This window comes from Ananas comosus, linkage group 22 (genome assembly GCF_001540865.1).
Source record: "Ananas comosus cultivar F153 linkage group 22, ASM154086v1, whole genome shotgun sequence".
Lineage (NCBI taxonomy): Eukaryota > Viridiplantae > Streptophyta > Magnoliopsida > Poales > Bromeliaceae > Ananas > Ananas comosus.
In genome coordinates this window covers 7,110,604-7,182,692 of record NC_033642.1, presented here as the reverse complement: position 1 = coordinate 7,182,692, position 72,089 = coordinate 7,110,604, and the positions used below count along the sequence as shown (strand labels likewise).

The 72,089-nt window shown below is 33.8% G+C and overlaps 3 protein-coding genes across 5 annotated transcripts; all 3 read left to right on the top strand.

Annotated features, from left to right (window-relative positions):
* On the top strand, nucleotides 26,298–28,166 carry LOC109727506 (protein SHI RELATED SEQUENCE 1-like). Of its 2 annotated transcripts, none has more exons than XM_020257648.1 (2): nucleotides 26,298–27,027; nucleotides 27,314–28,166. In XM_020257648.1, the coding sequence occupies exons 1-2, from the start codon at nucleotides 26,472–26,474 to the stop codon at nucleotides 27,751–27,753; spliced, it is 996 nt and encodes a 331-aa protein (XP_020113237.1). In that variant the 5' UTR covers nucleotides 26,298–26,471; the 3' UTR covers nucleotides 27,754–28,166. The 2 variants fall into 2 exon arrangements, with proteins under 2 accessions (XP_020113237.1, XP_020113236.1); XM_020257647.1 differs by having other exon boundaries at nucleotides 27,305–28,166.
* Nucleotides 45,152–47,272, top strand: LOC109727104 (protein MEI2-like 2). Its single transcript, XM_020257003.1, has 4 exons — nucleotides 45,152–45,816; nucleotides 45,913–46,059; nucleotides 46,152–46,293; nucleotides 46,905–47,272. Exons 1-4 carry the CDS (start codon nucleotides 45,152–45,154, stop codon nucleotides 47,094–47,096), a joined length of 1,146 nt encoding a protein of 381 aa, XP_020112592.1. The 3' UTR covers nucleotides 47,097–47,272.
* Nucleotides 56,860–65,149, top strand: LOC109727621. 2 transcript variants are annotated; one of them, XM_020257780.1, is made up of 13 exons: nucleotides 56,860–57,039; nucleotides 57,166–57,257; nucleotides 58,311–58,416; nucleotides 59,235–59,333; nucleotides 59,440–59,505; nucleotides 59,987–60,103; nucleotides 61,068–61,142; nucleotides 61,920–62,022; nucleotides 63,115–63,162; nucleotides 64,278–64,399; nucleotides 64,497–64,637; nucleotides 64,752–64,875; nucleotides 64,991–65,149. In XM_020257780.1, exons 1-11 carry the CDS (start codon nucleotides 56,977–56,979, stop codon nucleotides 64,596–64,598), a joined length of 993 nt encoding a protein of 330 aa, XP_020113369.1. In that variant the 5' UTR covers nucleotides 56,860–56,976; the 3' UTR covers nucleotides 64,599–64,637; nucleotides 64,752–64,875; nucleotides 64,991–65,149. The 2 variants fall into 2 exon arrangements, with proteins under 2 accessions (XP_020113369.1, XP_020113370.1); XM_020257781.1 differs by having other exon boundaries at nucleotides 56,879–57,039; nucleotides 57,177–57,257.

Genomic DNA, 72,089 nt, shown 5'->3' with positions numbered 1-72,089 from the left:
TTAAATTTACAATCTCACAGAATGAAAGTATTTAGAATTAGCTCTGATACCATATTATCTAAAGATTCGATCTAGTTGAAAACATGCCTCAAAATATATATTAACACGACCCAATTAGTGTTGATAATTGATATAGCCATGAGCCACTGAGAGGGCAATCTCTCAATTGTTTTAAGTTACAGATATATTTTATCTAATTGACCTGAAATAATTTATGTTGACTATAAAATACTTAACATCTATGAGTGATCCAATAATTGAAGAGGATTCCGAGTAAAATACTCCGCATTTGTGGAGGCGCTCTGTGATTAATAAGTAAGATTTGGATTCTTAATCTACTGGTGAACCCCAAGTTTACCACCCTATAATATAATTGGGTAAAATGTATGAATAGTCCTTGTACTATTCCAATTTCGTGGCTCTGTAGTCCTTGAACCATTGCTTATGTATACACTTTAGTCCCTGTTGAAAGGAGAGGGGTATAAAACTAAAATTTTATTAAATATTCTTGAACTAAATTTTGATGATGGGTAATTTTTCATACATTTATATACAGCAGTCTATATATAAATATAAATCAAAATCCTAATAACAAGAATTGAACTAGATTTAAACTTATCTCTTATGTCTAACTAACAAAATATTAAGAGATAAACTTGATAGAAATAAATTTAAATTTATCATAAATATTGGTTTACTTATCAACATTCTTCCTTAATCCAATTTTTCGCATTCCGAGTAGCTTTCGTAGTTTCACGAAATTTTCCGATGTCAACGGCTTCGTAAATATATCGGCGATTTGATTCTCGCTTCTGCAAAAGTGTAGTTCGCGCGATCTCGTTCTTCTTCACAAGTTCTCGAATATAATGATAACGGACTTCAATATATTTACACCTTTCATGAAAAATTAAATTTTTTGCGATTGCTGTAGCCGAGCTATTATCACAAAATATTTTTGCAGGTGCCTTTTGACTTTCATCAAATTCTTCAAAAACTCTTCTAAGCCAAATTGTTTGTGTAGCGCTTGCTGATGCCACCACGTATTCGGCTTCTGCTGTCGAGAGAGCCACGATATCCTATTTCTTCGACAACCATGTGAATGCGCCGCTTCCAAGAAAAAATAGGTTGTCTGATGTGCTTTTCCGTTCTTCTACGTCGCCGGCCCAATCGCTATCGGTGAATCCGATGAGTTCGGATTTGCCACCGTAAGCGTAAAAAATACCATAGTTGACCGTTCCTTTTATATAACGTAAAATACGCTTTACTACTTGTAGATGCATCTGAGTCGGCTTTTCCATATATCTGCTGATCAACATATTCTTCACGAATCTGATCTTCTTTATGATTTTGATCAAAATTTTCTTTCCAAATTGGGCCTTCTGTATTTTCGCTGTTGGATTGAATTTCTTCTTCTTGAATTTCATTCTCTCCCTACAAATCTTCTCCAATTTTCGATAGCATTCTCCACGCTTCTCGTGTCGTCTTTATCATTGAAATTTTTCCAACCAACAATAAATCCACTGCTTAAAAAATATATGATAGAACTTCTCTATCTCTCTTTTTAAATTCGTCTTTACATAATTCTTTTTCATAATTTTTATTTTCCACCACATCCCACAAATCTTGGGATTTTAAAAAAATATCGAATGATAGTTTTCCATCGTTTAAACTTCGTTCCATCGAACTTTGGTAAGCCAGGTTGAATAAACTAATTATCTAAATCCATAACAAAACTTGAAAATCCGAAAAAAAATTTTCAGATTTGTACCTTCTGTTTAGATGACGTTCTTAGTTCATCGAGATTTTGCCAAATTTTTTGTATTTTGGCTTGCTTGCCTAGCCCTCTTGGTTATCTGGTCAAATCTTCTTGGATCTCTTCATGGGCTCTCCTTACTCTCTTTTCGTCAAGTGTCACAACCTCCTGCTGTCGTTTATTGTGCGGAGGCCAATTTCTTCAAAACGATTTCGTAGCTTTGGTTTCACCTGAACTTCACCTTCGTTAATCAATTACGAGTCACTTGACTTTAACGTAGCTATCCGGTCTATTAGGACTATGTTCATTTCGAATATGTTGTCATCTGGTTTATAAATCACATAGTATTTTCTTGCTCTGATACCATTTGTTGAAAGGAGAGGAGTATAAAACTAAAACTTTATTAAATATTTTTAAACTAAATTTCGCTGGTGGATAATTTTTCACATATTTACAGCAGTTTATATATAGACATAAATCAAAATCCTAATAATAATAATTGAACTAGATTTAAACTTATCTCTTATGTCTAACCAACAAAATATTAAGAGATAAACTTGACAGAAATAAATATAAACTTATCAAAAATATTAGATTACTTATCAACAGTCCATAATTATTAAAAAACAATAATGATATTTGCTGACATTCATTGTTAATAATATTTTTAATAATAAGATCTATATATTTAGCTCTGCTATAAATATAGTGCTGGTGGTATATTTAGAAAACGTAATATTCATATATTCCTCGTACAACTAGGGATGTCAATGGGTCGGATTCGGGGTGGAGTTTTACAAACCCAAACCCGAACCCGACTTCAAACCCGAGACCCGAACCCAAACCGGACGGATTTTAAAAATCCATATCCAAATCCGAACCTGACCAAAAATTCGAAGCCCGAACCCGAATCCGAACCCAAAAATTTGAACCCGAAACAATTATTTTTTTTTAAATATTTCAAAATATATTTTATTAAATCTAAATTTTTAAAATACAAATTCAAATATAACATCTAATATATATATATATATANGTGCTATTAATAATCAAAAAGTAGATCCAATGGCTTAAAACCTAATAGCACCATGATGGTGATACTTGTAAAAGTATCATAGCTCAACTCATATATATATATATATATATATATATAGAATTAGGCTGGAATACTATTAATAGTAAAACACTCTTTTTGCTATCAAGTTTTTAACCTTTGGATGAAAAATTGTAAGATCAGGATGATATTAGTTGGTTAGAGTTGAGTGGTCCCTCTAGGGTTGAGTGGTCCCCACTGAGTTATAGTATTTAATCCAATGGTTAGAAATAATAAAAAGAGTTGATCCAAAGGCTAAAAAACTAGTAGCAACAATAAAATTTTGCTACTAATAGTAGCCCAATCCAACTCTATATATATATATATATATATATAAAATTAGGCTGGAATACTATCAATACTACCAAGTTATTGGTGCTATTGAATTTTTAGCCCTTGGATTGAGAAATATACGGTTAGGATGATTCGGACCCCCTAAAGTTGAGTTAAATGGGTGGTTGGTTGAATAGTATAATCTAACGGATAAAAATAATTAAAGGGATTAATCTAACGGCGGAAAACTTGATAGCACAAAGTACTTGGTGCTATCGATAGCATAGCAGCCGGACTATATATATATAATACAAAATAAATTCGTGTTCGGGTCGGGTTCGGGTTCGGTACAGTCAAAATCCATATCCAAATCCTTATCCGTCGGATTTCTATTTTTGATATCCATATCCAAATTAATCTATATCCATTTAACATCGGATATATCCGTTTCATTCGGATTCAAATTCTGATAAAATTTTGAGTATCCATACCCATTGACATTTCTGTGTACAACTCCTTTCTATAAATTAGAAGCATCAAAATAAAGCTCTGCTCATAAGTTTGTAACGCATACATTTATTAATTTTCATGGTAATAGAAGTTTCGTACCTCCATACCTCTTTGTTTAACCAGTATTTTATTAGACAAGCTACTACTCAATAAAAGATGTGAGACAGTTGTTGTCTTCAAAAGTTTAAACTAGGCTTCGCTTTGGTAAACTCAGGTATATATTAGAACTGTTTATTTCAGAAATAAATATAAGTTCAGGTATCAGTAAGAATTAGATTAATTTTACGCCTGAATAAAAATTAGATTATTTTCAAGAACAAAAAAAATAATGTTTGAAAAGATAAGATGGAATAAAAAAAATAGGCGGTAGTTATAAATATAAAATAACAATATTATTCCTCTCATTAAATTTTAATTTTGAATTTTGAATTTTACATTTGAATTTTTAAATTTTAAATTTTAAAATTTATATTTTAAATCTCCAATTTTAAATTTTAAAATTTAAAATGTTAAATTTTAAATTTAAGACTAAATTTAAATTTTAAAATTTAAAATATCAAATTTAAAATTTAAAATTTAAAATTATAATTTTTAGTTTTAAAATAATAAATTATAAATTTTTAAATTTTTAAAATTTAAAATTTAAAATTTAAAATTTAAAATTTAAAATTTAAATTATAAATTATAAAATGTAAAATTTATTATAAAAGATGGGAGAGAGGAAGAGGGTGGATATAGTGTTGTTCCATGCAGGGGTGGAAACAGCTATTCTCACCTTTAAAAATTAGTGTTTGGAAAACAAGAAGGAGATAACCCTTTATTCTCCCATTGTTCCCCAACCAAACAGGACAGAGAATAGTATTTAATATTATATTATTCTATATTTTTCACCACGCCTAGACGTAAGATAGTTTAATAAGCTAAAAACTTGGACTTCAATTAGATTAAAAAAAACTAAACAAGGCAAGGTGTTTGGTGAGACTGGAATTCAAGACCGCATGATCTGATACTAGTTTGAAAAAAAAAAAAAAAAAAAGGGTCACCAAAAGCTTAAGCTGCCAGGAATGGTGTCAAATATTGTATGTTCAACACTACTGACTTCAGAATTAGAAGAGGTACTAAATTGGCACTCATTTGGGCAAACTAATTAACTAAGAGAGATATAATAAAGGAAGAAGCGAAACAATTTCTTATTATGTTTTTTTTGGGATAAATTACACTTTTGATCCTCATACTGTGAGGCAAGTGACACTTTGATCTCCAAACTTTAATTTGTTATAGTTTTTTATTCGAAATTTATAAATTATTGCAATCAAGTCTCACGACCTATATTGGCAAATTATTGATATAGAAGAAATGTGAAAGTATGGTGATTCACGATGCGATAACAATTTAAATACTATATCGATCACTTTTATATCAATAATTTATTTATACTTAGTCAAACAAATTGAGTTATATTATAATGATTCAAAAAAAACTAAGTTAGAAATTACAACAAATTAAAAATTTGAGTATCAAAGTGTCACGTGCCCCATAGTTTGAGCAACTATAGTGTAATCTACCTTTTTTTTTTAATATATATATATATATTAGAGATTATAATGGGGTAAATTAGAAATTAAGTTCAAAGACTAATTAAAATAATAATGTTGGAATAAAAAGTGCAGAGACGTACTGAGAGGCAATATCAGGATAGTAGAGGGACTTATACGTAACATTTTCACCCCCCACCCCGCACAGCATAATCTAATTCCCAGTGCGGGGGATCGAGCACCAAACAACAAACGAAGCGCGCCTCCCCACGCGCGCCTACTATTACTACTATTACTACTACTTTTTACTAGTCTCCTCTTCACATGTTGCGCTCGTGACCCGAAATTTAAAGCGGGCAAGTGCTCAGACTCAGTTCGTTAAGCATCGAAAGTCCCACCCATTGAAAATACTTCATCCTCTCTCTCTCTCTCTCTTTCCTATTTCTTTGTTTCTCTTGCCAAAAAAAAAAAAAAAAACTTTTTAAACCATTATATAAGTTTATAACGCATAATAATTATGCCTCCCAAAAATTTTAAAATATTTTATATATTTTTACTTTCGTTTCAAATATACATACCCATTGTATATTTCTCATTAAATAATTTGTTGTTAATATCGATTCAGTCATCTCAAGCTAAATACAAGTTAAATTTTAAGTCGAGTTAAAATAAGTCAAAATATATGTTTTGCTTTTAACTTAAGGACAGTACAAAAAGTTAGCGACGGTAGAAGAATATATTTGAAAGAAAAATAAGGAAAAATGCCTCTTTTGTCACTTACTTAAAAACAAATAAAAAAAATCGGTGACTTAAAATGGCAAAATAGTAATTTTATATAAATAATGACTATTCTTAACAGTTCACTAACAAAATTTAACTCTAGTGATATATATGAAAGAACTTGGAATGTTAAAAGAGTATTTTTTTATGTTGAGAAATGATTCGGTACTTTTTTTAAAAAAAATTAAAAAAATCTTAACCATTGATTAATAGAGGGTAAAAATGTAATTTTACTACTTAGCAGGTAAAAGGATTATTTTATTCAAGATTAGTTTGGTAATTAAACAATACAACATTTAAAGAAACTTTTAATTGAGGTCCTAAATTTACGCATTAATTTGCACTAATTTAGAAAATTAATTGATTAACCAAAGTTATGCATTAATTAGGCATTAATTTAGGCATCTACTTTAAATGTTTTAGTGTTTCTAAAATTATGCATTAATTTAAATTATAGGAATTTTAGAAATAGTTCTATTTCTAAATACTATGAATTTAATTTTTATATAAATATTTAAAATTTTAAAGTGTAATTAAAATTAGAGGAATTTTATATTACTATTTAAAAAATTGTAATGTTGGTAAATATTTAAATTCAACATATTTAATATGTTTAAGAACTTTTAAATTCCTATAGTTTAGACATTAATTTTGTATCATTTATTTAAAAAATTTTGAATGTAGGTTAAAATATTTATAATTTAAATGTATTTAATAAGTTAAAAAAAATTTAGAATTGTTCTACTTTAGATATTAATTTTGTATGACTATTTAAAAACATTCGTAATGTTGGTAATTATTAAATTTAACATATTTAATACGTTTAACAAAATTAGGAATTCATCTTAATCATTAATTTTGTATACTAATTTTAAAAAATTAAATGTGGGCAATATTTAAATTCAGCATATTAATATGTTTAAAAAAATTTAATAATTTTTCTTATTAGATAGTAATCTTTATCACTATTTAAAAAATTTATGCAGATAATTGATTAGAATATTAGGGTAAGGGTATAATTTAAATTTATTTTTATAATAGAATTGTATAGACAAAATTAATTAAATTTTGGTCGTAAAAATTAATTTTTAAAAATAATAAGATCATGTATTGTAATTTAAAATATAAGCCGAAACAAAATAAATTTAAAGTTTAGAACCTAAAAAGTATAGAGAAATCTTCAATAAATCTAAATAATGTAGTACAGTTTAAACTTATCAATAAATAAATTTATATGTTATAATTCAATTTTAAGTTTATAATGCCACCACCTTTTCCATCGGAATATTGTTTTCTGATCCATTAGCCATGCAAATTTCAACAAGTTATTACTATCAAACTAAACAAAATTAATATCCTACAATATGATAAAATTTGAAAATTCGCAGATCGAACTAGAAAAAAATTAACTACAAATTAAATCACAAAATAATCTAAATTTCATTTTATTTTATTAAAAAATTTAGAAAGCAATAGGTATGGAAATAAATTTTAATGCATAGTTTCTTAAAATTAAATTGATTTGCAATATTAAACAAATAAACAAAGAGAAAAGAAAAATTAAAAGATCGTATTGTCAAATCATTTGAAAATTTTCTTATATGAAATGCCAAATTATGAAAGGAAAGATAAAGAGAGAAAAAGGAAATAAAGAAAAAATAAAAAATTTGAGGTAAACTATAGTAAAGGTAAAATGACTAAATTGCCCATATATTAAAAGCCAAAAATGCCCTTTTTTGAGATACCTGGTAACCGATACCTCTCCCAAAATGACCTGGTATTGCAGGTCACAATTTTAAAAAAATTAAATCTGAGCCGTTGAATACGCATGAATGAACGGTAACAAAAAAAAAAAAAAAAGTATAGAAGCATTACTCTTTTATATTAGCCTTCTAAACGGAGTAAATAAGAAAATCTGAAACTTTTTAGAAATATATAAGCAATTGTTCCTAGCTACATAAAACAAGTTCTAATCTCATTATATTATGTCCACCAATATTTTAAAATTTGAAATCATTTACTAGATAAAAATATTGCAGAATTACAGATCACTGATTCAACTAGCAGTTCGACCGCTGAATTGAATGAAATCAGTATAATGTCATAACTCCAGAACTATTACTTTTTATGCTTGTATAATAAAAATTATATATATACTGTTGCATGCCGAACGACCCGACTCTTGACCCGGTCAACAATTCTCCTTGGGAAGGTTGTCGGGCTGCCAGACGGCTGAGGATTATGACCCTCAAAGTATGCGCCCACAGAGGATCAAGCGATTAGGCCGATGAGGGATCGAATCAGCCGGGTTCGAAAACCTCCGCAGTAAATTCGCTTCGGCAGGATGAGCCGAATGAAGAGGGAAAGCCCAGAATTCGACTGAGAGATGAGCCGAATGGCTAGCACAACACAAAATTTGGTCGGCCTGAATAGCCGAACGTGACTTTCTATTGAATAGAAAATGGAAAAGTACAAGAATAGGGGAGTGATGCCCGTGGGGCAGACAGACTCCAAGTATATTCTACAAGGGAGTGATGCCCATGGGGCAGACAGACTCCAATACTGTAAGGGAGTGATGCCCATAGGGCAGACAGACTCCAAAGATCTAAGTTACAAGAACTACTCCTAGGAGAGCAGTAAATGCGAAAAAGAAAAAGATTACATTTAGACTACTCCTAGAAAAGCGATAAAATGCAGAGGAAATAAGGGTAGTCTTTTGTGCGCAGGGGCAAAGACCCCAATTGCAGGCTTCAAAGTTACTATTTATAGCCCACATTATTAGTTGGTTGAAAGTAGTTGGGGGAGTGGTTGTAACCATGATCGTGAAAGTTATACTAACTCCTCATGGAAGTTACGCTAACTCCTCATGGAAGTTACGCCCCAATCTTCAACCGTTCCCGCCTTCTTGTCCTTCAGGCGCCTTACTGCCGACTCTTGGTGTACCACGTGTCCTTATTGGCTCGTACGTGGGTTAGGTCGGCTCAATTTTGGTATCAACAATGCCCCCCAATAGTCTTTCAAATGAACATTCGGATGACTATTGGTGTCAAATCGACTGTTCAAAAGCACAGCCAAGACCCAAGCTTTAGTTTCGCTGGTCATAGTCGGCTTTAGGAAAACGACGCTTTATCATCCCAGCCACATATATCTCTGCTTCATCAGCCGATTCTTTACTTTTATTCGATTAGTTCGGCTCTTCTTGAACCGAATGCTTTTCTATCAAGAAATTTTTCTTAAAGAAAGTGGCTATATCTTGGCTTCATCAGCCGATTCTTTACTTTCACTCGATTTGCTCGGCTCTTCTTGAACCGACTGTTCTTCTAGCAAGGATTTCTCTTTGCCTTTGCTTTGATTTTTATATCGGCTCCATTGCAGCCGATCGTCCTCACTTTTCTTCTGAAATTGCTCGTATTGGGCAACTCGAACACCTAGATCAAATAGGTTAGAAAAATACTTATCTTCAAAATGGTCTTTTATCTTAAAATGCAGACCATTTAATTCCATTTTGGCGAACTCTGATTCCGGCATTCTCATAAAGCACCGGGTTTTGGCTATTTTGAAACGGTCCAAATACTCTTCGACCGTTTCACCTGACATTTGTCGGTATAAAGCCAAGTCGGCGACCGATAATTGTGGCTCCGATCTATAGAATCGCTCATGAAATTTTCTTTCCAATTCGTCCCAATCTTGGACGGAATTGGCTGATAAACTCGTATACCAAGTAAACGCCGTTTTATTTAACGACGTGTTAAATAATCGAAGTTTCAAAAATGAGTCAGCGGCCGCTTTTCTACATTGGGCCGTGAACCGGGCTATATGCTCGACCGTATTCTCGGTCTCATCGCCCGAGAACTTGTCGAACTTCGGCATTTTCCAGTTTGCCGGATACGGATGCTCTGTATCTATGTTTGCTGGATACGGGGATCAAAAAATAGGCCGCATAGCCGGCCTAGCCCCTACTCCGAAGGTATTCCGAATGACTTCCTCAATCTGAGCATACAGCGGAGCTTGTGCTTGAGCCGAATTTGGCCCTTGAGGAACTCCAGAATTCTGTATTGCAGGGTTCGCTCCTTGCATATCATTAGGGGCCTGCCCCCCAGCTCTAACCCCTACATTTTGGGGCTGGTATGCTGCCATCGACGGAGGTAGTGGCAATCCCCATGTAATTTCCAGCTGTTGACCGGTATTGACGATGGCCGGTCTGTAAGCCGCTTGGAATGGTGCCCCCTGGTATTGGGGCTGTCCATTTACTGGTGTCGCAGGATTTTGCAACACTGGTGTCATCATAGGCCTTTGTAAGCCTGTCATTGGTTGCTCATTTCGAGTCAATAATTGCCCTATTCGTGCAATATTTTTATTATAGGCCGTGATAGCGGCCAGCACCGCGTCTAGTCGAGCGGTACTTTGATGGATATTTTAATCTAAAGTTTGCAGGACTCGGCTCATCTGGCCGAGTGCCTGAGTTAGACTCGGCTCTTGATGAGCCGACTGTCCACTAGTTTCTCCTTCAACTGGCAAAACTGCTTGACATTCGCCAGCATTGTCTGAATCACTAGGTTGATCACTCCCAAAATTTTTAGGAACAACCCTATTACGTAGATCATCAGCCATAATTTATATAAAATATAAATTTACCAAAAATGTGTCCTACCGGGCGTGCCAAAAATTGTTGCGTGCCGAACGACCCGACTCTTGACCCAGTCAACAATTCTCCTTGGGAAGATCGTCGGGCTACGAGACGGCTGCGGATTATGACCCTCGCAGTATGCGCCCACAGAGGATCAAGCGATTAGGCCGATGAGGGATCGAATGAGCCGGGTTCGAAAACCTCCGCAGTAAATTCGCTTCGGTAGGATGAGCCGAATGAAGAGGGGAAGCCCAGAATTCGACTGAGAGATGAGTTGAATGGCTAGCACAACACAAAATCTGGTCGGCCTGAATAGCCGAACGTGACTTTCTATTGAATAGAAAATGAAAAAGTACAAGAACAGGGGAGTGATGCCCGTGGGGCAGACAGACTCCAAGTATATTTTATAAGGGAGTGATGCCCATGGGGCAGACATACTCCAATTCTATAAAGGAGTGATGCCCATAGGGCAGACAGACTCCAAAGATCTAAGTTACAAGAACTACTCCTAGGAAAGCAGTAAATGCGGAAAAGAAAAAGATTACATTTAGACTACTCCTAGAAAAGCGATAAAATGCAGAGAAAATAATGGTGGTCTTTTGTGCGCAAGGGCAAAGACCCCTATTGCAAGCTTCAAAGTTACTATTTATAGCCCACATTATTAGTTGGTTGAAAGTAGTTGGGGGGAGTGGTTGTAACCATGATCGTGGAAGTTATACTAACTCCTCATGGAAATTACGCTAACTCCTCATGGAAGTTACGCCCCAATCTTCAACCGTTCCCGCCTTTTTGTCCTTCAGGCGCCTTATTGCCGACTCCTGATGTACCACGTGTCCTTATTGGCTCGTACGTGGGTTAGGTCGGCTTAATTTTGGTATCAACATATACGAAGTATGGTATTCTATATTATTTTTAAAATTTATTATATTATATATAATTAATGTATATCAAAGCATAAATTATTTAAAACCAATGCATTTTTTTTAACTAATTATCGAAATATAAAATAAAAAATTTGAGTAATTGAACTATCGATCTGAACGTTTCAAAGTAGATTTTAAATTAGTTCGATCTTATGGATTGAACTGAATCGATTTGAGTATTAGGTCACTATCCGATCACTTGGATTGATAAAGTCGATCCAGGTATTAAAAAATTGGCAAGTAATAAAAAAAATCTACGCCAATTTGCATAAAATTTATTATTTTTAAGCTTTTGTAAAAATAGGCCACCTTTCTGAATTTTACATAATCAGGTCGGATTTTCAGAAAACTGATCAAAATACTCTTATTCTTTTTTCTTTCTTTTTTTTTCTCGTCTTTTTTTTTTCTCTCTCCGAAGAGGGCGGCGGAGGCCTCCTTCTTTTTTCTCTCTCTTTTTTTTTCTCATTCTTTTTTTTTTCTCTCTTCAAAGAGGGCGGTGACAGCGGAGGCGGAGGTGGCCCGCCTCGCCTCTCTCCAGCACGACCTCGCCTTCAACTTTACCAGCGCACCCTCCCCCCGCCTTTCTTACCTCCGACCCCGCCGAGATTGCGCCAGGACCTTTGTTTTCTCTCCAATCCTTATCCATCGTCTCCTCGGCTCTTTACAACAGTGAAGAGGCCAGCAGCGTCACATATCTTCTTCTCTTTTTTTCTGTAGTTTTTTTTTTCTCTCTTCAACCCCCCTACACCGCCTCCGCGATCCTCCACGATCCTCGACGACAATAACAAAGACATCGCCGCATTCTCTTTCTTCGCTTTCGCTGGCGCAGGCACTGACGTCGGCGCCGGAGAAGAAGGACTCTCAAAGTGAGTTAAAAATGGGTGAGTGGAGCCGAGAAAGAAATATACAGAACATAAAAAATAAAAAATAAAGAATAAAACATAAAAAATACGTTTTTCTACAAAAAAATAAAGAATCAGAGAGAGAAAAAGAAGATGATGAAATTGCACTATTTCAGGAGAACGTTGCACTGTTTTAGAGAAAACATACACTTTTTGAGAGAAAAATTATACTTTTTTGGTTGAAAGTTACACTGTTTGAACGAAATTTGCACTTTTTGGACAAAAATTACACTATTTTCCCTCATCCTCTTATTTCTTCTTCTTCCTCTTTGTTCTCGTGTATTTCTTCTGCGCCTGTCTCTTCTTTGCCCTCCACCTTCATCGGCAGATCCTCTACCAATCTCTCTCTGACCATCTCTTTTTTTTTTTTCCTCTCCAGCAGTGGAGGAAGGTCGAAGAGGAAAAAAAAAAGAAGGTTGCGGTGCGGCCTAGATGGGATTGGAGGCGACGAGGGCGAGGGGTGCGCGGGCACGGGCGAGGGCGCACAGGGCAAAGGCGAGAATGGAGGATCTGCCGACGGAGGTGGAGGGCGATGAAGAGATAGGCACATAAGAAACACACAAAGATGAAAAGGAAGGAGAAGAAAGAGGAGGAGGAGAAACAATGTAATTTTTGCTCAAATAGTACAATTTTAGTTTAAAGAGTGCAACTTTCATCCAAAAAGTATAGTTTTTCTCTCAAAGAGTATAAATTTTCTCTAAAATATTGCAACGTACGTCCTCCTGAAACAGTTCAACATTCTCCTGAAATAGTGTAACTTTATCATGTTCTTCTTTCTCTAATTCTTCATTTTTCTTATAGAGAAAAGTATTTTTTTATATTTTATATTTTATTCTTTTTATTTTTTTATTTTCTGCATATTTTTTTTTCTCGACTTCGCTCTCACTAGCACTCTCTCCGAGTTCTTCTTTTCCGGCACCGGCGTCAATGCCTACACCGGTGAAGGAGGGGAAAAGGATACGACACTGTCCTTGGTATTGTCGTGGAGCGTCGTAGAAGCGATAGAGTAGGGTCGAAGAGAAAAAACAAAGAACAAGAGAAAAAATGAAAGAAAGAGGACGTGACGTTGCCCTTTTTATTATTGTAAAGAGCCGGGAAGATGGTGGAGATGGGTCAGAAAGGAAAAAAAAAAAAGAGGCTTGCGGTGTGGCCTCAGCTGATCGGAGGCGAAGAAGGCGGAAGGAGAGTGCGTGGGAGAGGGCGAGGACGAGGTCGCGTGGGACAAAGACAAGGCGGACGCCTCCGCCTCTGTCGCCCTCTTCGGAGAGAAAGAAAAAACAGAACGAGAGAAAAAAAAAGAGAGAGAGAGAAAAGGGAATAATAATATTTTGTTCAGTTTTCTGAAAATTCGGTCAGAAACTGCATAATTTAAAAAATGGCATACTTTTGTAAAAACTAAAAACTAATAATTTTTATGTAAATTAACTAAAAATCTAAGTAGAAATAAGAGTTGAGCTGGAATGCTATCAGTAGCAAATGGGCTCTGTTGCGACTCATTTGTTTTTGATGATGGAGCCTTCAAATCGACGATCGACACCGTTGAACATGATCTGTACCACTTAAAGTGTTTAGAAATCAAATTTCAAATCTTTTCGACATCATTAGGTTAATGATCAAAGGGTTCCAAATTTATAATTTTAATGATAGATATGAGGCATTTTTTCGTTTAACGGTGTAAAACTATCCAAATCAATTGAATTTTCATTATAAAATTCTTTAAACTATTCAGAACAAGATCTATACTCTTAATCTTAATTATAAAATTTCTATCATCACTTTTTAGAGGATATTCATTTTCAGTCGTTCATTTTTACGCCCACTTGATGGACAAGAAAACAATATCGAAAAAATATGAAATTTGATTTCTAGTATAGATTATTTTCAACGGTGCTGATCGTCGATTTGGGGGCTCCATTATCGAAAACAAATGAGTGGCAATGAAGTCCGTTTGTTACCGACAGTATTCCAGCTCAACTCGTAGAAATAATATAATAATACATAAGTTAGAGAGAAAAAGTGAGAGAAAGTCAGTCCTATCTTTATTTATTGAAACAAATCTTTTGATATTAGGTCATTGTGCGATAAGTCCTATTCAATCACTACAATAAAAACGGTCTATAGCGATACTTTTAAACGTCGGTACAGGTCAAAAGAAGTGCTGCTGGCAAAATTACCGACACTTTTAAAAAGTATTGCTATATGTGGGGTCACTGGATATATGGTGACAGTTAAAGAGTGTCGCTATAACCTAAAAAGAGTGCTGCTAATTTACCAACACTTATTTAAACATTTAGCAACCGTCGGAACTCTACTTCGTTGGCTGCGGTGGCAGAAGAGGACGAGAGGGAAGGGCTCTTCGTCTAGGATTTCAGTAGATTGAGTTAGAGGAGAAAGGGAGACGGTAATCGATTTTTCTTTTTCTTTCTTTTCTTTTTGTAATCGAGCCGAATGGGCTGGATGGGGTGGGTTGAGTAGAGTAATATTTTATTTTTAGTTTGATTGGGCTTTATATTTAAGTATTAGTAGATTTTTTTTTATATTTTGGCATAAATAGGACACTTACACAAAAATATTCTAAATATGTGTCCTTATAGTGAATCTAGGTTTTAAAATATTTATTGCCAAATAGTAAAAAAAAATTAATTAAAAAGAATATGATAATGCATGAGTTATTGAGAGAAAAAAAATAGAGAAGGAGAGAGAGAGAGAGAGAGAGAGAGAGAGCATGAGAGAGAAAGGGTGGGGAGGGAGACAGGAAGAGACTGAAAGGAGGGAAAGAAGAGTCAACTCGGGTACTGACACAGGGCTCGAGAATGACCCTAGAGGGCTCAATTATTGGGACTCCCCCCCATACCCACACAAAATCCTAAGCATATTTCTCTTTTATTGTGTATATATTCTTCATACTAAGGTTTGTTTTGGTCTTTGCAGCAAATACCATTTGAAAACAAAAAGAGAGCTGATCGTCCTGCAGCAGCAAAAATTATTATTATTAATTTTTTTTAAGGAAAAAACGGCATATTATTTGCTTTATTTATAACGAATATGATCTAAGTTACAGAAGCGAGGCAATTAATCTTGAGAATCAAAGCCTCCCAAAAAAAAAATAATAAAAAAAAAAAAAATCGATGGATACTCTCAACTAAAACCTGCCAAAATGTAACAAAACAAGTTAAAGTAAGTGAGGACCGTCCAAAAATCCTCCCATTGCAGCAATAATTGTTAAGAGCAAAATAATAAAAGATGTTTCTTCTCTCTCTTCTTTTATTTTTCCAACATATTTTTTTTGTAACGATATATAAAACTTATCTGAATTATAGATAATTTTGATTCCATCTTTTAATTTATTTAATTTAAATAATTTAAAAAAATTTTAGATATAAAATTTAAACTAATTATTTATTTTAATAAATTTATAGTCACATAAATTATATAAATATGCTATTCATTCACCACTAGATGGGGTGGATGAATAGTTTTACTCTATTTTTATGTGAGCTTTTTTTTTCCTTTTGTAGATAAATTTGGATAACTAAAACACCGAAAAAACATCAACAAACCCAACAAAATTGAGGAATGGACACACCACGTACGTGGCATCATCATATTAATTCGACTCCTTTGACTCAGTTAATTTTTATATAATACATTTTGAGAGAGAAATATATTCGTTAGACAACAAGAATTTTAGGCCATTAAAAACGTAACAAACTTTTAGGTCCTTGTCCTATTGTTGTTCGCACAGCTACCATAATTGTATATATTTGGTTTTTTTTTACATATTTTTTATGCTTAAGATGATGAATGGCAACCCCTGGAATCATGACGTATACATGGTTTACAAATACCTACATAAGCTATCCATGTTCAAGCAGAAGAATCAAAGCCCAATTATATATATATTTATGTATGCACCTAATCACTACTGTTTATAATGTTTCAATCCAATTTCTACATTTGTTAATCTAGGAGTTAAAGATTCCTCCTTTTATTAGTGTTTAGAAAGATCCTGAGAGTTCCTTATTAGTCAAAATATGAATGTAGATAGATAGATAGATAGATAAATAAATAGATTTATCTTTGCTTGTTTCTTCTATAGCCCAAGACTGAATATAGAAGAAAAATTAAACCTATGATTAGGTGATCAATCTGGGGGGCAGGTCTTTTAATTATAAGAATGTCAAATATCATGTATATCTTTTTAATTTTTTGGCTCAATTAGAAGTTACTTTACTATATGTACAGTAAAGGATACGATTATGTTTGATATAGTACCATTTAAGTGATACTGTTGTTAAGACATGTATTGTATCAAATTTTTATGATATTGATTGTCCCTGACGTAATTAGCTAAGACCTTAATAATTGATATTCAAGTCCTAAATTTCAAGCCTAATTATTTTATATTTCAAATTTAATTTTTTTTTAAAAAATAAAACGAATAATTTACTATCTTTCTCTTTGTTAAAAAAAGTCTTTATGATAGTGTGTGTGTATATATCTATATAGCTTTCGCATAGAGAAAAAAAACTAATCATAGTAAAATTTTCTTTTTATTTTTACACATTTGAAAACAACGAACTATATATACCTTTAAATAGAAGTAACTATACCTTAAAATAGAAGATATTAATGATAGGACTAGACAAGACCCAAAGAAGTGTAGGCCTTGCATGGCATTATTGTCTGTTTTTTTTTGTTTTTTAAGATATATAGTTCTTAGCAGTGTAGACGAGGACAGTAGAGTACTGTTTGCAACTCTTATATCTATTCTATTTATTGGACAATAAAATATAAAACTTTGGAGGTAAATTTTTTTTTTTCTAAAATTTTCATAGAAGTTGCCATCTACCGTTACTTGGTCAGAATGTATTATAATCTAGTCAATAATAACAATAAAAGAAAGTTTAATTCCCCATATATTAAATTACATAATATTTAATGTTTTAAAAATAAAGAAACAACAATGATAACAAACGAGACCTTAATTTTGTGTTGGTTTCCGATCGACCATGCTCTTTGCAGATGATGGTAGCTAGCTAGTCAAGCTTTAATTTTTTCCTATATTTAGAGTTTTTTTTCTTACACACTAATAATGTTTTTGGCATTAATTGTTGAGTATTAAAATCCAAGTTGAGCATGAATGGAGCAAGACATTGAATTTGGGGGGCTACAGTGACAATTCCATTATGAGCAGGTCCCGGATTGCCAAGGTCACAACTTGGCCCTTACAGTGTTGGTTGTGTTCTTTCACTTGAAAAGATAGGTATAGCCTCCAAAAATATCACTTTCTTTCCAAAGTAGAAAAGAGAAATCATTCTTGTCAATTTGGTTGCACAAGAAATATTTAAAATAGGGCAAGAAGGATACTAATTAAGATGATTTAATTTGCTTTGGAGATCAAACAATTATTGACAAAGAATCAGTAATTGTCCAATTCTCAACAAGTAGGAATTAATATTGTATCATCATGTCCAGTGTTTGCAGGTACTGTTCTTGTTTGGCTCAATTGGAGATTTTATAGAAGAGTTTCTTAAGTAGCAGTCGAGAAAAAAGCGAAAGAAACTGATCATTAGTTCACCTCCTTGTCTTCTTGATGCGAATAGATGCAACAGTTTCAATGGAGACTGTTAAATGTATCTTGAGTTTTGAAGTCCAAAGATTTTTTAATTATATTCTATTTTGGCCAACATATTTATTTAATCTGCGATTATTCCTAATCCCATTGGATTTTAGTATCATAGGAATTAGATATGTCTAATCATTTTGGAAATAATTTTAGCCCCAGTGGGATTTTAGATAAAGTAGAATTATTCCTAGTCTTAAACTAAAATCCACTCTAGTCCAATTGAAACTTAGCCACTTTTATAAATATTGCTCTTCTCTCTTAAATTTGGTGTGTAGTATAGTAGTGTAACATATTATAGCATATTGGAGGAGAAAGAGTATCTGATGCATTTTGGGACTAGCTAGGTTATTCTGAGAGAAGCATTCTATTGTACTCCACTTTAGTTATAACTAAGGTTTTTGTTCTATTTTTGTGCGCATGGATATATATAGGCCAGTGGTTGAATTATATTACTTATCTGTGCCATTTATTTTTCTTCTCTCTTTTTAGATTTTCTTTTATTTTTTATCACCCAACAAAATTAAATCTTTTCGACATTTGTCCTAACAACTATTATTGGCCTGGGAGTTTACTTTGGGTATGTAAAATATCAACGAAATTTGAGATCAAAAAGCTTGATTAATTACTCAAGCGCGCAGTTACTATGTAGCAAGTTATGATGTGTATATGATGTGTACCATTTTAGCGTAATAGGGGTTGTAGAAAGAGGTTTTGGGGAAAAAGAAAAAAAAAAAAAATGATGTTCAACACTTTTGACGGAGGAGCAAAAGAAGATATGGATTCTAGAGCTCTTATAGCGTTTCAATTGTGTCTCTTTAGTGACACTTTACGTGAAATGCTCAATAAAAGGCTACTGAGACTTTAGGTTGAAACTCTGAGTCCCCCTTATATGATGAATAGTCTCCCATAAATAAGCTATACGTGAAGCACCAATTGTTTATTCTACGCATTTCTAAAGATACATATATTACATTAAATTTTATCTTGATGAATGTAATTTTATTATTATAGACCTATAGTCCATAAATGTAAAGATTGAGGATGAAAATGATGTCCTTTCTATTGTTATATTCTTTAGCTTCCTCATATAAGCTCCTTAGAGAAATTTTTCTCTTTGGTAAAAGGACCCTACCTATTAAAGATATCAAGTCATCTCTTCTTTGTAAAAAAAGGATTGATAAGCAAATTAATAATAATGTGAGTGAAGGTATTGCAAAGGGCCTTATTGCGAAAGAGAGACCCAAATATAGGGATTTTGACACTAGTTGATAGAGATTAAAATCGAAGTCACAACACAAGGATTTGATTTATTAATTATTATAAGAAGAAAGAACATATCAAATCTGAATGTTTCAAGTTAAAGAGAAAAAAAAAAGAAGAACAGTAAGAGCAGGAAAAAATAAAACTTGTAGAGATTAGTGTTGCTAATGATAGTTCCCATAATTCGTGATGGAAAAACTTGTAGAGGTTAGTATTGGTAATGACAGTACGTTCTGATGGTTCAAAATATATTTTGTGTCCGATGAAACAAAAGTTAAGAATAACTGGATTATGAATTCAGCTTACTTTTCTATCTTATGTGACCCAATTGGAATTGGTTTCTAGTTGCACTTGGCTATTTCTATAAATATAGCTCTTCTCTTTTAAATTTGCCATGTATAATATTGTGTAGTATTTTGGAGGAGCAGGAGCATTTGATGTATGTTAAAGCTAGATCCATTCTTTTGTACTCTAATAATAGAAATTTTCGCTCCATCTATTTCGGTGGACGAAGGTTACTAGCTGAACAACATAAATTATTTATTTGTTTTATTTTTTCTCTCAATTTCTTGGTTTTTCTCTCAATTTCTTGATTCACTGTTAGCATTTGAGGTGACATAAAAATAAAATGTATAAAATTCTTTTCTTGGAAGATATTAAGAATTCGTGTGGTTCACTTATCTTAGATTGTGGAATTGAAATGAGATTCCTTTATTCCGATGATTGCTGTTTGTTTTATGATAACTGGATTTTGCTTCTCATTCCACTCTAGTATAGGAATGACCTAAATCTATTTGTGACCCAATTCGAATTTGAATTTTGGATTTGCCATCTCAAAGTAAATTACTCAAAATCCTCTCGCACAAATACCTCTCTCTTCTCTCCTTTCATCACTTTTCTCTCTCTCTTCAAAATTTTCTCTCAAAATTCTAGATGTCCAATCTGATTTCTATTCTAATAATGAACAAAATATTTTTTAATGATTGTCATTTTATTTTCCATTCTAATGCAATCCAATTATATTTTCTATTCTTATTGAGAAGTTGAATGCGCCGGATCGTCGACGCTAACTATTAATTTCAAAAGCTCAAACTTTTACAAATTAAGATACAATCAATTAATTTTAAAGCATATAAATACAGCACTCACGAATTTCGATTATGACTCGAACCATCTAGCCTCATGCCGCTTTGAACATGACTCGAGCCAATCCGATCTCCATATATTTCAAACTTCGAACGTGACTCGGCCTAATCTCATCTCTCACAGCCGGGCAAAACACTGACTCCTTTAAACCAACAGAATGCTCTTCGTAGTATTACTTCCAACTTAAGTTATTGAACCAATTTTGCTATCTATCAAATAGTTCAGTAGCTTGGTGATTAGACAACTGGAAGCTGAAATCAAATTCCAGCTTGCATGCGCTAAAATTAAGGATCCGTACATTCAATTAATCTTAAATTTTATATATTAAAATTTATGAATCTGGTTTTGGTTAATGAACCTGACAAAATTTCCTAACCTAGATTTCGGGGATCTTATGTACAAATGATCTGCAGCTGGAGAGTCCTAGCATATGCATGTTGCTTTTTCGTTCAGATAAATGGACAGGACAAGATTCCCAAAATGCAACTACTGTGAAAATCATTATACACAGTTCCCACTTAAAAAATCTTATCGCTTGAGTAACAAAATGTACGTGTTACTTTTTATTTGGAACATTAACTTATTATTATGGCCACCCCTTGTACAACAGGATGCGTTTGATTCGAATTATCCTGACAGGATTACAAGTAATTCTGATAGAATTATTGCGTTTAGTTCATCCAGTATAAATATTTCAATCTAGCATTATATTAATTACTGTATTAAATCAAATACGCTAATGCAGCATTAATAATAATCTCATTTAGAAATTTAAAAAATATGGATATATCGGAACACTCTGTAATATTATATAACTTGAACCAAATGCGCTCTAATTTGTTCGTATCATTCCCTCGCATTATTAAAAGTTAGGTAAAAATATATGGATACCTCTCAACTATAGACGTCTCTGAAACACATTCCGCCTTTTTTCTTAATTTAAACCTCTTTTAACTTTATTTTTTTTGTTTGAGTCATTCTAGGAGTATATGTTAAAGTTTTATTAAATTAAAAAGTTTAATTAGATATTATCAGTAATTTTATTTTATTATGAAGTGATTAAAACTGTTAATTTTATTCTTCCAAAACTGTTAATACAGGTCTACTTAATTAGTATCCAAAAGTTAATCTGGTAAGTTTAAATTCAGCACCCCGACCATATCTTAAGGCTACTATACTATTGATGGTATCAGGCACTTTGTGCTGTTAGGTTTTCGACCCTTGGATAAAGGGATGTGCAATTAGGATGATAGTGTTTCCCCTTAAGGTTGAGCGGATAGTTGGTTGATTAGCATGATCCAACGGATGAAAATAGTCAAAAGAATAGATTTAACGGCGGAAAACTCGATAGTACAAAGTGTTTGATACTATCGATCGATACTCATGAATTTTCGATCATTCAATGAAAAGATGTGCAATTTGGATGATAGTGGTCCCCGATTGAAATGATAATGATTTCATAGGATTTAGCGGGTGGTTCGTTGAATAGTATAATTTCACGAATGAAAATGGTCAAACGAGTAGACCTAACGGTCGAAAATTATGAATACAAAAAAATATATTCATAAAAAGCATATTAGCCGGACTCTCTCTCTCTCTCTCTCTCTCTCTATATATATATATATATATATAGAGAGAGAGAGAGAGAGAGAGAGAGAGAGAGAGAGAGAGAGAGAGAGAGAGAGAGAGAGAGTAAAGACACCATATCATGAGGTGCTGTGACGAAATGTACGTAGTATTTAATTTGTAACAGTAAACCAACCCTGTAATTCAAATTCGGAGGTAAAATGTCTTATTTGCGTTATAAGCATATGCAGTAATTGCATGAAAGGTCGAGACAACTAGGCCTATATATAAACCTATTTTACTTGCCTTCTAGCGTAACACATTTTTTCTATTACATGAACCTGCAAATTCGGAGCTTAATTTTCTATCTCACTATTGTGGGTAACACCGCAATGTCAAAAGCCGAGTCAAATAGATAATTACAACTGATCCTATGCGCATGAAATTATGGTTATTATTATTATTATTATTATTATTATTAATGTGTATGGTGAAAAAAATCTCCATATATTACGCAAAAAATTTATTTCTTCTTAGTAGTAAATTAAATGAAATGATCATTTTTTTTCTAAAAGCCTAAGATAAAAAAGAACAATATTTTTAGCTGGCCTATGACATAGATTTAAATTAAATAAGAAAAAATTAATTTTGTTGGAAAACCAACGCGATTCAAAATCATAATTTTCTATTCTCCTATCATATTAAATAATAAAAAATTATTATTTTTTTAAAAAATCTAAGTTATGAGATGACGGTATTTTTAAATATTTATATTTAACATTGTTAGAAACTTGGTTGTTGATTATTGAACCCTCGAACAATTAATCAATTTAATTCGGTTTTATTAGTATGCAAAATTCCGTACTAAAGAAATTAGTGGGTGCACAACACCGTGGGTACTACTCCACACTGTTTCCCGTTCTCATCTCACTGGATATATATATATATATATATATTCAAATTAGGGAAAATTTTCCCTATACCCTTCTAAAAACATCAAATTTTATAAGAACCCCTTTTAAAATTAAAATATCATTTGTAACCCCTCAAATTTAAGAAACTTTCAACAATAACCCTGCCATTAAGTGATCATCTATATTAAAGTTAATAGTATTTATATTTCAACTTTATCCCTGATCAATTACTAATTTTATTTCATAAATATCCTCCCTTATATTTCAAAAGTAATTAAACTTTATATAGACTAAAAATTTAGTAAATTTCAATTGATTTTAGTTGAAAAAAATATATTCATTTCAATTAAATAAAATTTTCTATTTGGAATAAATTGTTCTTAAATTAAATTTTATTTTGCTTTATTGTCAGAATGACAGGATAATTCATTTTAGTTATTTAGTTTTTTGCTGCACCGATTGTAAAGTAATAAACAACTTTTATTTGACTACTTAGTGTAGAGAAAATTTGTTGTTATGAATATATTATAACTAAGAACAACATTAGTATAAGATCTGAAATCAAATAAAAAAATTAGTTGCATTATGAAAAGACAAACTAAATTCTCGTAATCAATGGACTTTGCATGAAAATAATAATTTTAAATAATAAATTGAAAAGATAAAAATTTCACAAGGTAAGATAACTATTCTATTAAATTTAATATCCTTGACTAATTAATTTTGAGTTGAAACTAGCATAAATTCATTTAATAGTTAATTATTAATAGCTAATTAACCTATTAATTAAATTTTTTGTTTAACTAATTATAATATTTGAGATCAAAATAAATGAAATTTGAATGGATAAAAATTAAAGAAAAAAAAGAAGTGGGCCACATACATCAATATATATGCCCCTTACCATGTTAAAGTGGATAATTTCATTCTTAACCTTCATTATACTATAATATAATTAAGATTAACTAAATAGATATTTGCGGGGATAATTTTGATATTACAACTTTTGTAGAGGCGTTTACAATAATTTTGAACTTCTCAAGGATACAAATAAAATTATCCCATCAAATTAAAATGGAAATGAAAGATTAGCATAAGGAGATCGTAGTATCGTACACGTCCTATTCAATACGCGTATCTACTTTTGGGTGAATGAGAGAGAAAAAGACCCTTGTTTTCTCTAACCCTCTCACACAAGAATATATTTCCTCGACCAGGTCCATAGACCGAAATTAACGTTTAATCCTATTAAAAACTAAAAAGGATTGGTGCAACATGTACGTTGTAGGGTTTATGAATCTTACACCGTGCTAATCTACAAGCCAATCATTCCATCTTTTTTAAACTATTAGACGAATACGAAACGTGAGCAGAAAATAAACTGAGTTTTGTAGCTCTTAATATCTTAGTTTTGAGTCAGGAGTACAAATATCAATTTTTTATAGTTTTTTATTTTAGTTTTTATTTATCTTTTTTGTTTTGGTTGCCTTCAATATTTTTCGAGACCGCATTGTCTCAACCCCTGTAGCTAAATTTATTTGTTAAATGAATGAAGCGGGTAACGTACTATCTTTCTCTCAAAAAAAATATATATAATTTTATTATTAATTTTTTAATACTAAAAATTTAAAAGATTATTTATACTTTCTGAAACACGGAGTATAAATCTTATATTTTATTACTAGGTGTATAAAAAGTATAAGTAGTCTTNTAAAAGATTATTTATACTTTCTGAAACACGGAGTATAAATCTTATATTTTATTACTAGGTGTATAAAAAGTATAAGTAGTCTTTTTCAAATTAAATGTTTTAAAAGTGGCAGTTGCATAGACAATTTTATCTTGAAAACTTTAAATTAGAAGCCTAAAAATTTAAATATAAACAACTTGATGTGAATTGTCTTTAATTCCCAAACTTGACATGAATATGTATTAAATTTTATTATCTAGATAGTAAACAGAAACAAAAATTAAACATAAATTGACTATTTATCTTAATAGAATAAGGTCATTCTTAATTGGGGCAATTTCAAACCCGTTTCTCTAAAAACTTTAAAATATCATAGATACCCCTCAAGAATCTAAATATTATCAATATTTTTCTAAACATATAAAACTATTGTTAACGATACTTTCTAATTTGGTGGGCCATATATGAAACTACACCCTTTTACAAGGGTTTTGAAAAATTAATCTTCTTAAAACTTGAAATCTAAGTGTTGTATTAATTAGGTTTAAATAATTGCTTTAATTTTAGTTATTTATTTTACACAGATATTCCTAGTGATATTCTTTACCATTTTCACATGGTTAAATAGATTTGGTTAGGTATAAATTTCATGTAATATGTTGTAGTGGGAGCAATTGTTTTTTTTTTTTTTTGAGAATGAAGAATTTGACTTTTTACGATGTTACCAGAGCCTTCTTATTTAAACTCAAACTCAGAACTTTTACACAACCTTTTTTTTTTTTTAAAAGATAGTTTTGTTTTACCATTAGAAAACAAATGATCTAAGCTATTTCCCTTCAATGATACCGAAAAAAAAAAAAAGAAAAAAGAAAAAAGAGGGAGAGAGAGTTTTCGGTGCTGCACGTAAAACGGGTCTATATACCGGCGCACGCATAATATTGGTTCGACGACTTTGAACGTGGCAGGAACAGCGACATTAAGTAGGGAGGGTTCACGAAAAAGCAGGCGGTTTTTGGCGGTCGAAGACGGTGACGGATGCTGAGCCACCCCCACCCCATCCCCCCCCCATCCGCCGTCCGACCATCCACGGACGGCCACGATCGCCCCGCGTACAGGACCTCGCGAAGAAAAGGTTAATGTTAGATTTCTAGCCGTAAAGGTTCACAGCAGAAGCCGCAGAAAGACACGCGCCTTTATTTCTCCCATTCCCTTCGTTTATCCTTCTTCTCCTCCTCCTTTTCTCTTCTTTTCTTTTTTTTTTTTAATGTCTCCTTTTATTTATTTTCTTTTTTATTTAATCTTCTTCTCCTTCTCCTTCTTGATTGGGTAGGGTTTTTTTTTTTTTTTTGCCTTCTTGTGGGGGTGTGGGGTGTGGGGGGGACGTTAAGGGGTGGATTAAGTAAGATGGTTGTGGGGGGAGGAGTAGTAGTAATAAATGGAATTGCGAGCGTTAGCCGTGCTCCATGGCGGCGTGGCGGTCCCTGATCCTCTTGGCTTCTTGTATGTTATATATATATATTATATTTATATATGTATCTAGAGCTGTGCTCTTTTGAGAATGAGAGAGAGGGGGGGGAATTTTATGAAGGGGCAGAGACGAGTTACTACTAGTATTGCTACTGCTGCTGCTGCTGCTGCTGCTGCTGCTACTATAAACCAATAAGGGGCAAAATAAAAGAGCCGAAAAGGAAAAAAAAAAAGAAAAGAAAAAAGAAACAACAAAATTCAAGAAGAAGAAGAAGAAGAAGAAGAAGAAGAAGAAGAGAAGAGGACTAGGTAGGATTGTTTTTGGGGGTATTGTTATTATTGAGATCTGATGCGAGTAGGAGGGGAGGGGGGGAGAGGAGAATAGGTCTATGGATTGGGGGGAATGGCTGGGTTCCCTCTAGGAGGAGGAGGGAGCAGCGGCCATATCCCGACGAGTCGAGACGATCAGAATCCGCTACCGCCCGACACCTTCTTCCTCTACGCCCGCGCCGGCGGCACCGGCACCAGCGGTTTTCAGCTATGGCAGCAGCAACAGCAACAGCAACAGCAGCAGCAGCAGCAGCAGCAGCAGCAGGCGCAATTCTATTCTTCGAGCGGCGCGATTCTGAGCTTCTCTCATGAGGCGTCGGCGTCGGGGTCGGGGCAGTCGGGCGGAAGATACGGAGGCGGGGGCGGGAGTGGGGTGAGCTGCCAGGACTGCGGGAACCAGGCGAAGAAAGACTGCGCGCACCAGCGGTGCCGCACGTGCTGCAAGAGCCGGGGGTTCCACTGCGCGACGCACGTCAAGAGCACGTGGGTCCCCGCCGCCAGGCGCCGCGATCGCCAGCATCAGCACCAGCTCCAGCTCGCCGCCCTCCCCTCCTCCTCCTCCCCCGCCGACCCCTCCAAGCGCCGCCCTAGGGACCGCCGCTCCTCCCTCCCCCCTCCCTCTACCTCCGGTACGTACTAGCTACTATACCACCACCACCACCACCACCACCACTACTATACTACTGCTACAATTATTATCATCATCATCAATCATCATCATCATCACTGCACCCACCACTACTACTAACTACTACCACTGTTCACTATCTCATCTCGCTACTGTTGCCGCAAATCATTTGCGTGTTTCGATGAGGATGGAGAACAAGCTAGCTAGCTACCTGCTGCTGCTGCTGTTCGATCCCCTTTATCTGTCTCTCGTAATTCGTTTGCGCTGCTGGTGTGTAGGAGGAGGAGGAGGAGGAGGCCTAGGGGCGGGTGCAGTGGAAGCGCGGTTCCCGGCGGAGGTGAGCTCGGAGGCGGTGTTCCGCTGCGTCCGCATCGGGCCCGTCGACGAGGCGGAAGACGAGTACGCCTACCAAGCCACGGTCAGCATCGGCGGCCACGTGTTCAAGGGCATCCTGCGCGACCAAGGCCCCGACCTTTCTTCATATTCGTATTCGGGTTACCATTACCATACCCAACCACCGCAACCCGGGGAGTCCTCTTCTTCCGCCGCTGCCGCTGCCGCTGCCGCAGCAGCTTCTGCGGAGGCCGCAATAACGTCGGCTTCCGCAGCGGCGGCGCCGGCGGCGGTGATGGACCCCTACCCGACTCCGCTGAGCGCGTTCGCGGCGGGGACGCAGTTTTTCCCTCAGCAACACCACCACCACCACCACCACCACCCAAGATCCTGAAAACAACTCAGATCGGTTCATTTTAATTTCTCGCTGAGCTTTCTCTTTAATTAGGCTTTTACAGTATATTTTCATGCTTTTCATGAATTCGTGCACCGTTATTATTATTATTACTACTACTACTACTACTATTATTATTATTTTTTTTCTTAACTTAATTAGACTCGTTCCGAATGTGATCTTTTGAACCGAGACAGAGGGGATAGTAAGTTAGTAACTGCCGCATCTTTCTCATCTTTCATTCGGCAATGAATAACCTGACAGATAGCGTTCCTTTTTCTCGGTGCCAATGCGTTCTTTTGATTATTCTATGACTAATAATTTATACTTCTTCAAACATGTTTATGGAACCAACGAATTGAATTACTATACAACTAAAAGATTATTATAATCTCATCATTCCTATGAGTCTTACAAATTTATAAAGCGAATCTAACTACTCAGATCATACTCTTTAGTATATAAGTTTGTTTTTTTTTTTTTTTCCTTTAAATTCTGTTCCTCGCCTGAAAAAATGGTTTCTTTCTTTTTCGAATGGGTATTAGCTCTATAGCAGTTTTAAGAGAGAGAGAGACTCAAACATCTCATGCAGTGTTTCTCATCTACACTTGTGACTTTGTATCACATGCTTAATATATGACTCGGCCTTTTTTTTTTTTGTTTTTTCTCTCTCTTGTTTTGGCGTATTACATGTCTAGGGGAAGAAAACAACTGGGTTTGTTTGTTCATCAGTAGTAAGTCTAATTTGTGTTCCTTTTCAACTTATTTTATTGTGTTTTTCCTATTATTGTTTAAGGAAAAACAAAATTGAAATTTGTCAAATCCTCATACTGTAGGACGTGATTAATACCACATATATCACATCTCCTCAGTGCCTGCCTACGGTTTGTTTCCCTGGCCCTTGAAATGTCGTGCCTCCTCTCTCTCTCTCTCTCTCTCTCTCTCTCTACTGAGTGTTTGTCATGATACTGTTCCTACTTTTCTAGGTAACTGTCGCTTGTTTTCATGGAGACACATTTAATACATATTAATAGATATAAGTAATCTTTATGCTTTGCATATTTTAATATATGTTTGTGGTTTTAGCTGTTTTGCAGATGGATTGTTTCTTGTGACAAAATTAAGTCAGGAATGAGTTGTCAAGCTTTGGTGTAAATATATTTTATGCACATTTCTTCCATACATTCTATAGTCAGAATATATATATATATATATATATATATATATATATATATATATATATATATATATTCTTCAGACAGCATCCAAAATAGAGCTTAAATTATTTGTGCACCTCTTTCTGTCACATGTTGTGTGCTAGAGAGACATGTATTATTGTACCATATCATGGATATAACAAATCTAAGTAAAACTATTGAAATTAATAATGATGGTGAATTAGCTGTTATATAGAGCTTGAACGGATCAAAAACCTAGTTTCGTTATTTTAAATAATAGTTTACTATTCAGCAAATTGGTATGTGTCTATTTGTAACGGATATGTAGGGATAATAATTTGAGGGCTCATAGATTAATGGAAACAATTGAGCCCTAGTCTACATAGTGTATAGTAGTCATCATGAGTAAAAAAATTTATGGTTTCTGTGACAAAAACATTTTGTGGCTTTTAATGACAGATCTTTTTGTTGTTCCACTCACTAATAAGTGAATTTCTGTGGATTGTTTGAAACTGATTTTTTGTTCAATAATCAGTATGCGAAAAAATGATATCCGAAGTTAACTATATGCGAAGTCAATTAAACTTGCTACAACTATATATGTTTGGAAAGTTCATCTTGTATTAATCTTGTATATATTACTGTCCATTATAAGTTCAATTTTTGGTTAGTGCTTGCAAATGGAGGAGGGTTCCATGTCTGTCATGTAAGTTTCTGACTAACACAACTTTGTGCTGTACATTACTTGCACAAGAGAAAAACAATAAAACAAAATTTCAACATTGTTGTAATTTGCGAGAATAGCTAGAGCCCTTGCATTTAGTTTTCTACTTCTCCTCTTTACCAATAATGAGATTTCTTTTAGAGCTAATGTTCTTTTCATTTTTCGCCGAAATGATTTTGAAAACTTTCAATTTTCCATTTCATATAGCACAAGTCTCGGTAGCGATTATTAAAATTATCATGCCAGATAGTTTTTTCCTTCAGAAGTCATGAAGTACGGAGGAGATGGATGTATTCAAAGTCATTAATTTCGGGTGGCTCAGTGTGTGTATGTGGTACCCTAGTATGTGTCTGTTTGATTAATTAAAGTTTTTGATCGGTCCCTTGTTTTTATATGACATTTCACCATTAAAGTTTTTGATTGGTCCCTTGTTATTATATGACATTTCACCATACAAATTATGAATGTCGTCTTACTGCTGCGAGTTGTTTGTACGTCCCAAGCTGTTTAACACAGTAAAAGCACAGGATTGAAATTAGCATGCGCCACGATTTGTTTGCTATTTGTAATCATATAGTACATAGATTGCACTAAGTTCTATTATTAGGCACTGTAAACATATTATCATTGTGTAACGTCAATACCTTTGTGATCAGTAAATTTCCGAATGGATATCATGTCAAACTTTCTACATATGCTAGAATATAAAGGGCAAAGGGCTATGTCCAACTGCTGAGAAAGTCCTCAATATGTATTATAGGTGGAACATTGCATCTATGAGTTTTCAAGTTGTTGGTTTGGGTTCAACGTGTAGTACTACCTTATTATTTCATGATGCATAAAAACAGTTCCGACTCAAACAATTAATATTCTCTCTATAATACATTCAATGATGTGTCCTTTAAGGCAACGAAAGCCTTCGTACTTTGATCGTTATTCTTGTCGTTCTCTTGTATATATGTTTATCAAGATATAGGTCTTCGTAGAAGGTAATATGCAAATAGCTCTGCAATTGTTTTTGGCGTGTTTTATTACAAGCCACCTTTGGTGAAAACTCATGCCCAACAAGTTAAAACTTCGAGTGTAGTATTCTCCTCTAATTTCCTTTTGTGATTACTAACATTGCAATGGATATATGCATTGTCTCTTTGTTATCAAAATAACAATGTTAATCGAATGTTTAGCGTCGATCATTTATGTTTCACAATTATTGAAATTGAAAATTACTATATGCTAGCAGCACAATGGAAAGGTATATCTGTATGTTTTTTCCCTGGAAGCTTGATAATGTGTATGTGGACTGCTATTAATCCTGGTTGTTTTAGTATTATAAAATCATCAGTTCTAGCTTTACTTAACGGGAAACTGATGATTTGATCTGTGATTATGTGAAATGATTTTATTTGTTATATATACTATTGGTAACTGCACATTTTACAAAAACTATCAGAAAAGAGAAGTTGATGCATAGTTTTTACTGATCAAAATTGATACATTTGTATGGTAAGATGTTGAGATGATTTTGTTTTGTTTAATGGTTTGGTTACTTGTTTGTCACTTTAAATTTTCTTAGATTAAGTTAAATAAATAGATTGATGAAGTACAATATTGGCAGAATTGAGATGGATCACTACAACAAAAACGGTATGTAGCAACATTTTAAATGTCGATACAGATAAAAAAAAATGCTGCTAGCTAAATTACCGACACTTTTAGAAAGTATTGCTATATATGGGGTCGCTAGGCATATAGTAACAGTTTAAGAGTGTCGGTATAATTGAAAAAGAATGATACTAATTTACCAACACTTATTTAAGCATTTAGCATTTAGTATCGACTGCAGCGCGGAGGAGGAGAGCAAGGGGCTTTTCATCTAGAGTTTTAGTGGATTGAGTGAGGGGGAAAGAGGAGATGGTGATCGATATATTTTTTTTTTTTCTTTTTTGCTTGTAATCGGGACAAATGGGCTGGGCTGGGTGGGGTGGGTTGGGTGGGGTGGGTTGAGTAGAGTAATTTTTTATTTTTGGTTGGATTGGGCTTTCTATTTAGGCCTTAGTAGAATTTTTTTAAAGTTTTAGCATAAATGGGTAATTTATATAAAAAATGTTTCAAAAATATGTTTTTATAACCTAATTCTGTTGTAGTGGATACATTTAAGTAAAATGTCATTTAGATAAAAAAAAATGCTGTTTTTTAAAGTTTTCCCAGTATCGTATTTGTGCACAAACAATCTCCTATAGTGTCTTTCTTTCATTACCATTAGTGCAACAGCATTTGCATTGTATGCATTGGGTTTTACTTGTAGATATATTTTGTATGCAGTACATGCAAAAAATATATATATTTATATTATACATGTATATAAATTTTGTATACATAGTGTTTTATGTGATCATATAAATTAATTTTGTGTTACTTTACATTCCATGGCTAAATCTTAACTGAGATTGATATGTTTTAAATAAATGAATATAAATGTTTAATTTTATTGTCTGTTGATTATGGAAGAAGATCAAGTGCTCTTTGGACGCTATAGAACAATAGTTAGAACATTATTTGTTAGAAGAAAATGAGAATGCATGTATCATTTATGACATCAAAATGCTGTGTTTCTTTCGTGTTCAAATTCTTTTTTTTTTTTATTTTTTCAAAATTGGCAAATTATTTTGTTCGTGATATGTCCAAGTCCCGTGTAGTCTCATATCGTCTCGGAATCGCTTATAGTATAAAAAATGACTACCTGAGTTATGCTTTTTGCTGTTTTGTGTGCAATTGGTGATTGTTAATAATAGAGCTCAGGACCATGGGGAAAGGATTCTAAAATATATAATGTATATATGTGGGAACTTTAGATTTTGTGGACCACTTAAGATCACACTGTTGCAAACCATATGCAGCTATTTACACTCCCTAAGGTGGAAAAGATGATATTAAGAAATAAAAAAAATAAAAAAAAATGCAATCCTAACAAACCTACATCATACTTTATGCTAATGCTAATAGACACGTAGGGTCTCTAGGGTTCCATCTCTTTGTTCTTTCTTTGTCCTCGTCCATCCATGATAGAGGGAAAATTTATAAAGGAATGGAAGAGCCTAAGGAACGTAGGCTTTCTTTGGGAATAATTTTAGGCCATTAGAGTGGGGGTTGTGATAATGGGGTTGTGGTACTTGAGAGGTGTCACATGCTCATCACCCACTTATGCTGTGAATTATTGCATGGACCGGGTCCATCATGGATTCCTCATCTAAAATTCGAGAATGTAGACCTTGAAAAATCTAGAAACCACTGTTTTCATATGTGTGGATATGCATGTGGTGGCTAGTTACAACTTTTCTGTGTATCTTACATGAAATAGAAAATCGAATTTTGAGAGAATTAATATAGTAATTAAATTATCTGTTGGATCATTGGCGCTAATCATTAGTCCTAAAAGCTTGAGCTGTTAAAAAAATGCAATCAATTCACTTAAGGATATAGATACAGTTTTTACGGATCTCGATTGTAATTCGGCCGAATCAGTCTTACGCCCTTGCGAACGTAACTCGTTCCAGTCTGACTGCCACAGAGCAGAATGCTGGCCCCTTGGTTCCCTTTTAACTAAATCACATGTTAAGTGGCCGTTAATGTAGTGGGGCTCTTTTTGATTATATACTTCTCTTTATAAGGTCAACTTTTCCATAGTTCTTGCACTTCTTTTGTGTTCTCTGGCATATGATAGTCTTTGTCTCAGCAGATGAGAGTATAAACCATATGTATATGTACTCCTTGCGTACAAGTGCTTAGAGATGCCAACGGATCAGATTCGGAAGAGATTTTTAAAACTTTGAATGCAAACCGGACTATTGAAATCCGAATTAGTTGAATCCTTGGCATTTTTGTTTAGGTTCGAGTCGGATACAGATAAAATCATATTTGATCCCATATCTGTCAACTTTTTTATACCTATTATTAAAAATATATCCATTTAGCATCAGTTAAACACAATCATATTCGCGTTGAAGTTCAAGTAATTAAGATCGCAGATATTTGTACTCATTGACATACTACAAGTGATCACATATTTCAGGTTCATTCCCATAAAAGATACAGAGTTGTTCGCCTAACGAACTACTTTTTTTTTTGAAGATTATCATAAGTTAAAATTTTAATGATAATAATTTGATGTGACCTGCACATTCTAGGCACTATATATCAAAATTCATAAATTTTCCATACTTCTTTTTAATGTTACAGATAGGGGTTTTTTCCTACACCTTCAACTTTATTAGGATTACTAGTTATAGAATTCGTATGATGGACATCACATTTATAAATTAAATTAATTTAATTTAAATATGAATTTTAATTGAAAATAAATTTTGACCTGAATTTTGAATTTAAATGGTTATAGGTGGCACAGTATATTTTTCAATTGATTTATTTTGTAAATCTGATTTTTTTTTTTTAAGTATGTTTTTAATTTAGTTACACTGTAAATATTATTTATATGTACTCCATAACATACAATTTTATTATATATACTCAAAAATTAAAATTTCGAATTTAATTTTAAAATATAAATTAAAGTTATTTATCAAACTCAAAATTTGAATTTAATTTTAAATGCATTATTTGAATTTAAAAAATTCTTGATTTGATAGGTCTATTTTAAATCCTTCTATTTTTCAAACCTATTTATTTTTAATTAGCTAGTTAATTACTTAAAATTTTCTTTCCTTTTGTATATGGAACATTGTATTATTATATCTAGAAATTCGATTGTCAATTGAAAATTTTCTATCTGTTTTTATATATAGTATAGATATAGATTTATGAAGGGAACGTCCGTTGGGTTACCAAGCACAACTCAAATCCATACAACACATGAGCGTAGCAGAAACAGAATCTTTCATAAACGTAAGAGACAATAATGATGGTAGAAAAATAAGCAGGAAGATAGCAAAGCAATAAAGAAAGTAAAAGATCACAAGAACACAAAATCTATGTGGTTCAGCCAACGATGAGTCAACCTACGTCCATGGTATACCATCCTCAATGCTTTCTTCAATTAATCTACGACACAAAAGTACAAAGAAGTAAATTGGATTACAAGAAACTCTCTCTCAGAAGCTCTCCAAGTTTTCCTCTCAATTGAGGTGTCTTTAATGAAGTCCATAACCTAAAAGATTAATTACAAGAGTTAATATAACCCTAAAATTCTAATTTTAGTAGGAAACGATCTCCGCCTTCCATCCGAGTCTCTGATTCACATCTAATCGTCGATATCCTCTAAGAAACCACTTTTACCATTCCGAATCTTTTGGAACAAGATTATATCTAATTAGAGTCAAACTCTACATATCCGACCCATCGCGGAATTGTGTACCGTACTCAAAGTTGCGTATCGGTATTCAATACAAAAAATAGTTTTTCAGCTTTCAAATTTTGAGTAACTGCTGAGGTACTCAATAGTACCGGTACTAAAACTTCAAGTACCAGTACCCAACATCCAGAAACCTCAAATCTTCGACGTTTCCACCGTGATATCGACTCGGAACATGACTTTATATAATCCAACAATTTAATATCTAAATGATTAAAGCTTATTTTAGTGTCTAAATAATAAGTTTCTACAATTTTTCTTTTTATAAATTATAGATATATTTTAGATGTTGCTGATCAAATCTATTATTTTATGTTCTCAAAAGAGTCGTTTGGAAACTACATATAAAACAACTTCTGTATTCTCAAAAAAAAAAGGCCATTTTGTTCAACTTTAGCACTTCCCCTATTTAAAATTTGTATGTGAGACTAATAATTGAAGGATTATTACATAATTGGTATATGTTGATAACTTACAAGCTAGAGGCTTAGATCTTTTTTGGTTGGAACGCTTCCAGTGAGATATGTCACGTTAAGGGGCTCAGTATATATAAAGCCATCAAAATTTTGATCAGAAGCTCTCCACTGGGGGCATCAACCAGCGAGCGAGCTTGGACCGGCTCGTATTTAGGGATGCAAACGGATCCGGGTTGGTGGAGCTCCCGCCCCGATCTGCCCTGACGGAGTAGTAAATGGGAGAAAATAAACGGATTCGGGATGGAAAACGGGGTAAATTTTACGATTCGAGACGGATTTGGGACACGAAACGGGAGAAATTTTGACCCGGCCCGAATCCGCCCCGAAAATCATTTATATTTTAAAAAAATATTCCTAAAAAATAATTTATTTACAAAAAAGTTCAAAATACAAATAACTTAGTACTCTCATTTCTAATGTATTTGAAACTTTTGAATTTTGTTTTGAATTGTGATTGATAATTTTTATTTTTATAATTAATATTGTTAAATTATATATATAATAGTATTAAAAATTATTAATTTATATTTTACAAAATATTAATAATATTATAATTTTATAAAAAATATTAGTTGGCGAGGCGGATTCGGAGCGCCGGCGGGAGGCAGGTTACGAGGCGGGGCGGATCATGGGATGTATTTTTTAANAGATAAGATGTTTATACATCCATGTGTGACAAAAAACGATTAATTTTGAAACCACTCGATTATTAAGCAAATATTGTGGAGAAAACTAGCTGTCTCATTAAAATATCGAGCCGAAAAATTCAACTCGTGCTTGGCTCGTTTATTAAAGAGCCAAACACAATTAAGCTCGTATTCAGTTTGTTTACTAAACGATCAATTCGATTTCAAACTCATTTCGAGTTGAATATGAGCTGACTCGCAAACTGCAAACTAGATTACAAACTGCGAGTTGGATTGCCACCCTACTCTCACTCATGCATGTAAATTTCTGAAATAAATGAAGAAAATTAGTTGAGACAATTCCAAAATGAAACGAACCAACGATTTGTTACTCTAACAATATATAAAGTAAAATTTTTGTCTCAAAAACCTAAAACTATTAGCAAGTAACATTTGAACACATTCATCAATTGGTAGTTGGTATAGGATTTTTTCAATTTCCAAATATAATTGCTTTACATTGAGTTTATTTTTCTAAAAAAAAAAGAACGGAACAGATAGTATACTATATTTCTCTCATTTAAATGCATTTGTACTCAACACTTAGTAACTCGGCCAAACTTGTCAATTACTAGAACAGAATTAGATTATAGGGATACATTTTTTGGACACTTTTATGTAAATGTTTCATTTATGCCAAATTTTTTAAACAAAAACTACTAAACTCTAATTAAATATAAACTCCAATCCAACAAAAAATAAAAAGTTTCTCTATTCAACCAACTCCACCGAGCTCGCTAGGTGCCAGACATCAAGGTGACCCCATATATAGCAACTGCATATGTAGCAACACTTTTAAAAAGTGTCGGTAATTTAGCCAACAGTGTTTTTTTTGACATATACCGATATTTAAAAGTATCGCTGTATACTGTTTTTGTTATAGTGAAAAACTTATACTCACCGTGTGTTTGAACATAGTAGGATAAAATATTTTAGTGAATACCCGTTGAAGTTCAACTAGAAGGGAACTAATAGATCTGGCAAACGGGCAGGTTGGATAACCCGCGGGCGGGTTATTGTACTCGCGGTTTACTTGGGCATGGATAAAATTTATCCATAAATTTTTTGGTAGTCAACATCTTTACCCATACCCGCCCGCGGGTGGGCGGGTAGGTATGGGGGTTACCCGCAAATTTTTTTTTTGGCTCTTATATTTTTTAAATGCAAAACACATATATATAAGTTTTAAAAGCGTAATATAACTCATTGTTTAAAATATTATAACATACAGTAAAAATATTTAAAATTTTAAAACAAAAATATTTCATAATATAAAAGACACGTAATAAGAAACTAGGATTAAAATTTTTAGGATGGATAAATAAAAAATATATATTAATTAAGAAAATATATTTTGTAATTAAAAAATATATGTGCGGGTACCCGTAGGTACCCACGGGTTACCCAAAATGCCCACTGCTTAATGGGTACCCACCCGTTTTATCCATAATTTTTTGGGTTGGAAAAATTGATACTCATACCCGCAAATTTGTGGGTAACCCGTGGGTATCTGCGAGTTTGGGTCAAGATTGCCAGGTCTAGGAACTAAGCTGGAATACTATTAATAGCACCAAGCTATTGGTGCTATTAGTTTTTTAGCTCTTGGATTAAGAAATGTGCGATTAGGATGATATGGAGCCACTAGGGTTGAGTGGATGGTTGGTTGAATAGTATAATCTAACTGGTAAAAATAATTAAAGAGTTAAATCTAACGGTTGAAAACTCGCTAATATCAAACCATTGGTGTTATCGATAGTATCCCAGCCGGACTCACCAGAAGGTAAGGAATTAAGAAGTCTTTTTGGGCCGGATTACCTAGGCTCGACGACTGATTGGGTGAAGCCTGAGGACATCAAAACAAACAACAGTTTTGTTAGAGAGTTATAGGTCCAAAGCAGGCCCATATAAGTTCCAGAATATGATATATCACGTATCTGCGAATGGAATCAACGTGGGAGGTATGAGGTATCACTTGGTTTGGGGATTTTTTTTTTTTTTTTTAAGTCCATGCATAATGCGCGCATATCCCTGAATTAACCTTTCATTGAAATATATGAATATATAGTTGTTAAAGATCAATTTAATTTATATTTGGCTCAAAAGTGGTTATTTTCGAGAATAAGAAAAATTGTGTTTGAATAGTTAGATAGAAATAATAGAAATAAGAGTAATTATAATAGTTAAATAATAATATTGTATATAATTAATCGGCAACAAAATATTAAGTAAATGATATTTAATAAATTAATTAATTAATTAATTTATCATGAATATTATTAGATAGTCATAAATGTTAATTAATAAATTAATTAGGACATTAATTAATCATTAATTAATTAATCACGAGTAATATTAATTAATAAATTAACTAACTATAAATAATTTGATAAGTTAACAAACTAAGCTAATAAATTAATATATCAATAAAGTAAGAAATTAATTAAGCACTTTTATTTAATTAGTTATATTGGTTAAAATATTAATTGACTAATCAATATAGATATTAGTTATTGTATAAGCACACTAAATCTATAAAATACTATTAATCTCCATAATCTTAATCCACGTGGCTTGCCTTTCTTAAGTTTTGCCCATAGGACTCACCTCCAGAGTCTCTCCCTTTCTCGATTTCTACTCTTCAGTCGCTTTGCTCTTTGTCCGCTCCACCACAGTGTATCTGCTCGCCTTCTCCGTAGCATCGTTGCCTCTTCGGCTTCCCCCTTATTAAATTGTTATGCTCCAATCACTTTGCTCTTTGTTCGCTTCTCCACAGTGTGCCCGTTCGTCTCCTCCGTAAAATCGTTACCTCTTCGGCTTACTGGCTCATTAATTTCTATTTTTTACGAAACGTTGCCTCATATCTATAAAACACTATTAATCTCCATAATCTTAATCCACGTGGCTTGCTTTCCTTAAGTTTTGCCCATGGGACTCACATCCAGAGTCTCTCCCTTTCTCGATTTCTACTCTTCAATCGCTTTACTCTTCGTTCGCTCCACGACAGTGTGTCCGCTCATCTTCCCCGTAGCATCGTTGCCTTTTCGACTTCCCCCTTATTAAATGTTATGCTCTAATCACTTTGCTCTTTGTTCGCTTCTCCACAGTGTGCCCGTTCGTCTCCTCCGTAAAATCATTACCTCTTCGGCTTACTGGCTCATTAATTTTTATTTTTTACGAAGCGTTGCCTCATAATAAGTGATAATTAAAGAAAGAAGAATTTATTCCTTAAGTTTTTTTTTATTGTACACTACCATTCATAAATAAGTTATTTGAGTTATATAAAAATTGACAAAGTAAAATTAATAAGAGCATTGATTAAATTGTCCTATTGTATCGACAGACTAAAATAATATATAGGTTATTTGGTTCATGGATGTATAAAAATGGATCTTTACAATTTAGATAGTTAAAACTAACTATTATTATTTTTAAAATTTATTTACATGGCTGTCATATATTTCTTACTACTTTTTCTTCGATTCCCTTGCATTCTGTACTAATTCTATAGTGGCATTGAAATTTTGATGTTCACAAATAAACGCAATAATAGTTGGTGTTTAAAAGAAATCTGATTTTAGGTAAGAAAGAGAATAGGATAGATAAATCTTTTTATATGAGTAGTTAAATATAAATTTGAGCCTCTTCAGTTTATCTTTTATTATTTGTTATATTTTTTTACAATATTCTAAATATCTCTTCAGGCTATTTATATAATTATTTTTTTACTCCTATACTTTTTACTTTTTTTTTTGTTTCTTACATTATTTTTCGTGAGATTGTAATTTCGTTCTGAAAGTTTTTCTGTGTTTTTCATATTATTAAATTTTTTTCACATTTTAATATGTTTATTAAATCTATAAATTTTTACTAAAATATTTTTATCCGCCACATCGCGCGGGTCTCTACACTAGTAATTATTAATTTGCCTGATATTTTATTATTAAATTAGTTAATTATTAATTTAGATAATTAATAATTAATAAAATAATATATAATCTATTAACAAATAGTATTTTATTATTTAATTAGTAGAGGTATAAAAAAAAGAAATCGTTATTCCCCAAAATGGTGGAACAATAATTTCTCCCTCTTATCAGATTATTTCGTTAAGAGGGGATTAAATAAACCTATTCCCCCCTCTAGTATTTAGATGAATTAGAGGGATAAAATGGTCTATTCCCACTTTATCCTTCAACCGAACACTGAAAACTTAAACTAGTAAAAAATGATATCTTTTTATTTTTATATTTAATAGTGCTAGAGCACGCACATTATAGATATTATAGAAATATAACTCTCTCTTTCTCTCTCTATATATAGAGTTGAGCCGAAATGCTTGTAGCCAATAAGTTTCGTTGTCATCTATTTATTTTCAATGATGGAGCCTCCAAATCGATGATCGGCATTATTAGATATTATCTATATCACTTGAAACATCTATAAACTAAATGTCGTATTTTTTCGATATTGTTGTCTACTCTATCAAATGGATACCAAAATGAACGATTGAAAATAAATATTTCTCAAAAAGTGATGATATGAATTTTGTAATCAAAATTTAGAATATAGATTTTATTTTAAATAGTTTAAAAAATTTTGTAATTAAACTTCAAATGTTTTGTATATCTTTATGCGCCACGTTAACAAGAAAACGCCTCATATAATTATTAAAATTATAAAGTTAGAAACTCTTTGATCATAACATCAATGATGTCAACAAGATTTGTAATTTAATTTTTACATATTTTAAATAGTATATATTATGTTCGGATACTCAATCATAAAAATATAAATAGATTATGAGGAAATTCGTCAGCTGATGATAACTTTTCATCTCACCTCTCTCTCTCTCTCTCTCTCTATTTATACAAAATCTAAACTCATTTTGTTTCTCGAGCTTCCCCATCTCGTAAGTTGGAAACAATCGAGTGAGATCACACAAAAAAGGAGACCGAGAGTGACACGCAAGAGAGCTCTTTGTTTCCTTGCGCATGCACGTACTCGTTTGGATCTCTCTACCTATATATCTCATGGACAAGTCGTTTCACTTGTACGCGGGAGTAAAAATGGCTATGTAATAAATGTATTAGATAATATTAATTAACAGTCCCTTTTACGAGAATTTCGAATCATCAATTTTGAGCAGTAATAATTGGTTGCATAGGCTGAATGAGAATAGTTTATTTGGTATAAAATTTTTTAATATTATAAAAAAATATTTTTATTTTTAAATATTTTTATTAATCAATTATTAAATAAATTATTTAAAAAATATAAAAGTATTTAATACTAAAACAACAAACTTTATTAAATATATCTAAATTTTAATACACAAAAATTTATTAATATAACTTAATCTACATAACTCCAACAATTAACGTACTCATTATTTATAGAGTACGAAATAACACAACTCTTCAATAAAACAAGAATTTTTCTACTAAAGGACGACTCTAAGCTAAGAGACGCAATCTTAAACTAAGAAATATAACCTTACGAAAGGACAAATTCTTTCATATAGTACACAACCTTTCATAAAAAAAAAAACCTTATAATCTAACAATTTTAATATTTATTATTTGGTAAAATAATATATTTTACTTATAAGATAATAAATATTTCAATCGAAAAATGACTTAAAAGACCCAATATATTATTCTATTTAAAATATTTGATCATATTTTTATCAATTAAGAATAAGATATTAATGCATTCAGGAATAATTTATTCCTTATAAGAAATTTTTAGTATAATTGTAAAAAATAAGTTTGATTTATATTCTTTTAAAGATTTTAATAAATATAATTTAATAGGATAATTAAATATTTTGAAAGCTAAATATATATTCAATTCTAGATACTTCTCATCTACTAAATCTATTTCTTAATTAAATTAATAAGATATACTGAATAAAATATTTATACATTCAAATTGGGCCTAAATTTTTAATTTTCAATATCTCATTTTTTAAAATTCTTTATGGACCCCCCAAAAAAATAGTATAATCATCAAAAATAAAAAAAAAATCAAAATACAAATTATTCTTAGCCTCATCCAGATTTATAATTTTTTTTTTTTTTTTTTGCTTTTCCAGATAAATGAAAGAATAATGTAAGAAACTAAATTTTACCTTATATGAGCAGATTTCTTTTGTTTTATTTTTCTCTCTTAATTATTATTTAAAAAGTTTGATAAATCTACATTATCAAAAAAGTTTGATAAATCTACATTATCAAAAAGAAGAAATGAATTGTACAAAAGAGAAAATCAAACTTACTTATTTATTTAGTATATCATATCAATATAAACTTCATGATGTTATTTATATTTATTTCTTCTTTTGATCTTTTTTTTTAATTCTTTTCTGTTTTTTAATCTTAATTTCATAAAGAGCTTCGTAGTCGCAATTCCTATTTTTAGCAATTCAATTATTGAGTCCTAAGAAATTGGAATTTTCATTAATGTTACATGATTGGAAAATACAAAAAAAGTAACAGCAACATTAACAATATCCCCTTATTTTCGCTGGTCCACCTTCAATGGACTCAACTGCTTTTAAAGAAAAGCACTTGAAGAGGCAGCAGCAAATCAGAATCAGAGGAGATCGCAAACACCCCTTCACCACCCAATCCCTTCTAACCGAGTTCTCTTTTTATTGCAAGAGTTGTGAAACAAAGCACGACGCCAAAAAAAAAAAAAAAAAAAAAAAAAAAAAAAAAAAAGGTTCTCCTTTAAAGAAAAAAAAAATAGGCTCCAAAAAACATGCCAAAAATAAAGAAAAAAAATATATATATATATATAGAGTCCGGCTACTATGCTATCGGTAGCACGGAGCGCTCCGTGCTACCAAGTTGTTTTCGATGATGCAGCTTCCAAATCGACGATCGGCTCCGTTAGTCTTGATCTACACTATTGAAAGTATTTGGAAACTAAATTTCAGATTTTTTCGACATCATTTGACTAGTGATCAAAAGATCTCAAAATTGACAATTTTAATGGCCGATGTGGTGTGTTTGTGAGTTTAACGGTGTAAAACAATCCAAATGCGATGAAAATTGTATAGAAAATTCTTTTCACTATTTAGAGTAAGATCAGTATATCTGATCTTGAATTTAAATCTTTTATCATCATTTTTCATGAGATTTTTATTTTCAGCCGTTCAATTTTAGACTACTTGTTTGATAGGTAAATGATATCGAAAAATTATGAAATTTAGTTTCTAAATACTTTCAATAGTGTAGATCAAGTCTAACGAAGCCGATCGTCGATTTGGAAACCGCATCATCGAAAACAACTTGGTAGCACGAAGCGCTCCGTGCTACCGATAGTATAGTAGCCTAGTTCTATATATATATTTCTTTGAGAGAGATAAGTAGCATGCTACTCGTTTTATTTATTCATTTAGAAATAAACTTAGCTGGAAATATAAATCAATTAGAATTCAAACTTGGGATCTCGGGTATCAATCAACAAGTTCATTTTTACTTACACTAAGGACGGTCGGTAAATATTGCAACGGTGGTCTTTCGACAATCTATATACCTATTGCAAATTGGAACACGTTCTTGTCACCGCATCATTTTAATTTCTAAATTTTGTCATATATAATAATTTTTTACCTATTCAAAAGATAATCTACTCTTTTTTAGAAGAATATATTTCCAAAATATCAAGATTACAAAAAAAATTAATAATATAGAATTTTCTTTAAGAGCCATTATTCAATCCACATGATCACGATATAAGAAATTAAAAAATACTCTCCATAAATGTAAATATAGATATACATTTTACATTCTTTATATTCTAGAATTCACAATAATTTATATAAATTTTAGTAAAAAAATAGTTGATAAAAATAAAAAAAAGTCTTTTGGAGGAGTGGGGTGTATAATTTATACCCTGTCAAGAAATGTAAATAAAGACAACATTACTATAAAACATTTATATAAACCTTTTAGATAGTTTAATAGTTATATTTAATACTTATATTATCATATAAGAGTTAAATATTTTTTCAAAAAAAAAAAAGAGTAAAAAGAGATTGAAAAGATAAATAAATAAATAAATATGAATTTTTAAGAGACAAAATTATAAAATTTATATTTATATATTATAAAAATGTACAAATAGTATTACTTTTAAAATAATATAAGTAAAAATGTACATAATTTATCTGAACTAGTGACCATTTTGAATCTGCTATTAAATCTTTTAAAATTGTGCTTTTATTTTTAACTTTTAAATTTATTTGATTTGAGTTAGCCAATGTGATTTTCACTTCAAAATTTAAGTAAAATACCTACTATAAAGAATTTATAGTTGAAAAAATTATACAATGTATATATACTAGCTAATCTGTTATGATATACAACGTATTTAAAATTTGAAATTAGAGTATTATTATAATATTATTAACCGGGTTAAATCAAGCATATTGAAAAACTAAATAATAAAATTAAATTTTTTTTTAAAAAAATAGATAATTAATTAAAAATAATTTATAATTAAAACAAATTTTATTTATTTTTACCAATAATTGTATGAGATTATAGGACAGGTACTACTACTATATTAAACTACACCCAAAAATTTTAAAAAAAAGTTAAAGAAAAAAGAAAAAAAAAAGAAAAAAAAATTTTCCCTTAGGAGAGCTAGGCTAACATGCGCATGATCTCCGAGCCCGAATCCATGCATTAAAACATGCTAATGAGACTTGCGCCCCCTTTCCAATCCCTCCCCCACCCCACCCCCCTTTCCAACCATCCCCCACCCCCCCTCCCCCCCTCCAATCGCTCTCCCACCCCCCCCCTCTCTCTCTCATAATCCTTCTCCTTCTGTATATTAAACCCTTCTTTATAAATATCCCTCTTCAGTTGTTCCCTTTTTCTCGTTGTGTTGTTTCCTTTTTCTCGTTGTCTGTTCTCCTCTCCCTCTCGCTCTGTCTCTCTCTCTTTCTCTACACAACCATGGCTACTGCATCACTAAACCCTAACGCCCCAGTTTACTACCCCTCGCCGCTTCTCTACCATCCTACTACGCTAGAGCTCTACAACCCACCTTCCTCTTTGTACTCTTCCCAACCCCTTCTCCTCCTCCCAAACCCTTCTTTCCATGAACAACAACAACAACAACAACAACAACAACAGCAACAACAACCCTTCTACTTCGAGTACCACCAAACCCCCTCCCACACCTCCCTCCTCTACGCCTCCTCTCCGCCCCCTCAACCCTTCTACTACTACCACCCGCTCCCCCAAACCCTCTACTCCTGCTACTACCACCACCACTTCACCTCACCCCCCCTATCGTTCCCTGGCCAGAGAGCCATTATCGAAGAGTTCAAGGAAAGGGATCATCAAACCACAGCAGGCGACAACGCCACCGCCACCGCCAACGCAGCGGAGGAGGATGTGAGAGTGAGGAGCTACGGGTGCTTCGGGCGCAAGAAGATCTTCGCGCCGAAGCCGAAGCCGAAGAGCCGGCGGAAGCCTTCTTCGGCTTCTCCGCCGCAGCTGCTGCATTCATCCGTGCCACTGTTGCAGAAGAGGAGGGCGTGCGCAGAATTCGAGTTCGGTTGTAATGAAGAGAACAAGACCACGGTCATGATCAAGAACCTGCCCAACAAATTCACGTAAGAGTATTTATTTTTGATGTTTATATTAATCTCTCTACATAGTTTCATTTGTAATAAACCGTGGGTTCTTAAAAAAAAAAAAAAAAATTGAAGGAAGGAGAAGTTGATTTGCATACTGGACCAGCACTGTGTGGAGGAAAACCAGAAGTCGCGATATTTAAAGCGCGGGGAAGACGGCGAAGGGTCGCTGGAAAACGACTCCAGCGAGTTCGACTTTTTCTACCTCCCAATCGACTTCAGGTGTAGCAATTAATGACAAAAAAAACCCAATAATTCCTTCCGCGCGTTACGTTGCTTGCGTTGAAATTCGTGCTCGATATTTGTTGAAATAGGAGTGGGAGCAACTTGGGGTACGCGTTTGTGAACTTCACCACCCCCGCCGCGGCGTGGAGGTTGCATAGGTTCCTTCACAACTACGAGTGGAAGCTCCACGGATCCCGCAAGGTGTGCGAGGTGACCTACGCTCGGATTCAGGTACGTGCACTGTTCAAAAGGAATCCTAATTCCGTGCTTGTTTTTAGGGGGTCTATTTAGTTCGTAGTTTTGGGTGTTCAACGTACGCGTGTTCTCGGCGTGTAATAGATTCAAAGTGATCTCTCATTTGTTACAAGTTATTGATAATCGAGGTGTTGAGTACACTATAAGCGGACGTAAATGATTAAAATGCTGTGTTTTGACACGCGGTTCATTCAGTGGTTGGGAATTCGTTTTTTTTATTTTGTTTTTTTCTCGCGTTTGTGTTTTCACGAGTAGTGCTCGAACTGAAGTTAGGTTTTATGTAATTGTGTAGCTTAATTTGACCTTTTGAGTTTAACAGTTCTTTTCAAGTTCAAATGACCTTTTGAGGTTAACAGTTCTTTTCTAGTTCAAAAACAGTGAGTGCGAGTGTTGAATTTGAATGATCAGTTCATGCTAGATCGCAAATTTTAGGCTTTGAGAGTGAATATTTGTTTCAGCGGAGTAATGGTATTGAGAGTGCTTCTAAGGTATTGTTTCGATTCAAACGGTTCAAAATTGTTCGTACTAGTTTGCATTTCTCTATAAGTGCATCAAATTTGTAGTGGTTAATTTTTCATGTTTGCCAGGGCCTGGAGGCTCTTCTGAGGCACTTCAAGAACTCGGTTTTCATCTGCGGCTACGATGAGTTCCTTCCTGTCTCCTTCGACCCTCCTCGCGACGGCGTCCGTCGGCCGGAGCAGCAGTTCATTGGCAAGCGGCTTTCGCCCACGTCGCTGCCTCCTGCAGGCCTTAAAGGGAGGAAAAAGGGTGAAGAATAGTTAGGATATGCATACTTGGTCTTTGTTAGCGACGCCATCTCCTCCTATCTACCTTTCTATCCAACTATAGAGAGAGAGAGATGGATGGATAGAAGGGGAGAAAGGTTGGATATATTTAATAGAGAGTTTAACCCTATGTTGTAATATTAGATATATAAGTTATGAACTAAACTAACGCTTCCTATGAGAGTGTGTAATATTATGATAGTATAAGTTACGAACTTCACCAACGCTTCCTAGCTTGCTATATAACCAGTGTTATACATACTAGAATGTACTATGCATATGTAGTGTTATTGTAGTGACTTGTTGTATCTTCTCTATGATATTTGCTCGCACTTTATGCACACTGTTGTTTTGTATGCGGTGGTTTCGATTTGATGGGAGTGGAAGGAATGATCGGGCTTGGAAAAGGTGCTGTTCCAGTGTAGCACCGTGATCCGGCGCTTTATTTTGTTGGGACATTACTATTACCATTACCATTACCATTAATGGGGATGTGAAGGAATGAACATGGCCTCTTTTGCTTTTATGGCTTATTAATACAGGAGAGAGAGAGAGAGAGAGAGAGAGGGAGGGAGTGGTGATTTGACCTTGCTTGGGCCGTACACCATGCTAGGGTTTTGAGTTGTACGTGTATGAATTAGAACAGTTGAGAGTGAGCATGGCATGGGCAACGTTTTGTATTATCCATCACTGAGATAGTTTTGAAGGAATGTTGCGTCATACGTTAGACGTTAGCCTTGTGCAAGAGGCTGCTGTACTGCTGCTGGTGCGTTTACAATTTTAGGAAGGGATGGGCTCTTTATGCACCTCAAATTAATGTTCCCGTGGTTTTTAAAAAAAATCTTTTTTAAAAAAGTAGTAAGTTATTTGTTGGCCAATTTGTATAAAAATTTAGCTTTTGGGGCCTTTTTNTTTTTTTTTTTTTTTTTTTTTTTTTTTTTTTTTTAGATTTGGATTGAATTTTTAGCCAACTGATTCACAGTATTTTTATTTTTTCATCTTTTCTTATATTTTTTTTTATCTCTGACACTCATTACCTTCTTCACCGTCTTTGCGGCCTCACCGACGTAATGAGGGCGGCGTCATCTCTTTTTCCATCTTCTATCTCTGACACTCATTCTATCTCTGACACTCATTACATAACTCTTACGCTTTTTCTTTCTTCGCCTCCACCGACGCCGGAGAAGAACTTAAAACGGGCTTGGGTGAGTGCCGAGCGGACGGAGACAATGAGGTCGTTATTAAAAACGTGCTCGTCGCTTGTGAGGGTGAGGCAAAAAAAACGTGTCCATCTCTAAGAGACGAACAAAAATGTAGAGGGTAGAAAAAAATAAAAATATAAAGTAAAATAAATAAATTTTTTTAAAAAAATTATTATATATTGTTACTACTATCGAAAAGTGCAAGAATCAAAGAAAAGAAAAGAAGATGAAGATTGTACTGTTAAATTGCATATGTTTTACAAAAAAATCAACTGTTTAATATGAACGTTGCACTCTTTAAGAAAAAAATTACGCTCTTTGAAATAAAAAGTTATATTCTTTCGACGAAAATTATACTATTTCAGAAAAAAAAAAATTGCACTATTTTTCAACCCTCATCGCCTCATTATTTTCTTCTTCTTCCTCTTCCCTTGCCCTCCTTTTTGATCCGACTTCCATCCTCACAAACGCAAGCCTCTCTACTCCGCGCGTCGCATCGGAGTCTCAAAACATAAAAACGATTTCATCGCCTCTGTTCGCTCCGCCTCACTTGGGCCCGCTCTGAGGTTTCCTTCTCCTTCTCCTTCTCCGACGTCGGCAAAGGTGGAGATGGAGGAAGAGGAGGCGGCGCTGCCTCATTACTGTCGCCGAGGGCCGCCAACGCCGGCAAAGGAGGAGATGGAGGAAGAAAAGGTTGCGCCGCTCTTGTTATCGTCGTTGAGGGCTGCGAAGGTGGTGGAGGTGATAAAGGTCGGAGAGAAAAGAAAGAACGAAGAAAAAGAAAAAGAAAAAGAAGTGTTTAGAAATCAAATTTCATACATTTTCGATATTCTTCTCTTATTTCATCGAGTGGACGCAAAAATGAACGGCTGAAAATAAATATTCTTTAAAAAATAATGATATAAGTCTTGTATTCAAGATCAATTGTATAGATCTTGTTTTAAATAGTTTAAAGAATTTTCTAACAAAAATTCAATTGATTTGGATATCTTTACACGGTTAAACAAGAAAATGCCTCATATCGACCTTTAAAATTACAAATTTTAAAACCCTTTGATCATTACGCAAATGATATTGAAAAGATTTGAAATTTGATTTCTAAACATCTCAAGTGGTATAGATCATGTTCAACGGTACCGATCGTCGATTTGGAGGCTCGATCATCGAAAATAAATGGGTGGCAACGGAGCCCGTTTGCTATCGATAGTATTCTAGCTCAACTATATATATATATATATATATATATATATATATATATAGTGGAGCTAGAATACTTTTACAAGTATCACCCCCATGGTGCTTTAGTATTTTTAGCCCTTGGATGAAGAGATGTGAGGTTGAGATGATGGTGGTAGATGGTGGTAGGTAGAATAGTATTTGATCCAAGAACTATTAGTAATCAAGAAGTAGATCCAATAGTTAAAAACCTAATAGCACCAGTGGGGTGATACTTGTAAAAGTATCCTAACTCAACTCATATATATATATATATATATATATATATATATATATATATATATATATATATATATATATATATATATATATATATATATATATATATATATATATATATATATATATATATATATATTGTGTGTGCCAGTGTGTGTGTGAAATGCTAAATATTATTTCTTTCTATTTTTTTATGCAAGAAATGCTAAAATTTTTTATTCTTTTTCGGTTGCATTAGTAAGACAATAACACTCGCAAGTACTATTTTGTTTTTTGTTTTGATTTTTTTTTTCTTTACGGGTGCAGTGAATCAGTGATCCAGTGTCGATGGGTTTATGCACTTTTGGGCACAATTTTGGGCATGATGTGATGGAAACAACGGAATGATGATGATGATGAGGTGGGGTAGGAGGAGCTCGGAAAAGACGCCGGTCAGTGTAGCTGCGAGATCCGGCGGAGGCGTTATGATGCTCCATTAATGGAGATGTGAAGGTATAGAGAGAGAGAGAGAGAGAGAGAGAGAGAGAGAGAGAGAGAGGGAGGGAGATGGGATTAACAGCCACGCAGTGATGTGACCGTGCGTGTGCCGTACACTATGCCAGGTTTTGGACACAGTTGTACTACGCGAGAAAAAACTTGAGAGTTACGGTACATACAACCCATTTTTGGCTAAATTATAAAATTCCTACTTTAAGCCACCGTTTGATTGGTGTTAAAGGGTTATTCCTTAACCCCCAATTTATACCCAAATACTAGATAGCGTTTGGTTCAAGAACAAAAAGAAGAATAAGCCTTTGGTCTTCTATTTTTTTCCAAACGATATATTTGGTTTCCGGAAATAGTAGTTCCCGAATTTCTGAAACAAGCTAGTATAAGGTTGGAACTGTTGTTCCACCCGCTTTCTGGAACTAGCTTGTTCCTTGATGAGAATAATATTAATTAAAATCTAAATTTAATTTTAATGGCAGTAAATTATTAATTAATCTAATTAATATATTTAAATTATTATTTATTACTTTAATAATTAAATAATTAATTATTTATTTATTAATAATTAGATAATTATTATTAATTTATTATTTATAATTAATTGTTAATAATTAGAAATTATTATTATGAATTTATTATTTATAATTAATTATTAATAATTAATAATATTTATTATTATTTATTAATAATTATTATTCTTAATGATAATCAATATTATTATTAATTTATTATTTATAATTAATTATTAATAATTAATAATAATAATTATTATTTATTAATAATTATTAATAATTATTATTCTTAATAATTAGATAATCGATATTATTATTAATTTATTATTTATAATTAATTATTAATAATTATTATTATTTATTAATAAATATTAATATTAATTATTATTAATAATTAGATAATCAATATTATTATTAATTTATTATTTATAATTAATTAATAAGAATAATTAATAATTATTATTATTTATTAATAATTAATAATAATAATAATTATTAAATAGATAATCGATATTATTAATTTATTATTTATAATTAATTACTAATAATTATTATTATTTAGAATTAATTATTAATAATAAATTTATTATTTATTTTTAAATAATATTTTGATGTTAATTAATTACATAATATAATTTTAATTTCAAATTATAACTCTTATTCCTCTTGTTCCAATCTAACCATCCAAACACTATTTACCTTATTCCTAGGAACAACCCAATTTTCATCCAAACGCAAAATTGGTCTAATTCCTGCTTATACCTGAACTTGTACCTATCCCTAGAACTAACAGTTCTTACTTATACCCAAACCAAACGCAGCCTTAGGGTGCGTTTGGTTCGCATTATGAAAGATTATTAGGAATAAAAGATATTCGAGAATCTTATTCATATTCATCCTATTACTAAGAATGTGGAATTCCTGTATTTGGTTTGCACGGTAATATTAATTAGCCATGTTATTTAATATTACAAAAAATATACAATTTATTTATTTATTTATTTATTTAATTTTAGATAATGTTAACAAAAGTTTCAACATCTTTTTAGAAAAAAAGGAGAGAGAGTATAAGTTAGAGAGAGAGCATAATTAAAAAAATAGAAAGAAAAATATAGTCGAAACAAGAGGGAGTTGGAGAGTTGAAATTTTAGAAAGAGAGAGAGAGAGAGAAAGCTTAGTTTAGAGAGAGAAAAAAAAAGTTGAATTTTAGAGAGAAAAATAAGTTTAGAGAGAACAATAAGGTTAGACTGTAAAGAAAAATAATATCAATTAGCCGGCGGGTAAGAAGAAAGAAAGAGATTAGACATATTATGATTATCCCAATCCATTAATATGAGAATACCCATCCTCCCTCAAGAAAATGAGATTAGCACTTTGGGGTGAATCTTATTCCCAAGTGAATCTAATATTACCAACTAGATTACTTAGTGCGTTTAGCCAAACACCGTTATATTTTTTTATTTTCATTGGATTAATAGGAATCTTTAAAAGATAGCGCGAACCAAACGCACCCTTAAGGGGTGGGGTTTACTAACCCCACCCTCCCTCCCATCTTTAATCCCGCACGCTTTCCAAGATTCCACTTTTCTCTTTCTTCTCTGTTGCTTCTTCTTCTTCCTTCCTATTCTCACCCCGGAGCTTCACGTCTTGCTCCCCAAGCTTAACCTCCGGATCCCCTTCACCTCCGCCCGAAGCTCATTCCCCTCCACCTCCACCTCCGCCCGAAGCCTCTCCACGTCCGCTCGAAGCTCCTCCACCTCCGCTCGAAGCTCCTGCACATCCTTCACCCGCGCCAGCCCCTTGATCGCCCCGATCACCGCCCTCCGGCGCGCATCCCGGATCTCGAGGACGCCGAAGTCGGTGGGGAATGCCGCGGCGGGGTTCCGCTGCTCGATCCATTGCCACGCCCCCGGCGGCGCCCGGAGCTCCTCCTCTAGGTAGGCGCGGTGCTCCGCCACGCGCCGGTAAGTAGTCCGTGAACTGGACGACGTAGTTCCGGGACGGGGTTAGGGTTTCATTGTCGGAAGAGGGGCGAGGAGGAGAGGGAGCGCATAAATTAAATATTTTATAATAAAATAAATAAATTTAGAATAATTAACTGCTAATATAATAAGTTTATACCAACAACTTACTTTTTTAACATATATTCTCAGTTCATAATTAATCAAGCACGCTAGGGAGATTTTAAATTAGGAGACACTAACTACAAAAAACTATTTGCAATAAAAGAATTTATAAAATAAAAAAATTTATAAAATAATTAAATTTATTTTACTCATTAAAACTAATTGCCATCAAAGAATTTATAAAATAAAAAAATTTATAAAATAATTAAATTTACTTTACTCATTAAAACTAATTGCCATCAAAGAATTTATAAAATAAAAGCAAATTATTTAATTCAAATGATTAAAGTGAGGGTATTTTAGTAATTTTACTCTCTTTATCAATCATTATTCTTCTTATCCTACCTACTCCAACCAAACACTATTTATCACTATCCTAGACTAAATCCAACCCCCAACCAAACATAAAAAAACTTTAACCCCACCTTAACCTTGAACTTGACCATATTCCTGGAATAGCTATTTTTTCCTTAACCCCGAACCAAACGGTAGATAAATATATTTTTTTAATTTTATATTTTAAAAATGGTCAATTTATATAAAAAAAATTATAAATTTTGAGCTTTTGTAAAAATGTATTGTCTTTTTCGATTTTACAGATTCAGTCCGAATTTTCAGCAAACTTATCAAAATACTCTTATTATTTTTTCTCACTTTTTTTTCTCGTTCATTTTTTTTTCCCTCGCCGAAGAAGGCAGCAGAGGCAGAGGCGGAGGCAGAAATGGCCCGTCTCACCTCTCACTCTCATGCTCTCGCTCTAGCCCTCGCCTTCGCCCATGCATCCCCCTTTTTCCTCGCTTCCGACCTCGCAGAGACCACGCCGCAACTCTTTTTTTTTTCCCTTTTCCGACCCTCTTCCACCATCTTCGATGACGACATCTCTATTGCCTTCTCTCGTCCTTCCTTGCCCTTCTCGCCCTCTCATTTTCCCTCCTTCTCCGCCTCCTCCGCCGCCTCTAACGACAACACCGATGCTGACGTTGCGGAGGTCGCTGCAGCGCCGCAGCCTTGGAACGGGGGTACTTAGCGGCGTTGTCGCCGGCACAGTGGCCGTTGGCGGAGAGGCGTGACAAAAAAAAAAATTGTATAAGAAGGAAGAAAGAAACAAAGATAAAAAATTATAGAAGAAGAAAAATGAAGATAAAATTGCATTGTTTTAAAAGAACATATTATGAACGTAAGTTGCACTATTTGAGATATAAATTGCACACTTTAATATGAAAGTTACACTCTTTAAACAATAATTGCACTCTTTGACAGATATTTATATTGTTTTTTCTTTTATTGCACTTTTTGAGATGTAAACTGTATCATTTAAGATGAAAGTTGCACTCTTTAAATAAAAGATATACTCTTTTGAGAGATATTTACCCTATTTTTCCTCTTGTTGCACTTTTTGAGATGTAAACTGCACCCTTTAAGAGATATTTACATTATTTTTCTTCTTTATCCTCCTTCTCCTATCTCTCATACTTATCCGCATCCTCCTCCGCCACCAGTCGGCTCCAGCGCGTTTCCCGCCACGTCCAAAGCGCGGAGCATGGGGAGCATCGTGAGGGACGCGCCCCAGACCAGCAGGCAGCCGCGTCGAGGGCGTGCTCCTGGCATGGGCGTGGGCGCTATCCTCCCGAAACTCGGGTGTGAATTCGACGCCGGCAGAGAAGAGAGGTAGCGGCGCCGGTGGAGAAGGAGGGCATCGAGGGGCGCTTGACGGCGACGGTGGCGGAGAAGGTGGAAAAGCAACAAGGAGGAGGAGGACGAGAAAACGGAGGGGAAGAAGGAGGAAGAAGAAAAAGAGAATAAGAAATAGTATAAATTTCATCCAAATAGTGCAACGTTCACCTAAAAGGTGTAACTCTTATCCAAAGAGTATAATATCTGTCTCAAAGACTATAACTTTCATATAAAACAGTACAAATTTTTTAAAAAATAGTGCAATTTTATTTCAACAATGCAATTTCATCATTTTCTTTAGTCTTTTATGATTTTTAGTTTTTCCTGTAAATTATTTTTTTATTTTTATTTTTTATTATTCTTATTTTTTTTCTCTTTATAATTTTTTTTATAACGACCTCTCCCTTACTCTATATCGCAACCATCGTTCTCGCCGGAGTGTAACTATTTTTCTCCTTCTTCCTCGATGGCGTGCTTCTGGGCCCCGAGAAGCACTTCTTATTTGTCACCGGCGGTGGGGCCGGCGGGTGGAGGGTCAGAGAGGAAAAAAAAAAAAAAGGGTCGCTGCGCGGCCTTGGCGTAATCGNACTTCTTCGGCGAGAAAAAAAAAAACGTGAGAAAAAAAGAAGAGAGAAAAAATATAAGGGTATTTTGGTCAGTTTGTTGAAAATTTGGACCGAATCTGTAAAATCGAAAAAGGCGGCCCATTTTTGTAAAACCTTAAAACTTGTGAATTTTTTATGCAAATTGGCCTTTTAAAATTTCTTATTTTGTATTTTTAAAAGGTTAATTTTGTACTGTTCCTATTTTTAAAAATAGTGAATTACAAATATATTCTTACAAAATTCAACTTTTATGTTTTATTCCTGTAAAAATCCTGATGTTTTCAAATATGTTCCTATCGTGAGGATCCGTTAGAAAAAATTAGTTAACCATAGATAAAATACTTAATCCTAATTAGTTAATAAGGTGGATTGATCTTTTTACCTCTCTTCAATTAACAGTTGAGACTTTTTGAGCGACATATTTGTAATGGCAAAAAGGTCATTTCACTTATAAAATAAATAGTGTTTTAACGATAACTAATTAGAAGGACATATTTGAAAACATCAGTAGTTATACAAGAATAACATATTAAAGTTGAACTTTGTAGGAATATATTTACAATTCATTATATTTATAAGGATGTATATGAAATTAATCCTTCTTAAAATATCATAAAGATTTTCAGAAATATGAAATTACTAGAGGGAACAAAATAACTAAATTATTTTTATTTTTTCTACAAGAAATATAATTTTTTAATATATTTTTATTAATTAGAAAGTTATTTTCAGTATAAATTATGAGAAATGGATGAAACAGTGTTGGAACCTTGAGGGAGAAGGTTACATACAAGAACTTGGCATGTTGATAGGGTAAAAATATAGTTTTTTAATTATTTTTTTAAATAAATATTTATAAAAAGAAATTTCTGTAATTTAACCTTAATATTTTTAAAAAATATCTAAAATATAAAAGTCACATAAATTATCTAGTGTCTCCCGATTAATATAACATTAGATCTTTGAGATTACCTGCACATTATACTTTTTAAAAAAATATTTTTATTAATCAAATTTGATGGGTGATTAGAAAGTTAGAAGCACAAGAACTGCTGTGCTCCTAATAGCACATTAGCCCTGCTCTCTCTTTCTCTCTCTCTATAGACACACACTAATTGAGTGTATGTACAAATACACGTAAAAATTATTTTAATTTATTTTAAATCAATATAAAATTTTACATCATATTTATCCAAAAATTTAAAATAAAATTATATTTTATAAATTTTATATATTATATTTTATTAAAAAATATCTGTAATATTTTATATTATTTTTTTAATATATACATTGAATATTTTTATATATTTTTGAATTCTGATAAATTTAAAATTTAAAGTATATTGTTTAAACTAAACGCATCAAAATTTAATTTACATTTTATTTTTAAATTTAAAATTTAATTTTGATTCACCGTAATTAAATATCTTAATTATTAATTCAAATTTGATATCCAAAATTTATAACTTTAAATTGATTAAAATTTAATTTTGATTCACTATAATTAAAGTTTTTTAATTGGTTAATTCAACTTTGATGTCCCAATTTAAATTTAATTCATGATTTAAACTCAAAATTTAATTTTTTTAATTTTAATTTAAACTCAAATTTAATTCGGAAAGGATATAAGCCGAAGGGGCCATTTGAGAATATTTTCTAATAGAGGGGTCTCTATGTATTTTCACTCATCCCTGTTATCTCATTTCTCGAGCCCCTCGTGTGAACATCATCTCCCGCGCCTCAGCGAAGAGGAGGAGACGAGGCGTGCTTATCTCTCTGTTCGCATCTCGCCATTAACCCTCGCCTCTCCAATGGCGACGGTGACCACCGCAGCTCCCGCCGCCACCATATTCCGATCACAATCTCATAGCTCGGTAGTTTATTTTTTATTTTTTATTTTTTGGTTAAGATTACATGTAGAAGACGAATTGATATCTCTTTGTTTTAGCCCTAATATTGTTTTTGATCAAATTTTTGTTGTTTACACTTTGTTCTTGAAGAGATTGCGCAGATGGAAGCAGGGGAGTTTTGTGGATTTTAGTGCGGAATTGTGGAAGGGTCACCCTTTGATCCATCCCAAGAAGCGTGGAAGGTGGTTTTGCTTAATCTTATTTAGCTTCTTGATTATGGAATGTTGTTTAAATTTGTGTTCTCATCTATAAGCTTGCAATGTTTGGTAGATTATCGTATATTGATTATTTTGTATTGAGTATTTTGATTTCAGATTTTGTGTCATCTTAATTGATTTTAGGGTTTCTAGGTGGCAGGTCGCATTCTCGTTTAGTCTTTAGTCTCTTGCATTTAATGATGTAGCAGTAGTTCACAACCCCGTTGATCGATGGAGTTTCAGGTTTGTGGGATCGGAGATAAGTTTGGTGTGAGTTTTTGTACTGGTGAGGTTAAAGACATGTTTCTAAATGAGGAGCAAGAAATTCAAATGGCAGATTAGACTTTTGCAACTTTTTCTAAACAATACGTTGGTACAAAAAAAAGAGAATAAGGTACTCATATCGGAATTAAATATTGTAGGTGTCAAATGGTGGCATTATATGGCGTATTACATAGACTATTGTGAGGTTTTGATTGTGGAAATTCAAACATTGGCTTTGTTTCAGCCAAGAACTTCACCAATTGAAGGAGGTCTAGGATTTTTATATTATTTTATTTTATTTGTGCAAAATGACAATGAAACCATGTGAAGATTGAGGAATATGGAAGAACAATAATACAATCTAATTATCAAGGAATTTGGAGGATTTTTATCAAAGACCTTGCAAAGAGCTAGGCTTGTTGAACCAAATGTGTTGCCATCTAAGCCGCAAAAATTTAGATGTGCAAAATATTTTCTAATGTGAGCTTAAGTATTTTAATACATAGAGATAAAAGTTTTTAGCAGGTCAATAATTTTATTTCGAATCATGTAGATATGTGTTTGTAAGTGCACTCTTCTAATCTTTTGTCCACTAAACTTTGCTTCTTTTTTTTCTTTTTTTTTTTTTTTTTTCTATAGTAGTTGGCAATAGTAGCAAAAACTAGTTACTATTTAGTTTTTTTTTTTTTTTTGATTCTAGATGTTTTTCAATTTTGAGTTTTGATGGATTAGAATGCCAAACCATATCATGATATATCTGAATTCATTAAACAGGAGTACTTTAGTCTATGCAGTTGATCAGGATGCTGAAAAATCTTTTAAGAAGACTGTCGAAGCGGACAGACTTATTGATATGCTGAGGGATTCAAATCCTAGAGAAGTAAGTGGATAAGTTAAATGCACTCTCTGGTCTTCAGTTTATTGATCATTTTTGTGATTACCATTTTACAGAACACTGACTTTGCACGAGCTGATTAGCACCTTAATCCAATTATCCATTTTTATCCAGATTGCTAACACGTCCCACATGTAGTCCAAGTTTAACCTGCCGTATGCTTTCTTCCTGACACTTCAATATGGTTCCTCGAGCTCATTCCTCATAATCAAGGATGACTCTGTTTTTTAACAAAACTTGACTGACATCATTTTGTCATGATAGGAGATAATTTGTTAGCAAGCTCTTGCACCACAATTTTATAAACACTATTCGACAAGATAATGTCTTTGAACTTACAGGGCATTGACCTCCTTATTATTAGAATAACAGCTATGCAAGCATAATATAGCCTGTCTTTCTCAGTCTTACGTTTGTAAAGACGATCAAATAAGTCCACAAAATCACCCTTAATAATTACTGTGAAACCTCTGAAACAAAACTAACTCTCTTCTTGGTAATCCAGTGATAGCAGTAAGCTGAGAACAAAAGAAAATACCCCCCTGGAATTCGTCCGAATAACGGATTCATTCTTAGTTCACATTTGCACATGTTGATTAACTATATGCTATCATGGTAATAGGTTTGTCCATTTGTCATCTCTCTCTCTCTCTCTCTCTCTCAGGATCACCAAACAAGCTCTTTTATTTGTTGGATAGAAAGCTATGACAGAATTTTACACCTTTTATATTTTTTATATAGCATTTTAATTTTTATTTTGTTGGACATATACTACTGATTGACCTTTCTTACTTTTTGAGCAGCTTGAACAACTCGTAGTTGAAAATATATTAGCATTCAATGAGGGTTTCTGGATTCGTCTTGCTGCTAGAACTGATACATGCAAATCAGATGATGATAAAGCACGGTTTTTAACTGCGACTTGCTGAATTCTCTGTTATTTATACCGTCTAACTTCAGTTATTTTATCTCTGTGTATTGATATGCTCTGTTTTTTGGTTGTTGCAGAAAGATTATGAAGAATTGGCCTTGTCAGTCATGAGCATAGTTGATCGCCTTGTTCATAAGACCAATGCAAGTTTCCTAATAGAAAGCTTTTCTACTGTTTTTTTGTTCAATAAGTTAGTTGGGTTGTTCTAGATGCATTACATTTGTAGTGTTGCAACTGCCAACAATTGCTCAGTGTCAAGTGCAAATTGCCAGTGACTATATCACGGAGAAGTAGCACATCTGCTATCTAGCTTTATTAGTTATGTTTGTGAGTGAAGCATTACTGTGTAATTGCCTGACAACCGATTTCAAAATTTTCGTGATTTCTTTCATGTATGTATTTCTATATTGCAGTAACTAGTTAGCCTAGTGTCTGAGGTTTTCTTTTAATAAATTAAGTGCTGTAGTTTGAACACTTTTGGTGCCTGTTACCTGTGTAGATCCTGTCTGTGCTTCTTGGTGTTATTTCTTGATTAGATTGGAATAACTAGTTATGCAAGTGCAGAAACTCTGCCCCTCAATTACTCATGAAGTGCTTTTCAATTGTTCTTCTTTTCCTTTTCAGGAAAAGATAGAGTCTGCAACTGATGTTCTCAAGGCGATTCTTCATCCTGTGATGGATGAACATGAAGAGATTTCATGGCCTCCAAGAGACCCAGAGGCTCTCAAACTGATGGAAAAAGTAAATATTATAATAGGATTTACTCAGATCGGATTAACAAGTTAAAATTACGTTTTCTGTAACACTATAACAGTGCTTTTAATCCCCATCAAGCACTATCAGTTGTTTCTGTAGTTCCACATGAAATAATGTTTCTTTACCTAGTTTCAGATGGCTTTCTCTTCAACTAAGTTTACCTATGATATTTTGTTGGGACATTGTTAACGGTTCATATTCACAATGTTCTATAGAGATATTTGCATGGCTTTTATCTTATAGACCGATCACCTTTACCTTCTTCCTTTTTATTTTTGTTGAGTAGAACCTTTACCTTATTCACAAAATTATTCTACATGTTAAGGCAAGATTCAATATTCTACTTCTGTATGATCAGATATCATTCACAAATCATATTGGCAAACAACATTTGCTGCCCGGGAATTTCTTTTTTTTTTTCCCTCAAGTATTCATAAATACCGTTTGCTCTGATTTAATAGCAAAGCTAAAAGCAGCTAAAACCTAAAAGCAAAAGGTAATAGCAATTAAAACCTTATGCACTATAAAATTGGCATGAAGTTAGTGAAAAGTGGTTAATTTATTTTCTATTTTCTAGTTAAATAAGTAGTTCGTGATGCAGCCTTTGTCGAGGAATGTTTCTCCGCAATTAAGGGAATTTATTATAGGATGCAAAAGTTAAAATTGTCGATCTATTTCTGGTTAAGTGGTTATGTCTTTGGTTCCAATGAGAACATTTTGTCAGTTCTGTTTTAGAAGGTTCTATCCTAATGGAAATAATCAAATATATGGAATTGTGTCACATAGTGTTCTAATTTGTTGTTAATGTCTAGACTAATTGTATCATGCTAATTAAAGAGATATGAGGCAATCCTACTTGTAAGAACTCCTTTATGGTGTGCCTATTCTTTGCTACATGAGCTGCACCTTCTGCATGAAGAATTTACTATTGCCTCCTCTGATTGGTCAGGAATTAGTGAGCAGGGAACAAGAAGGACAACTAGATGAAGGATTTCTTTCAGAGGTTAATGCCCAATTACGTCAAGTAAGTTTGCACTCATCCTTTAAAAAAATTTTGTCATCGATTAATTTTGATCAATTGATTACTTAATTCTGTAAGATTACATAGTTTCATGAGGATATATTCTTTGGATGATTTGAGTTCATCATCCCTGTTCACTCGAGCAGCAAACTAAATCTGTGATGGTTGCTCTATGCTTTTTGAATATTTATATGAGGTCAACAATGTTGTAAACCCAACAAATATTATAGAAGTTCTGAATTGACGGTTGTGTCATTGTGTTCTGCATATGAAAGTTAAATTTAACTTGCATCAAGCATTTAAAATTCATAAACGACAGAAAATTGCTCTTCTAACCTAAACTTAGCTGTGCCAATGGTTGTTCAGTAGACATCACTATCCAGACATCTTTTTCTCTTTCCTTGACTTGTCTATTGCAGATGGTCAGGAGTTTTGATTAAATTTCTCGTGGATTTTAGTTGCTTTTGGATTTGAGTGAGTATTTTGTAGAATTGAGAGGATCTTTTGCTTGTGTGAGTAATTAGACTGTTGAGCTGATTTTGTGCCAGATGAAGTAAGCAGAAACTATTTGGAGGCTGCGGAGAAAGTGGAAGGACAAAACCATGATATCATGTATTATAGCTATATTTCCTCTTAAACATTCTTTGGTCACGGAATGATCTCTTTGGATTTTCCTGATTACTACTATTAAGCACTTTACTATGGCTGCTAATGGCTACTATAGATACAACCAGCATGCTTATGTTGCATACCCACATTGCAATGATCTGGTCTATTCAGGCAAAAGAAGATGGAGATAAACCTGGGCTTGAAGCTATGTTGCAAAAGGTCTTGCAATTATATGCTTCCAGAGTTCTTCGAAAACGTAGCTATGCTTACAAAGGTCAGGATATTCGACATTTTTTATTATTTTGAATTGCATTTCTCTGTTTTTTCAATGACACGTTACTCCGGCAGCTATAGATGATAAGATGATTGCTATGTTTGATAGGCACTACATGTGAATGTCATAAAGAGTTGTAGACACTCGAAATGTCAGATGATCGAACTATTATATTTAACATTGTCCCTTGGTGGCAGGACATGAACTGTTGAAGAGCTTTTGGTGATTTGCCATAACCTGAAAGATAATCTCAAATAATAGTTATGACCAGCTATTCAGAATCTTTACAGGGCAGAGTGTTATGCCCGCTATCCTTTGTCCTATTCTAGTTAAATGCTGGAAGAAGCACTAGCTTTTTTACTTATTAAATGTATAAACCAGGACATACTTTCAGCTTAATTAAAGCCATAGTTGCTTCATTACATGTAGAATTACTTAAAGCGTCAATACTGTAGAAGTTCATTCTGAGAAAGAAATTTTATGTTTCTTAAATTCTTGTTGGTTAAGAGGGGCCTTTCATTAGCAGAATCAATGGTAACACACTTTCTTCTTCTTGCATATTTTCAGTTTGTTGAATTTCGCATATTATTATGTAAATTTCATTCTGCATATAATTTGTTAGGTTAGTTTCATATACTTATAGTACATGTTTTCTCTCATTGTAAGCTCTTTCTTTCACTTAGGAGTCGAGACTCGAGGCCCATTTAATGAAACTTCAAGTTCATGAGAAGTGTTGTATATTTCTTTAAATCTAGTTTCCGTATTTTTTTACTGTTATACTTTCTTATTCTGGTCACAGTTATGGAATTGTAGATTCAATGTTACCTTCTTCGTTGAAGAACTCTTAAGCCTACGCTCAACTCTTGTTTGCCATGTCATATACTAAATAGTTACAACTACTTGGTTTTATACTCGTAGATGGTGAAAATTAGTAGTATGCTTTCTCTTTAATTTTCTTTGGTATATGGGCTATTACTCAGTTGAATATCATACTCTTCTTTTAACAAGTAGCCCTTTGAACATGATAGTACACAGTAGATATCAAGTCAAAGTCTATTTCTTGTCAGTTCTTACTCATTTCCTTATTTGCAGGTGGAGAAGTGTTGATGACAGAAAAATTCCTTGAATCGATAATTGAGGGTGAGTGAGATAATATCACTTTATTTTGAACTTAGTGCTCTATTATTGATGGTTTAGAAACTGCTTTATTAACTAGAGTATTTATCAACTTAACCTTCTCAAGCCTTACCTTCTATTTGTAATTAGTCAATATATGTATGTTTACTTTTTTGTCATACATTGTGGATGCCTGCTGAATACTTAGCTTTTTGTTGGCTCGCATCCTCTCTTTCCAATTTATGTACAAAAACAAAGAAGAATGCTTCTATATCTATGCTGAACAATGTTTTTGTTGGTTTGCACCCTCGCTTTCTACTTATGAGCAGTTCATTTTGGGTTTGGATGTAGGAAGTGAAGAACAAAAAGAATAACCAGTTGAATCAGAGATATTTTCTTATAGATTTTGAAGTTGAAAATTTTCAACTTCTTTGACAAGAAACGGCAGATTAGTTCTGAGGGGTCGATAAGAAGCAGATTTTGTGAGAATTGGCGTGGTTCACCAGTCCTGAACCAATATTAATAGCTTCCAATGTTGATTATCTGTTGGTCTTACTTCATGTGTCTTAGAGCGGCTGTTGAATACCTCCTTTTGTAGTGTTTAGTCAAATATTAAACATAGAACATCTGTTTTGTGGCAAATATTAAGCATAGAACATCTATTTTGTGGCATTAAAAAAAAACATCTCCTATTTTCTTTATTTCGTTGTTTTTAAACACAATTATTGCTTGACCCTAGCATTTAACATGATCATCAAACTTCTGTTCCATCGCTGCTTCACTATGGTGAACAACGAAATTTGAGTTTGAGAGGGCTTTACAAACTTTTTAGTAGTTGATGCGGCTTTATTTTTTGCCCTTGAATGTGCGGGCTTTGCATAGCGGAATGAATAATAAACCTTGAAGCAATATTCTGGATTAGATGTAAGGGCATTCCTGCACATTGTAGTCCGATCTTACCTATGATGTAGGAAAACTTTAACTCCGTGTGCATTGTTTTTCCTCTTGAAAAGCTAACCAAGGAAACACGTGTATGTTTGGCCATTACCTTTTCACCTGAGATATAGCTTATTTATAATCTCACTACATTTTGTCTTGGATTGATATTTATCTGCTTGCACTCTGTTGTTCCAATGCAGCTCCTGAAAATAATTGGAATAAGTTGTTGCTCGATGGACTGACAGTTGGCAAGGGGCAAGTTCCACCTGAAGATCTTTATTCTGTTATCAAGAAAAGAATAGAGAGAATATTAATTCGCACGGTAATGTTAGAGTCCCCACCACCCCCGAATATCTTTTATCATGCTGTGCCTTTTTACCATTTCAATTTTGGATAACTTAAATGATATTTTGCAACAGGAAGGAGGTTCTTACCAACAGCGTATCCTGATTGAGTATCTTAAAGGCATCCAATCAAGAGCCGAGGAGATAGTCAAAGTGCTTCAAGGACCACAACAGTGATATTTAAACTAGTTCTCACTTGTCTATCGGGCCAATCTAGTAAGCATGGAAATTACCCCTTTATATTTGGGATTAAGTTTCCAATAATAGATTGTAATAATTACAATAACCTTCACTAACATGCTTCTGATGGTTTTTTTGCCGTATACTCAGATTGTCTTGGAGTAGAATTTGATGCATACTAGTAAAGAGACTGATCTATATTGAGAAGACTGTTTATATCTTGATGCAGTTAGGGCTTTCTTTGGACAGCTTAAGCAAGTAAAACTATAAATTGGTAAGGAAACTACAACTGTTATTGCGATAACATCTTCATTTCCTAACAATTTTAAAAACTCTCGACTTTTAGCTTTGTTTACATTCTTTCCGATTTGGATATTCCTTTCTTCTAGGTGTCCATATATATTGGATCTAGTGTCAAAGGTGGACAATTGGAGAGCATCGAAGATTAAATTACTCCCAATTGTACACTACGAGCTGCAAGCTATATCATCCGGGAAGGGATCAAATTAAAGTGAAGAGAGCTTCAAGGTAAATAATGTAGCATAAACCAGTATNCCCCGTCGTGCCGCGGCACACACCTTTGTATCCCACAAGACAGCGCCATACGCGGGTGAGTGTCTCGCGCAATACGCAGATGGGTGCCGCGGCATTGTGCCGTGCCGGTACTTATTTTTTGCTTTTTTTTTTTTTTTTTTTTTTTTTTTTTTTTTGAGAATGCTTGTAATTTCATTTCTCTTTGTCTTTATTGATTATCTGGGAGCTTTGACTCTTCTACCTCTATGTGCCCAGTCCTCCCACAAAGGACTATAGAGCCACAAATAAATAAATAAATAAATAAATAAATAAATAAATAAATAAATAAATAAATAAATATATATATATATATATATATATATATATATAGAGTTGAGCTAGAATACTATCGATAGCAAACGGGTTCCGTTGCCACTCATTTGTTTTCGATAATGGAGCCTCCAAATCGACGATCGGCATCGTTGAACATGATCTATACCACTTGAAGTGTTTAGAAATCAAATTTCATATATTTTCGACATTGTTCTCTTATCCATCGAGTGCACACAAAAATGAACGGCTAAAAATGAATATTCTTTAAAAAATGATGATAGCAGTCTTGTAATCAAGATCATGAGTATAGATCTTGTTTTAAATAGTTTAAAGAATTTTTTAATAAAAATTCAATTGATTTGAATATCTTTACGTCGTTAAACGAGAAAACGTTTCATATCGACCATTAAAATTACAAATTTTGAAACCTTTTAATCATTAGGTAAATGATGTCGAAAAGATTTGAAATTTGATTTCTAAACACTTCAAGTGGTATAGATCATGTTCAATGCTGCCGATCGTCGATTTGGAGGCTCCGTCATCGAAAACAAATTGGTGGCAACGGAGCCCGTTTGCTATCAATAGTATTCTAGCTCAACTCTCTCTCTCTCTCTCTCTCTCTCTCTCTCTCTCTCTCTCTCTCTCTATATATATATATATATATTCTTATACTCCATTTAGGTGGAATACCAATGCCTTGACTACAATTTTTTTTGGTTGCAGTTATATATCTAAACAGATATATCTGAGCGAATCAAATATGATATTATAAATAGAGTAGAGTTATTATATTCTTATGAGTATAAATTCTTTCATACTCATAAGTTTTCAGCCGTTGGATAAAGAAATGTACAGTTAGGATAATAGTGATCACAGGTTAGGATGATAGTGATCCCTAGTTAGGATGATAGTAATTTTCTGGCGTTGAGTGGGTAGTTTCGTTGGCATTCATAGCTTGATCTATATTAATCCACTTATTTTATTAATTTCTTTAAAAAAACAAATACTCCAAACAAAAGAATTGTATGATATCCACCCCTATGAGTAGTGGAAGGTAACATTTCTTTATAATAACAGTGCTTAAAAAATATGTAACGAAATTACTTAAAAGAATATTTTTTACTTCATCAATGGATAGGGCTGGCAAATGAGTGGGCCGGCTCATGTTCTACTCATGTTTGGCTCGTTCGAGCTCGACTCAAAATTAAATGAACGAGTTTGAATAGAAAAAAAAAAAAAATTTATTTCCAGTCGAGTTTGAATATTACCAGGCTCAATCGAAGGCTTGAAAAGCTTATATATATATATATAGAGAGAGAGAGAGAGAGAGAGAGAGAGAGAGAGAGAGAGAGAGAGTTGAGCTACCATTTTTTTTAGGAGGATGGAATTCTTTGTCCTCCTAAATCGTTTTAGATGATAGGAATTTCAAATTGATGATTAGAATGGTTAAAATTAATTTAGAGTACTTAAAAATATATAAATAATTTTTAAAATTCATAAAAAATAATTTTAAAAAATATAAAAATAATTTTATATTTTTTTAAAAAAAATATAAATTTTTTTAAAAAATAATAAATTATTTCCATTCAAATTGATATTTTCATAAAAAATTAAAATTTATAAAAACAATTATAAAATAGCAAATTTTTAATTTTTTATAAAAAATTTATAAATTATTATTATTATTATTATTTTTTAAAAGAATATGGATTTTTGGTTTAATGGGCTAAAATTGTTTGGTCCATTGGAACAAAATTATTCCCAAGGTCTGCATTGACAGACTTTGTAAGGAGAGCTCCTGGGCCAGAAGCTAACTTGTCATGGGCCTTGGGGATCCGGGCCATGCTGACTCGTTTTGCCCGGCCCAAGCGGACCATGCCGTGCGGCGCTGCGGGCTTATCCTCGGCCTGGCGCGGCCTAGGCCCTTTTCGGGTCGAACCATGCCGGGCCATTGGGCCCAAAGATCAAGGGCCAGCACAACCCGAAAGTTCCGGTAGGGGCCGACCAGGCGCTATAGTACTCGTGCCGTGCTGAAGCTGGGCCCTAAGCCCTGCCGGGCCGGGCAGCCAATGGGCCACCGGTTCGGTTTTACATCCATAAGTAGGACTATGTAGATTTTGTGGGCCTAGTTTAAAAATATAGCATGTAAAGTGCACTCGCTTTGATATTTTAGAAGATTCAAAAATTTTGAAAGAGTTCTCGACGTCGGTAATAATATCTACCATCATTTTATATCATAAACAAAATAAAATATAGCGGGACAAAGTGCAAAATTCTCCTAAATTTAGTTTTGTTTATCATAAACTTCAATTTTGAACTTTATCACATAATTTGATATATTCTTCTTAATTTAACTTATTAATTGTATGCCTTATTTTGATCGCGCCACTTATACATGATTTTTGTAGGACTTCAAATATAAAAAACCTCTTTTTTTCTCTTCCAATTTTTAAATTAAGTATTGGAATTGAAGAACAAACTTAACCTATCTTCGACTTGTGTTGTTTTTTTTTTTTTTTGGTGTGTTAGAGTAGAAATAATTTTTTCTATCATTTTTTAAAGTTTTATAAGATTATGATATAAGGCATACAATAAAAATGACTGTATAATTAGTAATTTCATATGAGTTGAAGGTTCTATTGTGCTATATAATAAAATTGAGGAGGTGTGTGTTTATTTTTCTCTAAAATCTACATTATTGTTAAAATTTTAAACTCTTTAAAATATTAAATTAGGTGTTTTTAAATGAAGCGGTGCTACTTGTACACGGCATTCGCGGTTAATTTTTTTCACACTAAGGAATTTGTTTAAACCTATAGATGGTAAGATTTAAGATTTATACTCTTTTTGGGTGTACAAGCAAAACTTTTTTTTCTCTATAGCAGTTATAACACTTACGATATGTTCTGAACTAATTGTATTGTACTAAGTTGGCGAAAAATAATCTAATCAGAAGCAATATGATATTTACACATATTGAAATGAGGCAATGAGGCTTTAAATTTTTTTTTTCTTATACTTTTATGCAATGTGATGATATTTGAAGGAATGTTACAAATCTAGTGTATTAAAACTGTGATAGAGAAAATTACTTTCTTGTACAAGCAGCATTACTTTTTTATTTTTTGAAAAAAAAAGCAAATTTTTTTTAATATCCTATTATGTATTGCTCAAATAATGCAACATGTGCATTCAAAATAAGGATATAAATCTTATAACTTATCTAAGGACTAACACCTTCACACTAATTTTATCATTTTTTTAATATTAAAATTTTAAAAAGTGTTTATTATGTTTCACTTTAAACTTTTGAAAAATGCTACTTTAACATTTTATTATGGGATGTACATCTTACACTCGATAATTCAAAAATTAAAAAACTCATTTTGAATTTTTAGTACAGAAGAAAAAAGTGATAAGATAAGTAAATAAGTCTAGACTATAAAATGAATGTGGTGTAAGACTAACACTTAAAAAAATGCTAATTATACATCTCATATATGGAAGTACATCTTATACCGTTACATCCAAGGGATTAAAAAATTCACTTGAAATTTCTAGTATTAAAAATAAATTGATAAAATTAGCAAGTGAATCCAAGCCATAGGATCTTAAGCTTGTTGTCATGGATTTAAGCTAAATCGCTTGTTTAGCCCGTGTGGCACTCGTCTTCCTTTGCGAAGTGAGCAAGCCTACCTCTCTATTTGCTAAGTTAGGACCTACTCGCTCTAGACTAAGAATAAGAGAGAGAGATAACGAAAGCTCTTCATTACTCTTGAAGTGGATTACAAATGAAGATTCTGAGTTGAGGGGGCAGAGGCCATATCTATTTAAAGTCCACTCGCCGCTTATAAAGTAAATAGAAATATGCCAGCCAAGTGGCATGAAACTACAAGCCAAAAGGGGAGGCTACGAGCTCCCAAGAGTCCTAATAATTAAATACACATTATAGAAATATAAAAACTCTAAGAGACTTCTTGGTTTTCGCGCCATCCTAAGATCCGTAGAGATGTTTCTAAAAGATTTAGGCAAAACCTCTGACAGATATCAGCGTTAGAGTTTGAATGATTGCAAAGAAAAAATCTTGGAGAAAATTTCTATGTCTTGACAACCTCTCCCACCTAATGCGCAGTCGCCCTCGTCGCACGCTTGTGTTGGAAGTCATTAATCAGCTTCTGATACTTCCAAAAAGTGTCAGCCTTCTCCCAGCTTGCTTCGCCATGCGGGAGGTTCTTCTATTTGACAAGGTACTCGATGCTCCGTGGGACGCCACGATGACGAATGGTGTGAGTGTCCAACAAGGCTTTGACCTCCTTGTCGATAGTAGTAGTCATAGTGGCGGGAGCGTGCTGCGACACGCCCTAGCTCGGGGCTTCAGCGTCTTCATGGTAGGGCCGCAAGCAGTTAGCATGAAAGCCAGGATGGATTTTCAGATTGGTGGGGAGTTGCAGTTTGTAGGCTGACTTGCCCACCCTATTCACAATGGTGAAAGGCCCTTCGTACTTCCACAAAAGCCTATAGTGCACTTTCTGAAAGGTCTTGAATTGTTGCGATTGCAGCTTGACCAAAACTCAGTCCCCCTCAGCAAACTCTAAGGGTCCCCGCTTTGCATCAGCCCACTTCTTTATTCGGCAGGCCGCCTTCTCAAGTTAGGTCCTCGCAATGTCCCCCTTCTCCTGCAAATGAGAGGTGAATTGGAGGGCCATGGGGCTGCGGCCCTGCTCGCCTTAGTAGCGGAATGTAGAGTGAGTGGCTACGTTCTCCCTTGCCAACTCGAACGGGCTAAAGTTTGTTGACTCGCTCCACTGCAGATTGTAAGAGAATTGGGCAACGTCCAAGTGATGCACCTAGTCCTTCTGGTTGGCACTAACATAGTGCCGCAAGTACTTCTCCAGCAACACGTTCACCCGCATCGTTTGACCATCCATCTGCGGGTGGAAGCTAGCGGAGAAGAGCAACTTCGACCCCAAGATCCGGAACACTTCCGTCCAGAACTTGCTCGTGAACCTAGGGTCGCAATCACTCACAATGCTTTCAGGGATGCCCTAAAGCTTCACACGTTGCTGACGAAGAGCGCACCACTTCTTCCACCGTGCAGTCCGCTGGTGCCGCTATGAAGGTCCTATACTTGGAGAATTGGTCCACCACCAAGCGGATGGACCCTAACAACCTTACCTTGGGCAAGGCAGAGATAAATTCCATTGAGACACTCTCCCATGGACTCGTTGGTGTAGGCAAGGGCTCGAGGAGGCCCCCTGGCTTCTGGTGCTTCACCTTGTCCTGTTGGCACACAAGATAGATCCGCATGTACGCCTCCATGTCGTCGTGCATATGAGGCCAATAGTAGGCGGCCTCGAGTAGTGTCATGGTCCGCTTCTGCCTCGGATGTCCTGCCCAATTGGAGTCATGACACTCTTTCATAAGTTCTCGACGAAGATTACCCTACCTGGGCACATAGATGCGACGCCCCTTGGTGAGGAGTAGCCCATCGCTAAGCCAGAACCGCTGCGCTTTGCCCTCCTTGACGAGTCACACGAGTTCTTGGGCCACAGGGTCTTCGCAAGTCCCTTCGTGGATTCGCTCTCTAATCGCGCCTTGGAGTTGGCACATTGCTGCCAACTCTGCTTTGTAGCTGAGTGTGTCACCACATGGTTCTCCTTTTCGAATTTGTACACGAGTTCCATATCAAACTCCGCTAGGAAGTCCTGCCACCTCGCCTACTTAGGTGATAGCTTCTTCTAAGTGAGGAAGTAGATCGTTGCAACATTGTCTGTCCGCACAACAAACTTGCTCCAAGGAAGATAGTGCCGCCAGTCTTGAGACAGTACACTATGGCGGTCATCTCCTTCTCTTGCACCGTATACCGCTGTTCAGTGTCGTTGAGCTTGTAGCTCTCATAGGCGATGGGGTGCCCGTCCTGCATGAGGACACCGGTGATAGCGAAGTCCGAGGCGTCAGTATGCACCCCAAATGGGCGGTTGCAGTCAGGAAGATGTAGCACCAGGTCCTTTGTCATCGCCCGCTTCAAGTCCTCGAATGCCTTCGTGCACCAAGGGGTCCAATCCCATGACTAGGTCTTCTTCAGCAAGTCCATCAATAGGGCTGCTCAAGTAGAGTAGCCCCCGATGAAGTAGCGATAATAGTTGACGAGTCCGAGAAAGGATCGCAACTCAGACACCGTCGTGGGTGCTTCCTACTCACAGATACCCACACTTTCTGCTTGTCCATGCGGAATTGTTCTCGGCCAATCCAATTGCCAAGGATGTGCACCTCCTCTTTAGCAAAAAAGCATTTCTCCCTCTTGACATAAAGTTGATTTTTCCGCAGTACTTGAAAGATCGTTCGAAGAAGCTCGACGTGCTTCTCTAGAGTATTGCTATACACGACGATGTCATCGAGGTACACTACCACGAAGCGAACGAGGTAAGGGTGGAATAGCTTATTCATCAGAGTGCAGAAAGTTGCCGGCGCATTCGTCAAGCTGAATAGCATGATGAGGAACTCATAGGCTCTATATATCGTCATGCATGTCGTCTTCTCCTCTTCACCCTCCGCAATCCTGACTTGGTAATACCCCGAGCGAAGGTCCAATTTTGTGAAGAACTTCGCTCCGCTAAGTTGGTAAAAAAAAACTGCAACCAG

What these genes read in the sequence shown, in the direction of transcription:
- LOC109727104 (XM_020257003.1), top strand. Translation starts at nt 45,152, where the DNA reads ATGGCTACTGCATCACTAAACCCTAACGCCCCAGTTTACTACCCCTCG. An exon ending in TACCTCCCAATCGACTTCAG is followed by an intron (nt 46,060 to 46,151) that starts GTGTAGCAATTA and finishes TTGTTGAAATAG; the next exon opens with GAGTGGGAGCAACTTGGGGT. An exon ending in TGACCTACGCTCGGATTCAG is followed by an intron (nt 46,294 to 46,904) that starts GTACGTGCACTG and finishes CATGTTTGCCAG; the next exon opens with GGCCTGGAGGCTCTTCTGAG.
- LOC109727621 (XM_020257780.1), top strand. Translation starts at nt 56,977, where the DNA reads ATGGCGACGGTGACCACCGCAGCTCCCGCCGCCACCATATTCCGATCA. An exon ending in CATCCCAAGAAGCGTGGAAG is followed by an intron (nt 57,258 to 58,310) that starts GTGGTTTTGCTT and finishes TTCATTAAACAG; the next exon opens with GAGTACTTTAGTCTATGCAG. An exon ending in CTCTCAAACTGATGGAAAAA is followed by an intron (nt 60,104 to 61,067) that starts GTAAATATTATA and finishes CTGATTGGTCAG; the next exon opens with GAATTAGTGAGCAGGGAACA.
- LOC109727506 (XM_020257647.1), top strand. Translation starts at nt 26,472, where the DNA reads ATGGCTGGGTTCCCTCTAGGAGGAGGAGGGAGCAGCGGCCATATCCCG. An exon ending in CCCCCCTCCCTCTACCTCCG is followed by an intron (nt 27,028 to 27,304) that starts GTACGTACTAGC and finishes GCTGGTGTGTAG; the next exon opens with GAGGAGGAGGAGGAGGAGGC.